Source organism: Urocitellus parryii, chromosome 9 (genome assembly GCF_045843805.1).
Source record: "Urocitellus parryii isolate mUroPar1 chromosome 9, mUroPar1.hap1, whole genome shotgun sequence".
In the NCBI taxonomy this organism is placed as follows: Eukaryota; Metazoa; Chordata; class Mammalia; order Rodentia; family Sciuridae; genus Urocitellus; species Urocitellus parryii.
In genome coordinates, this window is record NC_135539.1 from 73,668,575 (window position 1) to 73,740,663 (window position 72,089).

Consider the following 72,089-nt stretch of genomic DNA (forward strand, 5'->3'; position numbering starts at 1 on the left):
GAATGACTCTAAAGTTAGAAGATTATAACTACTAGACATAGTTATATTATGACAACAAACTGTATAATCTCAAAGAAATGGATGAATTTTTAAAAACATACAAACTATAAAAACCAAATAAAGAAGAAGTAAATGTCAAAACAGACCAATAATGAGTAACAAAATTGAATCAGTAAAAAAAAAAAAAAAAAAAATTGCCCAACAAGGAAAAGTCCAAGATCAGATGGCTTCATGGGTGAATTCTACATTCAAAGAAGAAGTCACACTAATTCGTAGAGGAGGAGGAGGAGGAGGAGGAGGGAAAATCCTCTCAAACTAATTCATTTTATAATTCTAGTATCACCTTAATACCAAAGTCAGAGGAAGATATCACAAGAAAGGAAAGGAAAACTACAATATCCCTCATGCAAAAAAATAAAATAAAAATAAATAAACAAACACAATAAAATAGTAGCAAATACAATTTAGCAAAACATAAATGTTTATATACCATGACCAAGTGGGATTTACTCCAGAAATGCAAAAAATGGTTCAATATATGTAAACCAGCCCCTATGATACAACATATTTACAAAATGAAGGAAAAAACCTACATGGTCATCTCCATAGATGCAGAAAAAGCATTTGACAAATTTAAAATCCTTTCATGATTAAATCTTTTAATAAAATAAAGAAGGAATTTACCTCAACACAATGCAGGCTATATATGAAGAACTCACAGCTAACATAATGGTGAAAACCTAGAAGGTTTTCCTCTAAAATCCAGTACAATGGATGCCCATTTTATCACTTCTATTCAACATAGCAGTGGAAGCTCTAGCCAGAGCAATTAGATAAGAAAAAGAAATAAAAGACATCCAATTCGGAAAAAAAGAAGTAAAATCATCTGTTTTCAGATAACATAATCATATATAGAAAGTTCTAAAAACTCCATACACAAAAAGCTGCTAGAACAATAACCAAATTCAATAAAGTTGCAGGATTGAAAAACACAAAAAACTCAGCTGCCTTCCTCTATACAAGCAATGAACTATCCAAGAAGAAAGCAGTCACAATCAAAATAACAAAAGAATAACATATTTAGGAGAAAAAAAAACTTTAAAAAGTGAAAAACTGTATACTGAAAGTTGTAAAACAGTGTTGAAGAAAAATTAAAGCAGACACAGATAAATGAGAAGATATTCAGTGTTTATAGACTGGAATAATGAATATTCTTATAAACATCTGTGCTACAAAGAGATTTAGATTCAGTGCAACCCTTAGGAAAAAGTTCCAGTGGTATTTTTACAGAAATAGAAAAAAACTTCTAAAATTCATATGAAATCACGAAAGACCCCAAATAGATAAAGCAATTTGGTAAGAAGAGCAAAACCAGAGGCATCACACTTTCTAATTTCAAAATATATCATAAAGCTACAATCATCAAAAGAGTATGATTAGCACAAAAACAGACATATATGGAGCAAAATAGAAAATGCAGAAATAAAACCATCCAACTATAGTAAACCAGTTTCCAATGAGGGTGCTACAGGGTTAAAAGAAACTTTCTTTCTATCCTCCAAAGTCTTGAGTGAGTGAGTCTGCTGAAATAAACTGACAATAGACAGATTAACAGAAGATTCACCAACAGGCCCAAATTTCTTAACATGCTCATGTGCATGGGAGCCACACAAAATATAAAATTCAATGAACAGACACATGGATTAGGCTTAAATACCCTCACCTTAGGCGGGGCGTGATGGTGCATGCCTGTAATCCCAGTAGCTCAGGAGGCTGAAGCAGAAGGACCTGTCGAAAGTTCAAAGCCAGCCTCAGCAATTTAAGGCCCTAAGCAATTTAGTGAGACCCTGCCTCAAAATAAAACATAAAAAGGTCTGGGGATGTGGCTCAGTTGTTAAGCACCCTGGATTTAATCCCTGGTGTCAAAAAAAAAATGCCCTCTTTCTATGTAAAGTGGGAGATTAGCAACTTTAGAGGAAAAGCCAATGAATTTTAAGAGATGAATGGGCCCCAAGAATAGACAATAGCCCCTGCGCTCCAGAGTGACAAGAGATAGAAAGTTAATGGTGGGGGCTGGGGATGTGGCTCAAGCGGTAGCGCGCTCGCCTGGCATGCGTGCGGCCCGGGTTCGATCCTCAGCACCACATACAAACAAAGATGTTGTGTCCGCCGAGAACTAAAAAATAAATATTAAAAATTCTCTCTCTCTCCTCTCTCACTCTCTCTTTAAAAAAAAAAAAAAGAAAGAAAGAAAGTTAATGGTGGAACTACACTGCAAATGGAGACTGTCTCACAGGTGACCGACTTTAAAAGAACAGACGAAAAGTCTGTCCAGACGAGGATGACCTTCAGTTTTCTTCCCTGGTGATGAATCTTCTTTGGTTAATAGGATTTCAGGGAGGGAGTCCAAGACCAGGATATTTGTTTTGGAAGACTTCCTTTAGTCAGATAAGGGAGAGTCCTCACATGCTCTTTGGTGACAAACAAGGAAAGGTCAGCAAGACCTCGATCTTGAGGCAGCTTCTAAGGCCTTCCAATTTTCTTTAATTCAAAATGTTCCACATGCCAAAGCACCATCCTCTGGGGTATTGGTTTCTGAGCCCCAGGAGTGTCAAGAACACACAAGGGGGAAAGGACAGTCTCTTTAATAAATAGTCTTTGGAAACCTGGATATCCACACGCAGAAGAATGAAACCACATCCTTGTCTCACTCCATCAGGGCAAAAAGTCAACTCAAAATGGATCAAAGACATAGGGCCTGAAACTAAAATTACTCAAAGAAAACATATGAAAAAAAGCTTCTTGACATTTCCCTGGATGATGATTTGGGGGATAAGACCCAAATGTATCTGCAACAGAAGCAACAACAAAGTGGGATCATATCAAACCAAAACACTTTTGCAGAGTAAAGGAAACAACAGTGAAGAGATAACTCACAGACAGGAGGAAAACATTTGCACACCACCCATCTGACGAGGGATTAGTATCTAAAATATATAAGGAATTCAAGTCAATTCAACAGCAAGGAGACAAGTAATCAGATTTGAAAAATGGGCAAAGGACCTGAATAGGTAATTTTAAAAAAAGAAGACATAGAATTAAGTAACCAGTATAGGAAAAGGTGGTCAACATGACTATCAGGGAAATGCAAATCAGATCAACAATGAGATGCCACCTCCTACCTGTTAGATTGGCTGCTATCAAAAGACAAAAATAACAAGTGTTGGTGAAGATCTGGAGAATAAGGAACCTTTAGGCTATTGGCAGAAATGCAAATTAGTACAGCTGTTATGCAAAAACAGGATGAGGGTCCTCAAAAAATTAAAAAATAGAATTACCATATGTTTCGGCAATTTCTTTTCTGAATATATATCCAAAGAAAATGAAATCAAAGAGATAGCTGTCTTCAGATGTTAGTTGCCTAATTATTCACGATAGCCATGATGTATAAACAATTTAAGTGCCCACAAACAGATGAATGGGTAAAGAAAATGTGGTATGCAGGTGCGTGCACACACACACACACACACACACACAGAAATAACATTCAGCCTTTTGAAAAACAAAAAAAAAAAAGGAAATTCTGCCATTTGCTATAATATGATTGAAAATTAAGAACATTATGCCAAATGAAATAAACCAGGTAGAGAAAGACAAATATTGCTAAGTCATATTTACATATGCAATCTTAAAAAGTCATTCATAAAAGCAGAGATTAGAGTACTGGTTGCCAAGGGTGGGGTGGGGTGGGATGGAGGAATAAAGGTCTAAGGGTAGAAAGTAAGAATAAATTCTGGAGACCTAAAATGCACAGCAATGTGAATTAATTAGTAATACTCTAATGCTACAAAAATAAATACTATCCCAAATTTGAAATTTGCTAAAAGATTTGATCCTTAAGTGTTCTCACCACACACACAAAAATATATTGTCGTGGTGTAAGCTGATGGATGTGTTAACTTAATTGTGGTAATCATTTCACAGTGTGTGTGTGTGTGTGTGTATATATATATATATATATATGTATATATACAGATATATATGTATATCAAAACATCACATTAAATATATACAATTTTTCTTTGTTAAGCAAAGCTCAATAAAGCTGGGAAAATTTCTCACAAAACACGAATGATGAACAATGCAAAGCTTATCTCAAGAATTTTTAAAGAAAAATCAGAACCCCTACCATATACTGGGTACCACCTGTGTCTGAAGTAAGTACCCTTACACATGTTATCTTATATCATTCTTGAAGAATTCTTGGATACAGGCAGATGGGATGATTCCAGTCTTACATACTCAGAAAACCTTGGATAACAAGGTTACCGTGTTAGTATGAACTTCGGCTTGTCTTGACTCCAAATTTATTTGGCTTCCTATCTTAATCTCTTAAATCTTGTGAGTCCTTTTTTCCATAAACTCCCTCTGGCAGCAAAAACAGGCATCCTAAATTCTTTTTCCAATATTAAGATGATAATAAACTGTTTCATAATGAGCGCCTTAAACTATTTTCTTTAAATGTCCATTTTATGAAGAAGTCCATACAAAGAAGGACTACACATCGGTGACTTGAATAACAAATAAGGAGGAAACTTGAGTTAATTTCTGCTTCCCTCTTGTGTCAGAGACTAGCAATGACAACCCGAGAGCTTTACGCCAGCTTATATCTCCTTTCTCTCTCTCTGCTTTATTCATCCTGGGAATGATTCTACTTCTCTGTCAGTGAAGAAAAAGTTCAAATTTTAAAATTTAATGTGTTCTCAAAGTATATCTTGGCTCATTTGAAACTCTCAGTGAGATATATCTATTTCCTTAAAAGCAACAATTTCGGTGTGTGATAGAATAAGATCAAATCAATACAACACAATAAACCTCCTTTTGTCTCAGGTCTCCCATACAAACTGCCTCAAAACGATTTTCAATCTTAAGTAATGCTGTTACCAAGTTATAGGCAGCTCCAAAAGAACCTGAAGAAAAGTTGTATCGTGATGGACTTTGGGGCTTTTTTAGAACATTGGCCACTGGTTTATAAAACACAGGTAAACCCTTGTTTTTCATGTTGTTAGATCTCTGGAAGGTCGTGCCCTTTATTGCATCATTAAATGCTTTAGAAGGACCTTATACTTAAAGAAAACCTTTGGCGAGTCACTTTTCTAAACCAAATAAAGACTTCCCAGTATTAGCTGCTTCACAAATCCACTTTTTATGTGAATCAGGTTTACTTGGAGGAAGCTCTAGAATTTTCATATAAAAAGTGTTTATGGATAGACTTGGCAACTATTTTTTGTTAGATCATATATTTCTTCAGGGCACTTTTAGGGGCAGCTATGGAAGCTGCTGATAAAGATTCTCAAGGGTTCCCCACTACTGGGATTGATATTAAATCTCTCTTATTTATGCTACAAAATAAATACTATCCCAAATCAAAGTGCCCACCCTAATATGTCCTACTTTTACTTTTTTCTTCTTGTAACTAAATGTCTCATCCAAGCCAGTTCCAGCACCTTTCTGCAGGTTACTACATCTGAAAGTCAAGACCTGGCTTTGTTATTTGAAGTGCACCACGGCAAAACTATGCCCCGAGGCAGAAAATAAGTCTAAACTGCCATGTGTCACTGAGTCACGGCTTGCTCTCTAAAGAAGCGAGGCTGAGACGTCCTCCAGCATAGCAAAGTGTCATTGTCCTCCCCCCTCCTGATCAGGGAAATGGGTAAATTTGATTCCAAAGGAAACACTCTAATAGAATACACACGCTGTCGGAGAGAAGTCATAAGCATTAAATTATACCATCTGATATGGATGTGGTAGCCACTAAACACATGTGGCTACCTAAATTTAAGTTAATTAAAATTAAATATAATGAAAGATTGAGTTCCTCAGTTGCACCGGGCACATTTAAATGCTCACTAGCCACCTGGGGTGGCTACCATATTGGAAAATTGGATCCAGAAACCTCTGTCATCACAGGAAATTGTAAAGGACAACACTGGTCTAGACAACTTCATGTCACAAAAAATTGTGTGAGTCTAACAAGTTCATAATCAGTGGCCGAAAGAATGGAGATTGCGTGTCTCAGAAGGCTTTCCTTTATGACCATGGGGGTAAAGTCTAATGTAGCTTAAGGAGAGGATTTTAAAATGCACGGATCACACAGGACCAGGAGGGGGAGCTGTGATCCTCTGACATTGAGATTGACTTTTCCCCTACTGGAAATTGGATCCTGAACAGCTGTGATGGGATTAAGACACCAAAATAGAAGCCTAGTTTTGCTATAGCTATAGAATATTTCACAATTCAAAACTCTTTTGACATTCTTAATCTTAAAAATAGGAGATGAAGAAATAAAAAGCCGGCGGATTATTGAGAGCAAGTAAATATTGGGTCATTGTACACAAAATAACACTATATCATTTTCAATATGTACATAACTGAATATATTTTGAGGATTGTCTGGAGTACACAGTCAACAGAGAATTGACTTAGGAGTGAAATCCAGATGACTTCTTGCAGACCCCTGAAGTACCACAGTGGAGGGGACATCCAGCTCTATGCTGATGAATAAAAATAGCAAAGGAAGTATTTAAGTAAAAAGCCCATCATAAGGTGAGCCTATCACTCATACCCACTACCAAGTGGTCCCATTTAGTAAATTGCACTGAAGTTCTCCAAATGGTTCTCTAGTTCTCTGAAATAAACCATGCCTCTCTCTGATGCACCAAACATCTTACTTTAGGACAAAAGTATTTATCAGGCTCATCCAGCCTGCATTAGGGCCCATGCATGGGAAGTGGTCCACTTTGAGGGAGGTATTACTTAGTCTCAGGTATGTGAATACTGCACACTGGGAACATTTAGGGTCTTTTGAAATTCTACAATCATGGGACAGATTTGATATCATGCAGTTAATATCCAAGCATCAGCCATTTGTGACCCATATATGAAAGAAATTGCAATTCTCCTTTTGTGGAGGCTTTTGTGGGGGAATAGGAGCCAGATTTGGGGTCTCCAGAACCACACTCAACTAGTCACATCTATTTTTTTTAACTTTTTAAAATCTGTTTTAATTAGTTATATATGACAGTAGAATGAATTTATGTACTTTGATGTATCATACATGAATGGGGTATAATTTCTCATTTTTCTGATTGTACATGTTGTAGAATCATATCAGTCATATAGGTACATAGTGAATAATGTCTGTTTCATTCTACTATCCTTCCTATCCCCATATCCCCTTCCCTCCCTTCACTCCCCTCTACCTAATCTAAAGTAACTCTATTCTTCCCTAGCACCAACCCCTCCCACACCCCTTATTGTGAATTAGCATTCGAATATCAGAGAAAACATTCTGCCTTTGGTTTTCTGGGATTGGCTTTTCACTCAGCATGATATTCTCCAACTCCATCCATTTACCTGCAAATGCCATAATTTCATTCTTCTTTAAAGCTGAGTAATATTCCATCAAATATATACCACATTTTCTTTATCCATTCATCTATTGAAGGGCACCTAGGTTGATTCCATAGTTTAGCTATGAATTGCTATAAACATTGACGTGGCTGTGTCACTGTAGTATGCTGATTTTAAGTCTTTTGGGACTTAAAATAAACCAAGGAGTGGGATAGCTGGATCAAATGGTGGTTCCATTCCAGTTTTCTGAGGAATCTCCATATTGCTTTCCATAGTGGTTGCACCAATTTGCAGTCCCACCAGCAAATATTATTCTTATTTATTACACAATCTCACTTCGTTCATGTAGAAAATTCAGCAAGTAGATATCATCAGGCACTGATGAAGAAACAGAAAGGAGTAAATGTGCTGTTAAGGGTTTGGGAATGGAGAATTTGAAGGTTTCTAGATACCTTTCTTGTGAATTTCCCCTTTTAAGTATTTCCTTTATTGGCTCTTCATTGAAAATACCACCTGGAAGAAAATCTCTAAACCATGTTAGAGTTATTCTAACTGCTTTCTTTGTCTTTCGTCTTCTTTTTTTTCAAAATCAAGCTCTAGTATGTGCCTCTAATGAATTTTACTATTTACAGGGCTTATCAGAGATAGAGTAAACGCACATTTGCATTCCAAGTTCATCAAGCTAACATTTCATTTGTTTTTAGACAGGTCTTCAAGTCTTCTCATTGGAGCACATATTTTTGGATATGCTAAAACAGCCAAATACATACTGAATTTTTAAAATCATTTTTATAAACATAGACCCTCAAACTGAGTCCTAGGAAATGTAATTTATTATGAGGATATCTTGAGAACTTGACATGTCTTGAGAATCTGAGAATGCAAATTCAAAGAGAATGCAATTGGACCTTAAGAAAAAAATAGAAAAACAATGAGCACAATCGTTTGAGCCCCTGGTCCAGGTCCTGGGAGCCTAAGGCAAGAGGATCCCTTGAGGCCAGGAGTTTGAGGCTAGTCTGGGCAACATAGCAATATGAGAGAGAGAAAGAGAGAGAGAGAGAGAGAGAGAGAGAGAGAGAGAGAGAGAGAGAGACCTGAATGCTGTTGGCACCCTCTCTTCTGTCTGCTTGTATCTGCACATCTGATTTGTTTTTCTCTCATTTTGTACAATCACATGACAGGAAACATGGCCAACCCTGTTTCTTGAACTTTGTAACTTACAGCTTCAGACACAAGACAGGCACTAAGCCTGCTCTCTCAGTTTCAAATCTAATATCCTAAGGAAGGGGCTCTAACTTGGTTCAGATTCCATCTTTGCCCAATCAACTCTGGACATGTGTCAGAATCACTTTTTTTAAAATTAATGAATGAATAATTGTGGGAGTTGTGTGCATGTATCTCTGTATGTATGTGAATATACACGTGCAAACTCTCTACCACTGAGCTACACACTCCCTGCTCTTTAAGTCTCCGTTTTTTCATGTTTCAAAAATTTTAAAGAGACACAGTGAAGCATGTCTGTTCAATTGAGGCAGAATTTATGTACAGTGAAATTCAGAGCTCATGAGTGTCGCGCCTGATAAGTTGTGACAAATGCAAGCATTCACATCTGAGTCAAGACAAGGAACATTTCCATCACCCCAGAAAGTTCCTTCATGATGTGGAAGCATTTAAATATATTTTTTTAATTGTCAGTATTGTGTCACCTGTAAACCTGGAATTGATTGTGGATAGGAGTTAGAAAAATAGGTCCATGAAGCTATTTAATTTGCTAACTAAAACATTCATTTTAGTAATAATTTTTTTTCTCACTTAATCGGTACTTCCCAAACTGTTCTATGAAGCTCCCAGTGACAGGTTAACTGATTGGGGAGAGTGGTAAAAGGGAGCAGCCCACCCACTCAGCCAGGTCAAGAGTCCAATGCTGGAACACTGGGGTAATGTGCTTTTTTACTGCAGAACCCTCCTGCACCTTTTTGATTTTCCTAATGTGAAGTGCAAACTTCATCCCAAGGAACATAAAATGCCTATTTCTAAAATGTATTGTCCACAGAGTACTTTTGCTCAAAGCATCTATTTATATCTCATGGGAATTTAGGCTACCACCAAGACAGCTTGGGAAATTCTGACCTTGATCATGACCACCTTGAAAATACCCAGAAAGGCTGAGTTTCCCCTCAAAGACTTTAAATGCCATCTAGTATTGCCTGAGACTTCCCTTGAGGTAACTCTCTTCTCCCAAGCTTTCTAACTACTTCAGAGACATTTCTTGTGTAGGATGGATCAATTCAGGATGGAAAAAATCTTCCCTGTCCTACGATTTTGGGGGAAATAGGTGTCTAACATTATACCTTTGAAAATAAAATGAATAAACTCTTTTGACTTCTCCCATATTAAGAAAGCCTGGGACCCGTAAGGAATGGGGGTGACTTCTAGTGTTGTTTCTTATTCTGTGATAGTCAAGGATGCTCTGTAAATATACATTCTAAGCATCTGTTATATATTATTCCCTTTTTTATATAATGCATTTTTTAAGATTTAGTCAATAGTTATAACCTCTACTGCATACTACCCACGTGAAAACTATGTAAGCTCTTGTCTACTCATAATTTCCATAGCGGCAAAAAGGTACACTGTAAGTGGTCATCAGAGCTGTTGATAGTGAGATCCAGGTGTTTCCCTAGCACATAAAACAGCCATCACCCAAATCCTTTTGCTTTCTCTTTAGTTTTGTCCTGTTCTTTCTCTTCTCTTTATTTTCCTGGCCTCTGTCTATGTATATCCAACCAGAACACACGTGTAGACATATAGAAAATCACACCTTATTTTTTTCTGTGTGTATAAGTGTGCATAATTGGCATCTGTCTTGGGTTTGGGTCTGGTGTGCCCCAAACCCAAATTGATAGAGAAATTTCTCCCCATGAATGTCTGTTTAGCAAATTGATATATTCATAAATTTTCTTACCCACTGTAATTCTATTAATATTTCAAGTCAGATAAATCTCAGTTTAACATTTCACCTGTGGAGATGGCAAAAGATGCAGAAAATAACCAATAAACAAATCCTGTGCTATATGTTATTTGCAGTAAGCAAGTGGAAAGAAATAGGAGCAAGCTTCAGAGAGGCATTATTGAATCTTTCTTTTCTACAAAATATCCTCAAGTATCAACCACCAGTAGCAAAGCTACAATAGGAGTTTTGATTCCTTTCTGAAGGAAAAAACATCGGATATTTTTGTTTGCTTTTGTTATTTGCCATTAAGTTGATTGATACCATTGTCATGGCTCTGAACCTTGAAAAATTTTTTTCTAATTTTGGACTTGCAAGAAAAAGTTCCCCTATTGAACAGATATCTTAAAATTTAGTCTTTAAATAAATCTATTTAAAATAATTATAATAATTTTTTGCAAAATAAAAAAATAGAGACCATAGGTTAACACTTAAAATAAGACTCGTTGTTCAAGAGAACTGTATTGTGGGAGGGAAGAGGGGAGAGTTTTATCAACCTGTAGCTGGACAGTGTCCACACTCTGGTTTCTTCACACTTGAAAATAAAAGACGTTCTTGTATTCATAAGACCCTCTCAGTTCCCTCCATGAATGGCTTTCTTGTAGCTGAGACAAGAAGACCTCTGAAGGAAAAGTCAGACCTTCCAGTCCTAGATCACAACCTCAAAAAGGCTATTTTCAGAGAGCACCATAATGTGCATTTCACAGCACCCCCGTAGTCTTCTGGGAAGGCATAAAAGATGCATTTTCCTCTAAGTCTTTACCTGACTCTAATCACTGACCCAGTAGGTAGCTTTCCTCTAGAGTAGCTGGTGTATCCTTTCTATTATAGGTTGGTGTGTAATCAATGGTCAAAGTCTCTTCAACCCTTATGTTCGACCTCAGATGAAAAAAAAAATAAAAATAAATGAAGGAAACTCTCAGATCTGGAGAGAAAGGCAAAGAGAAGTGGTCAGAAGAGACTTGCTTGTTTTAATTTATTGGTGAGTTCCATAAAAACAACCACCAACTTAAACCAAAAAATTGAAAAATGACAGAGAAAACAGAATTTCTAGTATCCAGTCATGTGTGATGTGCCAGTGGTAGTCTGGTGTATAAGGGAGGCCCCTAGATCCCTCTCAGAACACCTGTACTTCTGTAAAATTTGAAACTATTAAACTATTGTGTCTAGAAACTAGGAAAATGCAAACAGGCAAAGCAGAGACATCATCGTCATCATCATTATCAATAAAGATGACTATATCTAATACTGTGCTTCAGATATTCTCCTAATTAAATTTGATATCAAATGCTCTACCTTCTAAAGCCCTTATGTTTAAGAAGTTCAATATTTTCAAACAATAAAAAAGTAAACTACGTCTATCAGTGTTAAACACATACTTGCATGCCAATCATTCAATAGCCTACCCCCCCAAATGGAATAGTATAGGGAGGAAATGAATAAATGCTGGGTTATTTCATCTTTTTAAGCAACATTTGTGGCTTACATTGTTTGAGAAAGCAAAGTCAAATCCCCCACTTAAAATGAAACAACAGGTAACGCTTTCAATAGCAGAATAACAGCAGAGACTCATGTTTTGGGATGAACCCAAACTCCTAATTTCTTTGTGGCTTTTAATTTAATGTACCCACATTTATATTCTTCTTACCAACACTTTCCCATTTCTTTCTGAGATCTTGAAACATAAAGCCTTCAATTATGCAGAGATTATTGAAAATGGCAAAATGTTCAGGCTCTGAGGTCCCACCAGTGTCACAATGGAATACCAGCTCTATGTGTAAAGCGGAAATGCTCAGTGAGAAAAATGGGAAAAAGATAAAGAAAAAGGTCAGTATTATGATGACCTTCTATGAAAACAGAAAGCTGTGGGCTATTGTTAAGCTTTATGAGATTTTCAGGGCTGGTTACAGATTGTTTTCTATAAACAAGAAAAAAAATCACTTCTTTATTCCTAGCTCAGCAGACTTCTCCAAGAGCTCAAGTGGCTGAACTAGAGATAAATTCACTAAATATAATTTACTCTGCACTTACTATGTGCCAGGCGCTGTTGTAAGTTGTGTATATTTATTAATTTATGTAATTTTTATAAAGGGCATATGAAGTATGTCAGCAGGAATGTGGAGTATAAACCTGTAAAAAACCACTCCTCCATAAAAGCTATGAGAACGCTGGGGAAAACTGTCAAATCATCATTTTCAGAACTCTGGAAAAAAGCCAAAGTCTTGCAACAAGTCAGGGGGCATTTATTCAAGAAAAGGGGCCAAATATCGGTAATAACAGTGAGCTTTGTGTCATTTTAATTTCTTCTATACCCATTCTTTTCTCCCTAGCTCCACAGTAGCCTTGAAAATCAACAGCCCCACAATTACAATGAAAACTATCATCCTACAAACCCTGAAGGAAGCAGAATGGTTTGGGGATGCCACAAAAACATCATTCTTAAAGAACTCCCATTATTGGCCTAGCAGGTCCCTGGAAACCTCCACTCAAAGGGATTGTCTTTATCTGACCTGAATCAGTGCTCACTAACTGTGAACAGCCTTTCTCCAAGGGCGCTTGTCAAAAACAATCAGCAGTAACCATTTAGTGCTGAGGCTTCCTAAAACAGTGATAATATTTGGTGCAAAAAGAAGCTAAACAAAAAAACTCAGAAGGAAATATTTGGGGAATAAAATGTCATGGAAACTTTAAAGTGTTCTGTCATATTCCTGCAAATCTAAAAGGTCACTCATGTGAAAGGATCTACACATGCCCAGGACTGTGTACATGTCAAGAAAGGCCTGAAAAAGCCCTAAATTCGCTGTCTAACCTGAAGACTGTGCACAAACAGAGAGTGAAGGTTTTGCAATCTGCCTGCCTAAGCATTGACAGTGCACCTCAACACACACATACCCCTCCTCAAAGGCCAGGGGACTTACTGACTCCACCCATTTAGGGAAATCACTGTCCAATCATTACTCGATCATGAAGATAATCAAGCAGAGACTTCAGTGACTCCACATGACACAGAAAGCAGGCTTAAAAGAATTAGTTTAGAAGAGCAATAAAATAAAGAGTAACAACAAAAGCAAACTCAGTGAAGAGGAGTAAATCTGATTTCTAGAGTAGCCGCTTATTATTAAAATGTTCAATTTTTAATAAAATTGGTGATATATGCAAAGAAACAAGAAAGTATAACCGATAGGCAAGAGGGAGAAAAAGGCCATCAACAGCCTGAGGAAGTCCAGACATTGGATTTACTAGACAAATAATTTAAATCAATTGTTTAAATATATTTAGAGTATCAGGTGAAATAAAAGTCTGAAAAACAAAAGGAAATTACAAGGAAGATGTTTTACCAAATAGAGAATATCAACAAAAGAGATAGAAATGATTTTAAAATGAGCCAATAAAAATTTCAGAGTTGCAAATAACTAAGATGAATTTAAAAATCACCAGAGAGTCTCAAATGCAAGTTGACCTGGTAGGAAAAAGAATAAACAAACTTGAAAACAGGTTCAATTGAGATTATCCAGTCTGGGGAACAGAAAAGAAAAACAAAGAAAAATAAACAGAGTCTCAAAGACATGTAGGTTAGTGTCAAGTGTACCAACATACACAAAATGGAATTTCCAAAAGGAGAGGATTGAGAAAAGGGAGCCAGAGAATTTTGGAAGAAATAGAAGCTCAGAAAATTCCAAACTTTTTTGAAAACCAATAATTTGTATACCCAAGAAATTCAACAAACACAATGCAAGATAAACCCAGAGAGATCCACACCTAAAAATATTATGGACAAACAGGATGAAAACAAAGATGAAGAACCATGCAAGCAGCAAGAGAGAATAAAGTACCTGTCATACACATTCATGTGTGCTGCTAAAACAGAAAACAACAGACTGAGTAATTTATAAAGGAAGGAAATGTATTTGGTGCATGGTTATAGAGTCTGGGAAGTCCAAGATCAAAGCGACTGCATCTTGTGAGGACCTTCCAGCTGGATCATAAAATAGCAGAAAACAATCCATGAGAAGATAGCACATGAAAGATAGTAAAAGGGGACCAAACTTGCTTTTTAAAAAATATTTATTTATTTATTTTAGTTGTAGTTGGACACAATACCTTTATTTATTTATTTTTATGTGGTTCTGAGGACCAAATCTGGGGCTTCTCATGTGCTAGGTAAGTGCTCTACCTCTAAGTCACAACCCCAGCCTCCCAAACTTGCTTTTATCAAACTAGCTCTTGCAATAACAAAGCCACCCCCACTATAACATTAATCCTATTAAAGGTCCCACTTTTCAACACAATTGCATTGGTGTTACAATTTAGATCTGAATATCCCCAAAGCTCACATGTTGAAAACAGGGTCCTCAATTCAGCAAGATTCAGTGGTGAAGCTTTTAGGCAATGATTGGATCATGAAGGCTCCAATCTCATCAGTGAAGTAATACATTTGATGGATTAGTCCTTTGATAGCTAGAAGGACTAATGAAAGGTGAGACCTCGTTGGAGGAAGTATGTCACTGGGGAGGACTCTGGAAGGATTTAGCTTATAGTTGGCTCCTTTACCCATCTCTCTCTGCTTCCTGGCTGCCATGAGCTGAGAAGCTTTCCTTCTCTATGCCCTTAGTCCACGTTTCTGTCTTAGTGTCAGACAACCAGGGACTGAATCCTCTGAAAACCATCAGCCCAAATAAATCTTTCTTCTTCTAAGTTGTTCTTACCAGGTATTTTGGGTCACAGTGATTAAAAGTTGACTAAAACTGGGGACTAAATTTTAACACATGAATTTCAGGGAATACATTTAAACCATAGCAGAAAAGAAACAAGAAGAAAATTAAAATGGCACTCTCGGAAATATCTATTGAAAACCAAATAAGGAAGTAATGAAAAAATAGAGGAATTATATTTAAAAACAGCAAAATAAAAGATGTAAATCTTACCTTATCAGTAACTACAATAAATGCAAATGGATTAAACACTCCAGGAAAAGACAGAAATTGGGAGAATTAATATTTTAATGTCATGATCTAATAATATGCTGTATATGAGACACACGTCTCCTATTCAAATGCAAAAGTAAGTTGAAGCTAAATAAATGAATGAAAAATATGTAACATGCAAAGAGTAACCAAAAAATAGTTGAAGGACTATATTGATATCAGAAAAGAAGATCTTTTTTTTAAAAAAAAAAAACAAACTTGTTCCTAAAGATAAACAAGGATATTTTTAAATGACAGAATGGATTAATCCACCAAAAACCAGAGATCATTTCACCAAGATTTAACAATTATAAATATGCAAATACCCAATAACAAAGACAAAAAATACATGAAGCAAAAATTTATAGAGTTGAGGGAGAAATAAACAATTCAATAATAATAGTTGGAGACTTCAGGACTCCATGTTCAGTAATGAATAGAACAACTAGATAGAAGATCAGCAAGAAGACAGCAGACTAGCACAGGACTATGAACCAACTAGACTTAACAGACCTCTCTCCAAATTAGTAGCATATATGTTCTTCAAATGCACCGTGAACATCATCTAAAATAGGCCAAAAATACATGGTCAAAAGCCTCTTATTTAAAAAAAAGAAAGCATAGAAACCATATGACATATATTTTCTAACCACAACAGAATGAAATTAGAAATCAATAATAGAAGTAAATCTGGAAACTCACAAAAAAAAGTAAAAATTAAACAGCATATACTCATAAGTACAGAATATTTTAGGCTGAATGAAAAATGAATAATACAACATACCCAAATTTCTAAGAGGCAATAAAAGCATAGTTCAGAGGGATCTTTATAAACATAAATGTCCACACACACACACACACACACACACAAAAAAAAAAAAAGGACTCAAATACCTAATTTACACTGTATGGAACTAGAAAAACATGAGGAAACTGAGCTCAAAACCAATGTAAAGAAGGAAATAATGCAAATTAAAGTATAAATAAACAAAATAGAGAATGCAAAAATAATAAAGAAAGCTGATACACCAAGTGTTGGGTAATAGCAGTAATACTGATGAAACTTTAGCTTTACTAATAAGAAAAACAGAGAGATCCAAATGGATGAAATTGGGAATTAAAGATAGGACAGTAGTCCTGATTTTAGAGAAAGAAAAAGAATTATAAGAGAACAATACGCCAATTTTATGATACTTTAGACCACCTAGATAAAAATGGACTAATTCCTAGAAAGATACAAACTACTAAAGCTTACAAAAAGAAATTTAAAAATCTGACTAAAAGTATAAGTGAAGCAGTTGAATTAATGATCATGATGTTCCACAAAGAAAAGCCCAGGCCCAACTGACCTCACTGGTGAGTTATGCTGAACGTTTGAAGCCTTCATAAACTCTTCCCCAAAAACAGAAGAGGAGGGAACAATTCCTAAATCATTCCATGAGGCCAGTATTATCCTGAGAACAAAACCAAAGATATCTCAGAACAATATTCTTATATGAAAATAGACAAAAGTAACTTTAATACCTACAAACAAACTGAATGCAGAAGCATGTTGAAACTATAACATGACTGAATGCATTCATCCTGGAAATGCAAGGTTTGTTCAACAAATGAAAATCAACCAATGCAATAGACCATACAATAGGATGAAGAATGAAAAATTACATGACCATCAAAATGGGTGCACAAAAAAAGGTTGTGACAAATTCAAACACCCATTCATGATAAAAACTAGAACTAGAAGGGAACTCCCTTAACCTGAAAAAGAACCTTTACAAAATCCCACCGTTAACATCACCCGCTCCTGGTGAATGACTGGACACTCTCCCTTAATTAAGATCAGGAATGAGACAAGGATGTTTCTTTTATTTCTCTTCATCTTCACACTGGAGTTCTAGTCAGAACAATTAGGAGAGAGAAGAAACAAAAACAAGTAACAACACTACCTGTATGTGAAAATGACAGCTTGCATATAAAAACTTCCAAGAAATACACACACACACACACACACACACACACACACACACACACAATTAGAAGTAGTGAAAAAAGTTCAGCAAGGTTTCAGGATACTACAATACATAAAATCAATTATATCTTTGTGACCATGAATAATCAAAAGAAAAATGAAATGAAGAAAACAATTTCTTCAACAGTTGCATCAAAAGTGATAAAATGCTTAGGAATTAATTCAACAAAAATAAGCTCAAGACTGGTACACCAAAAATTACAAAATTGCCCAAATAATTAAAACAAAAATAAATAAATACAAAATATTCTGCAATCATTAATTGAGTGACTTAAAATTATAAAAATGACGAGTTCACAAATTGATCTGTAGAGGCAATATAATCGCTATCAAAATCTCAGGTAACATTTTTTGGGGCAGAAATTGATAAACTGATCCTAAAATTTATATAGAAATGCAATGAACTCAGGATAACCAAAACGCTGGGGACAAGGGGATATATCTTCCCTACTTTAGATTTTCAAATCTTTACAGATGATAAAATGGAGGCACTGAAGATTAAAAGATTTACCATAAGTAATATCATGTGGTAAAATTAGTATTCAAACCTAGATACTGGGTTCAAAATGCAAACTTTAACCATCACGTCATGCAGAATTCTTGCCAAGTTCTCCTTGCCAGCAAAGTTCAACTAATAAGCTAAACAGACAACATTGTTTTTTTCCTTTTCAATTCGAGACAATGATATAAAATAGAGGTATTTGTGCCATTTTTGTAAATTAGGTGATATGTCCAGATGTTCTGTAAGATTCCAACGACATGTAATGAAACCTATAAGTACCTTTACAGAAATTTCCTCTCAGCAGATCATGTATAACCCTGTCCCATCTCTACCATGTACAGAAGGTTTCCTGTAATAACATAGCCCTGAAACTTTTGCAGGCAGACACATGACCAGTATGGACTTGTCATTTCTTGTTTCACAATATTACTTAACCCTTGAGTGCTCTTGTCTATAATATTGGGGAAAATACCAGTACTCCCATAAGGGATTACGCACTTCAAGTCAATGTTTTGTCAGTACCATGAATGTAGTGATCATGCACACATGTTAGGTATTATGGTTAATATTATTCTCACACTGACACCATGAACAAATTATCACTTTTCTCCATAATTCTTGTTAATAGAGAAAATCACAGGGAGAAAAAAAAACAGGTTTAATTAAATGAGAATATGGTCAAAGTTTACAAGCCAAAATGATGCAAAAATGATTGATCACTCACAGGCCTGGTGGCGATGAACGGTGAACCAATAGAATGAAGCAGAAAGACTGGAAGACAAAACTCTTCTGGTCAATTAGCAGACATTTTCCTCATGTGAAAGCTCTGGCGGGGTGGGAGGGGGGGAAGCAAACTTTGGAAATGAATAGAAATTATGGCCAGTTGAATTAGGACTGTCAGGTTGAATAAGCCATTTCTCCATAATGAGAGCCATTAAGGCTTAAAATAGAGAGCCTTGTCATTTAAAATACAGAGCCATTAAGGTACAACCAGTACAGGTCCCATAACCAAATTGCTTAGTAGGACTGGGAGATTACCTTCACTTTCCTCCATTTTTCACCCCACAATCTTGACATTTGTTTCTTGTCTCCTCTTAAATATCCAATCAAAAAAGACCATTTTATGGCTACACAAGAGTAAACAGAAAATGTGGTACCCCATGAGTGCCCCGGAAAGATGTGGAATCAACCACAGATGATTTCCACCTTTGTTCACCTTGCATGACAATTCTCTTCTAACTCGCAATTAAGCACATCTCTCTCATGTTGTTGGGATTGATAGTCTTCTTCTTTCTTGCTTGCTTCTTTTTTAGCAAATGCATAATAGAGTGGAAAGATATAGGTCAAACCTAAAATCCACATCTAATCCCTTAAAAGCTGGTCATTAACTTGGAGAAAAGGTCTTACACTATATAAAGACACAAGGAACCATGAATCAATATCTAATTTCTCTGCATTTCATCTGCACTCTATTTAAACCACTGCAGGAATGCAGGCTACCTTGACTTAAAATTGCTTCAGAAAAATTAAAAGAATTCCCAGCATTAAAAGTTCAGTGTCACAATTCTTATAGTCTAAAAGTTATGTCTAATGGATTACCTAAGTTCCTTTTTCTGAAATCCAGAAATTAAATTCTAAAGAGAAGTTATTTCTAAAGTCACTAAGTTGAAGTTCTAAGTTTAGTAGAAATAAAACCCAATGCACCTAAAAAGTTGGGTGACCTTTCCAAGGTCAGAGCTGATCAATGCAAGTATTTCTTCCACACCTCTGAAATATTTATTCTGAAAGATATATATGCAACTCTTTATTTAAGTACATTTTTTATTTTTTTTTCTCTACCTCCTCCATTAACCTTTGTTCAGTTTAGTTCCACACAACCCCATGCTTGTTTGGCTGCCTATCAACTTTGTTTTTTTTTTTTTAAAAAAAAAATGTTTTATTTTTAAATCATGGAGGAAGTCACAATTCACAGATGATCAGTTACCATTAATTATTTTGGGGAATTTATACCAGATAAATTAATACTTCTCTATAGACAATACATAAGTATAGCAGTGGTAGGTGACTTCTGATTTTTTTTTTTTTATTGTTGGTCGTTCAAAACATTACATAGTTCTTGATATATCATATTTCACATTTTGATTCAAGCGGGTTATGAACTCCCATTTTACCCCGTATACAGCTTGCAGAATCACATCAGTTACACTTCATTGCTTTACATATTGATAAACTCATGTCTGTTGTATTCTGCTGCCTTTCCTATCCTCTACTATCCCCCCTCCCCTCCCCTCCCCTCCCCTCTTCTCTCTCTACCCCCACTACTGTAATTCATTCCTCCCCCTTGTACTGTTTTTCCCTTTCCCCTCACTTCCTCTTGTGTGTAATTTTGTATAACCCTGAGGGTCTCCTTCCATTTCCATGCAATTTCCCTTCTCTCTCCCTTTCCCTCCCACCTCTCATCCTTGTTTAATGTTGGTCTTCTTCTCGTGCTCTTCTTCCCTAGTCTGTTCTTAGTTACTCTCCTTATATCAAAGGAGACATTTGGCATTTGTTTTTTAGGGCTTGGCTAGCTTCACTTAGCATAATCTGCTCTAATGCCATCCATTTCCCACCAAATTCTATGATTTTGTCATTTTTTACTGCAGAGTAATACTCCATTGTGTATAAATGCCACATTTTTTTTATCCATTCGTCTATTGAAGGGCATCTAGGTTGATTCCACAGTCTTGCAATTGTGAATTGTGCTGCTATGAACATCGATGTAGCAGTGTCCCTGTAGCATGCTCTTTTTACGTCTTTAGGGAATAGACTGAGAAGGGGAATGGCTGGGTCAAATGGTGGTTCCATTCCCAGCTTTCCAAGAAATCTCCATACCGCTTTCCAAATTGGCTGCACCAATTTGCAGTCCCACCAACAATGTACAAGTGTACCCTTTTCCCCACAACCTCGCCAGCACTTATTGTTGTTCGACTTCATAATGGCTGCCAATCTTACCGGAGTGAGATGGTATCTTAGGGTGGTTTTGATTTGCATTTCTCTGACTGCTAGAGATGGTGAGCATTTTTTCATGTACTTATTGATTGATTGTATGTCCTCCTCTGAGAAGTGTCTATTCAAGTCCTTGGCCCATTTGTTGATTGGGTTATTTGTTATCTTATTGTCTAATTTTCTGAGTTCTTTATATATTCTGGATATTAGGGCTCTATCTGAAGTGTGAGGAGTAAAGATTTGTTCCCATGATGTAGGTTCCCTATTTACCTCTCTTATTGTTTCTTTTGCTGAGAAAAAACTTTTTAGTTTAAGTAAGTCCCATTTGTTGATTCTAAATGTTAACTCTTGTGCTATGGGTGTTCTATTGAGGAATTTGGAGCCCGACCCCACAGCATGTAGGTCGTAGCCAACTTTTTCTTCTATCAGATGCCGTGTCTCTGATTTAATATCAAGCTCCTTGATCCATTTTGAGTTAACTTTTGTGCTTGGCGAGAGAAAGGGATTCAGATTCATTTTGTTGCATATGGATTTCCAGTTTTCCCAGCACCATTTGTTGAAGATGCTATCCTTCCTCCATTGCATGCTTTTAGCCCCTTTATCAAATATAAGAAAGTTGTAGTTTTGTGGGTTGGTTTCTGTGTCCTCTATTCTGTACCATTGGTCCACCCGCCTGTTTTGGTACCAGTACCATGCTGGTTTTGTTACTATTGCTCTGTAGTATAGTTTGAGATTTGGAATCGCTATACCACCTGATTCACACTTCCTGCTTAGTATTGTTTTTGCTATTCTGGGTCTTTTATTCTTCCATATGAATTTCATGATTCCTTTCTCCATTTCTACAAGAAATGCCGTTGGGATTTTGATTGGCATTGCATTAAGCCTATAGAGAACTTTTGGTAATATCGCCATTTTGATGATGTTAGTTCTGCCTATCCATGAACAGGGTATGTTTTTCCATCTTCTAAGGGCTTCTTCAGTTTCTCTTTTTAGGGTTCTGTAGTTTTCATTGTATAAGTCTTTCACCTCTTTTGTTAGGTTGATTCCCAAGTATTTTATTCTTTTTGAGGATATTGTGAACGGCGTGGTTGTCCTCGTTTCCATTTCAGAGGATTTGTCGCTGATATACAGGAATGCCTTTGATTTATGCATGTTGATTTTATAACCTGCCACTTTGCTGAATTCATTTATTATCTCTAATAGTTTCTTTGTAGACCCTTTTGGGTCTGCTAGGTATAGAATCATGTCATCTGCAAATAGTGATAATTTAAGTTCTTCTTTTCCTATTTTTATGCCTTTAATTTCTTTCGTCTGTCTAATTGCTCTGGCCAGTGTTTCGAGAACTATGTTGAACAGAAGTGGTGAAAGAGGGCATCCCTGTCTTGTACCAGATCTTAGAGGGAATGCCTTCAATTTTTCTCCATTCAGAATGATGCTAGCCTGAGGCTTAGCATAGATAGCTTTTACAATGTTGAGGTATGTTCCTGTTATCCCTAGTTTTTCAAGAGTTTTGAACATAAAGGGATGCTGTACTTTGTCGAATGCTTTTTCCGCATCTATCGAGGTGATCATATGGTTCTTATTTTTAAGTCTATTGATGTGGTGAATACATTTATTGATTTCCGTATATTGAACCAACCTTGCATACCAGGGATGAATCCTACTTGATCATGGTGCACAATTTTTTTGATATGTTTTTGTATCCGATTTGCCAGAATTTTATTGAGGATTTTTGCATCTAGGTTCATTAGAGATATTGGTCTGTAGTTTTCTTTCTTTGAAGTGTCTTTGTCTGGTTTCGGAATCAGGGTGATGTTAGCCTCGTAGAATGAATTTGGTAGTTCTCCCTCTTTTTCTATTTCCTGAAATAGCTTGAAAAGTATTGGTGTTAGTTCCTCTTTAAAGGTTTTGTAAAACTCTGCTGTATACCCGTCCGGTCCTGGGCTTTTCTTAGATGGTAATCTTTTGATGGTTTCTTCTATTTCCTCAATTGATATTGGTCTGTTTAGGTTGTCTATATCCTCCTGACTCAATCTGGGCAGACTATATGACTTAAGAAATTTATCGATGCCTTCACTATCTTCTATTTTATTGGAGTATAAGGATTCAAAATAATTTCTGATTATCTTCTGTATTTCTGAAGTGTCTGTTGTGATATTGCCTCTTTCATCCCGTATGCTGGTAATTTGAGTTCTCTCTCTTCTTCTCTTCGTTAGCATGGCTAAGGGTCTGTCAATTTTATTTATTTTTTCAAAGAACCAACTTTTAGTTTTGTCAATTTTTTCAATTGTTTCTTTTGTTTCGATTTCATTAATTTCAGCTCTGATTTTAATTATTTCTTGCCTTCTACTTCTTTTGCTATTGTTTTGCTCTTCTTTTTCCAGGATTTTGAGATGAAGTATGAGATCATTTATTTGTTGGTTTTTTTCTTTTTTTAAGGAATGCACTCCAAGCAATGAATTTTCCTCTTAGAACTGCTTTCAATGTGTCCCATAGATTCCGATATGTTGTGTCTGTGTTTTCATTTAACTCTAAGAATTTTTTAATTTCCTCCTTGATGTCTTCTAAAACCCATTGATCATTCAGTAACCTATTGTTCATTCTCCAAGTGATGCATGATTTTTCCTTCCTTCTTTTATCGTTGATTTTCAGTTTCATTCCACTGTGATCAGATAAGATGCATGGTATTATCTCTACACCTTTATATTGACTAAGAGTTTCCCTGTGACATAATATATGATCTATTTTTGAGAAGGATCCATGTGCTGCTGAGAAAAAAGTGTAGCTGCTTGATGTTGGGTGGTATATTCTATATGTGTCAATTAAGTCTAGGTTGTTAATTGTATTATTGAGTTCTATAGTTTCCTTATTCAGCTTTTGTTTGGAAGATCTGTCCAGTGGTGAGAGAGGTGTGTTAAAGTCTTCCATGATTATTGTATGGTGGTCTATTAGATTCTTGAACTTGAGAAGAGTTTGCTTGATGAACGTAGCAGCCCCATTGTTTGGGGCATATATATTTATGATTGTTATGTCTTGTTGGTGTATGGTTCCCTTGAGCAGTATGTAGTGTCCCTCTTTATCCCTTTTGATTAACTTTGGCTTGAAATCTATTTTGTTTGATATGAGTATGGACACTCCTGCTTGTTTCCGCAGTCCATATGAGTGATATGATTTTTCCCAACCTTTCACCTTCAGTCTATGTATATCTTTTCCCATCAAATGCGTCTCCTGAAGGCAGCATATTGTTGGGTCTTGTTTTCTGATCCATTCAACTAGCCTGTGTCTCTTAATTGGTGAGTTTAAGCCATTAACATTTAGGGTTATTATTGAGATATGGTTTGTTCTTCCAGCCATAGTTTGTTTATTAATGCTATTAAACCTGATTTGTTTTCCTCTTTGATTATTTTCCCCCCTTTACTGTCCTACCTCCCACTGTTGGTTTTCATTGTTGTTTTCCATTTCCTCTTCCTGTAATGTTTTGCCAAGGATTTTTTGAAGAGATGGTTTTCTAGCTGCAAATTCTTTTAACTTTTGTTTGTCGTGGAATGTTTTAATTTCATCTTCCATCCTGAAGCTTAATTTCGCGGGATACCCGATTCTTGGTTGGAATCCATTTTCTTTTAGCGTTTGAAATATGTTATTCCAGGATCTTCTAGCTTTTAGAGTCTGTGTTGAGAGATCAGCTGTTATCCTGATTGGTTTACCCCTAAATGTAATCTGCTTCCTTTCCCTTGTAGCTTTTAAAATTCTCTCCTTATTCTGTATGTTGGACATCTTCATTATAATGTGTCTACGTGTGGATCTCTTATGATTTTGCACATTCGGCGTCCTGTAGGCTTCTAGGATTTGGGATTCTGTCTCATTCTTCAAGTCTGGGAAGTTTTCTTGTATTATTTCACTGAATAGATTGCTTAATCCTTTGGTTTGGAGCTCTGTGCCTTCCTGTATCCCAATGACTCTTAAGTTTGGTCTTTTGATATTATCCCATAGCTCTTGAATGTTCTGCTCATGGTTTCTTAGTAGACTTGCTGAGCTATCTATGTTCTTTTCAAGTTGAAATACTCTGTCTTCATTGTCTGATGTTCTATCTTCTAAGTGATCCACTCTGCTGGTAGTATTCTCAATTGAGTTTTTAAGTTGATTTATTGTTTCCTGCATTTCTAGTAGTTCTATTTGTTTGTTTTTTATTACCTCTATCTCCCTGTGAAATTGATCTTTTACTTCCTGGATTTGTTTGTCAATGTGATCTTTCATTGTCTGATTTTGCTGTCTCATGTCTTCCTTGAGACTCCAGATCATCTGAAGCATGTATGTCCTGAGCTCTCTATCTGACATTCCATCTGTTGCAGCTATTACCTCTTCTAAAGTTGAGTTGACCTGCATTGCCTGTGGTCCTTTCTTTCCTTGTCGTTTCATACCGCTGGCGTTTCTTTCTGCTTGGTGAAATTGTTGTGTCTTTGATATTTTCCCTCTATTTATTTATATTGCTCTTGTATAGTTGAAAAATCACCCTTGCAGGGCAGGTAGTGGCTGTGATCCTCCTCCAATTAGTGTGATCCATCTACCATGCTGGCAGGCCCTAGGTCTGCTTTGCTGGTTGGTCAAAGGTCCACCTACCCAGCAGGCACCAGGGGCACCTGTGTCACTCCGTAGGTTGCTGGGCCTAACCTCCCGATGGGTTGCAGGTTCGCCTCGCTTGCAGGCACTGGGGGAGGGGCCGGTTCCGCCCCTCAGCAGGCTTTGGGCCCGCTCTGCTGGTGTTCACAGTCCCGCCTACCTGCAGACACTGGGGGAGGGGACGGGCCTAGCCCTCAGCCGTCCGCCGGACCTGTCCTAGTGGGTCCGGTCCGAGTTCCCCCTTAAGTACATTTTTTAAAATAGCATTTTATATATTTGTTTCTGACTGTAAGAAAGATAAACAATTTTCTTTAGAGAAAAGTTAAAATAAATACATCTACTGAGAAGAAAATACAAGAAATTCCATTTATACCCCTTCAACTTTCTCTAATTAAATAATACTTCTTATCACTTAAAATATAGAATGATTTTTATTCTTCACTTTTTGACTTGCTCATTGAGGATCCACATCACAGCTCCATGTCATCACCTATGTCCATAGTGCCCCCAGACATAACCAAGGTGACTCAGTAAAACTCCCCATATTCCTGGATCAGCTTCTTGATGCCTGTCAGGGATTGCTATATTCAGCATTTGATATATTGGCTATGGATATTCTAAGATCTTTTTATCCAATATGTTGCTGGGAGATTACTTTCTATGGGTGTCTCATGTTTCTGCATCTGTTATGCACTCCTTGTTACAAACTATTTTTTCAAATATCTCTCTATAGTAAACAGCCTTGGAATAGAGAAAATATCTTCCTTCAGGACAAAGGACAAGCATGCTTACTGCCCATTTCAAAAGTTTTGGTTCCCTAAACTCAGGGGTTCTCTCCCAGAATATTAGCCATGTCATCTCCAAGTCCCACCTGGCCCTCTTAGAATTTATAGAAATGGCACAAAAACCGCTCACACTGGATCACGGCTAATGCCATCCCTGCTCTTGCTGGCCTCAGGGTCGTGGCCTTTTCTTAGCAGCCACATACTCGTAGCATTCATTTTACAAAGACCTGGGCTCCGTTATAATAAGACTTTGCATATAGGGCGAAATCTTAGATTCTTCCTATTAATTGACACATATTCTGAAGTTTTCGTTTTTACCAGATTAAATGTCAGGAATAAATGATTATGGTCCAAATTCTGTATGTTGTTCAAGGTTCGTCATAATCCCAAGCCTGCCTCATCCGTCACGACCCTGTCATCCCTTTCCCTCTGCACTCATTGCTCCCCATCTTTAAAGAAACCTACATATTCCCACTCAGCACTGCTCAATGTTCTCACCTCCTTGTGGAAAACATATTGTCTTTCTGGATGTTTTTACTTCAGCTTAGTATCTCTATGCAATGGAGCTCAAGCTCTTCATCTATAACAGAAAGTGTGGAAAGTCTCCAGTTCTCTGACCATATCTGACTAGGATAAATTAGCCCTTTTTAACTTGGTAGATTCCTACTTGAATTTTTTTGGCTCTTTGGGTATGACTTCTAAAACCACATTTTTCTCCATTCTCCACCATCACCTCCACCAATGTCCATCAGAAAAGATAACTAGGACTTCATGTTACCACTCTGAATGTGTAAATATCAATTATGATTGCTTGCCTCCATGTGTAAATTATTTGTGTATTCCAAATCATGTCATATAAAAGATACAGATGCTAAATATAATTCCGTATTAGCATGTATTCAGAATACCAATTTCTGACAAATAAGGTTTATTTTGATGTCATAGTAACAAACCCACAATCCCATTTTGTTATTACAGCAGATCTAATAGAATCAATTTAATAGAAATTCCTCAAAAGATGTATCTTCAATTTCTTGTCCACTTAGCAGTCAGTCTAATAGAGCTTTGGGGTTTATATTTAAATAAAATAGAATAAATGTGCTCATAGTTTTTTTTCAAGAGTTCTATTTTATTCCTAAGTGGCATTCTAACTGGCCAATTGGCTGCATATTATGGTATTTAGGAAATTCTTTCATATAGACCCAAGACTACAAAGAAGTATAAGTCTCAATTGGCAGATATAACACCAATTCCACTCAGCAGACAGTCCCAGGCATTTATAAGAGGGAAATGAAATGTTTTGATTTGAAAAGGAGAAGTCAAGTCTCTATTACAAGAAGAAAGCAGACTGTCTTGAACTCATATTCAGGGGCAGATGAAGAAAACCTAACAAAATCAGGAGTGTCGCTTGCTTGTCCTGGGTTTTTTTTTTTTTTTTTCATTTTACAAACCTGGGCTCAGTAATCCTAAAGTCCTGGGGTCAGGTCCTCCTCTGTAGTGTAAAGGGTTAGTTCAATAGACTTCTATGTTCTTTCATTCTCCAAAGGTCTAAGAGAGGTATTTCAGAGTCCACAGAAGGAAAACTCTAGAAGGAAGATCTGATCTGTCTCAGCCCAAATGCCAGCTGTTGGTAACAGTGATCTTCCACTTAAATAATGATGGGAATGATTTTGGGCTCTGTGGTCTATCAACTGAAATTGCTTTCTCTTCATTTACAACCATCTGAAAAGCTGGGACAGGAGGCTGCTGTAGATCTGGGAATGCATCCTCCACCCATCCTCTTCCTTCCCTCTACAGTGTCCACTTTCATCAGAAGTAAGAACGTCAGGAATCACTCTCCCTTTAAGAATGGGGGCTAGGCAATGAACAAAATCAGCCAGCAATCTTATTGTGTTATTTGGATATTTTACTATAACTCTCAAATTTGTGCTTGTATCTTTTACTGTGTTAACTGTTTGAGGCTGAATTGTGCTTCTTAAATTCATATGCTGCAAACCCAAGCCCCAGTAGGTAACTGTATTTGAAGATAGGGCCTTAAACGAGGTCATTCATTTAAGATGAGGCCCATGAGGATGTGTCCTAATCCAGTCTAATTGATGTTTCTCTAAGAGGAGGGGATGTGAACACAGCAAAGGCCACATGAGGACATGAAGAGAAGGTGACCATGAACAAGCAACGAGAGAGGCCTCGGGAGAAACCAACCCTGCCACCACCTGGATCTTGATCTTCCAGCTTCCAGAGCCATGAGAAAATAAGTTTCTGTTGTTTAAGTCACATGGTCTGTGATATTTTGTTGTATCAGCCCAAGTGAAGAATATGGGAACTCAAGAATAGTAAAAAACCTCTGCTGAGGGGAAAGGATAAAATGGAGAGAGAGAATCAGAGCTGAGTCTCTCTGCCTGGCTTTGATATCCCCTGTGTGCCCTCTCCTTCCTCAGTACTGAAAGGAAAGAGGGACTAACTCTAATAGAAGTTAAGGGTCAGAGAAGCATGCTGGCGTGAGGAAATGACTCAAAGCCAGATCAAGCGGGGAGGGAGTCAAATCATCACTCATCCGTTCTATTTGTGAGCATATAGGATGTCTGGATAGACCAATCTAATTAAAAGTAAGATGAAAAGAAAAGCCATGATTGGGGCTGGGGATGTGTGTGGCTCAAGTGGTAGCACGCTCGCCTGGCATGCGTGAGGCACTGGGTTCGATTCTCAGCACCACATAAATGTAAAATAAAGATATGTGTCCCCCTAAAACTAAAAAATAAATATTAAAAAATGAAAAGGCATAATATACATGTTAATATGGCCTAATCATATCTCTCCATCTCTCTCTCTCTCACATACACACACACACACACACACACACACACACACACCAAGGAAAAATGAGGAGCCTAAAATGGAAGACCATAAACTTCCTCACAAATAGCACTGATTGAATAAAACAACATCCTGAAGAAGCCTATGAGAGGAAGATTGGAAATATAAGAACATGATATCAAATGACATCCTTTTAAAAGTGATTAAAAAAGAACAGAATAGACATCACTGAAAATCAAATTAAATTAATGACATTAAATAAATGTTTCCATGAAGATTAAAAAGACATTAATGAGAAGGAAACTCATGCATTGGGAACACATGAGTTGATAAGAATAGTGTTGGACCTACATTAGAAAATCTAACAAGTGAATAAATTCTGTATTCAGAGTTAGAAAGGAGTGTGTCTGAAGTGAAGAATTGAAATCACACATCACAAAAAACACATTGTGCCTCAAAATTTTTGATACCAAAGATTTATCACCAAGACTTGTCTTTGTAAAGCTTTGAGTTTAAAAATAAAGAAATAATTCTTCAGGCACCAAGCAGAGAAAGCAAGTCACACAATGATGGATACATTCACACCTGGTTTTACAAATTTCTGTAACTCCATTCAATGGAGATGACATCGAATAATATCTACAAAGTTCTAAGAAAAGAAAGCATCGTCTGAGAACATATCAAATTAAGATGTCATGAAGTGGGGGGTGGGGATAGAAAAGACAGTAGAATGTATCCAACATAACTTTCCTATGTTCATATATGAATACATGATCAGTGTAACTCCGCATCACGCACAACATCAAGAATGGGAAGTTATACTCCATGTATGTATAATATATCAAAATATATTCTACTGTTATGTATATTTAAAAAGAACAAATAAAAAAATGTAAAAAAGATGTCAGCAAGACATAGCTTCTTAAACAAGGAATAACTAAAGAAATGTCATGTCTATGAGCCTTTTTTAAACATAAAAATGTTTGGCATTAAAAGCCAATAACTAAGGGATGAGTTTAAGTAAACAACTCACAAAGGTAGAAGCAATGTTAAAAAGACAGGTAGCCAGAATTTAATTCATCTAAATATGAAGCTGATATTCAATAACTGTCAGAATTATGGTCATAGGATCATAATGTGTATGTTAACAAGCTTATACAATATAAAAATAATTGTATAACTAAAAAAATTGGGTGTGCTGTGAGGGGACATATCAAAGACTGAGAGAGGGCTGGGGATGTGGCTCAAGCAGTAGTGTGCTCGCCTGGCATGCGCAGGGCGCTGGGTTCGATCCTCAGCACCACATAAAAATAAAAATAAAGATGTTGTGTCCACCGAAAACTAAAAAATAATAATAATAAATATTAAAAAATTTTCTCTCTCTCTCTCTCTCTCTCAAAAAAAAAGAAGACTGAGAGAGTACACGCACCTTCATCTTTCAGAACCTGAACCCAAAGCAAAAACAACAAAAGCAAACAAATGAAAACAGAGAAAAACAGAAAACTCTGTATAAGGAATGGAATTTAAAAACTGTCTTTTTTTTTTTTTGTACCAGGGATTGAACCCAGGAGCACTTAACTACTGAGCCACATCCCCAGCCCTTTCTTATATTTTATTTAGATACGAGTTGCTTAGGGCCTTGCTAAGTTGCTGAGGCTGGCTTTGAACTCCTGTTCCTCCTGCCTCATCCTCTCAAGCTGATGGGATTACAGGCATGTGCCATAGCTCCTGGACTCTGTGTCTTTCTTAACCTTAAAACCATCTTTAGGTAATAATAAGGAGTTCTTCTTTGGGTCCATTATATATTTGAAAGTTAATAATACTTTCAGTATTTTTCTAAGTTCAATCCACAAGCAAACTGAATTTTAAAATAACATCTGGAGCATCATTCCATTTTCATATGTGCGTTGCAAATATATAAGTGCCTAGCTATCCTTTCTCTTTATTTCTGAATAAAAATACAGAACATAAGCTGAAACAGTAACAACCTCACAATAACAATTGCTATTTTGCAGTAGTAGCTTTGGGTGATCATTTTTACGTTCATCTTTATAGGTTTACATTCCTTGATTTCTTTTCCATAAGCATGCATCATTAACTAACAAGACAATTGAGAAAAACACACTAAGATGTGATCCATGGTTTAAACTGAGTGATTGGAATAATTGTTATTTTTCTTCTTTATGCTTTTGTGTCAATTATTTCAAAATGTAATTTTTTAAAAAAAGAAAAAAGTATTGAAGTTGGAAAGGATTCCAAATAATCTTCTGGCCCAGATGTCTTGATTTATAGATTTAAATGAATCGAACATGCATTTACTAAATGCCTACTTCATGCAAGTCGATGCAAAGATTAGTAAAACACAACTCTCCCCTTAAGCCATGGTGGCTGGAGCTGGCTCGTATTGGCTCATAAGAGGTGATTTTTAACTTGTCAGGAATTTAAGGTGCCAGCTGCTACACACAGCTATTATTTAAAATCAAATAATATATGCAACTGTGTAATATTTTGTATGCTGATGACTATCTTTAATTTTATTTTTATATATCACATTATAAATAAAAATGAGCAACCAAGGATACTTTCTTTAAGAAACTAAGTCATACAAACTTACAATAAATAAATGATATTAAACCCAAGAGTAATAAGTGCCCAGAACTTATCACTTCCTGTTTGTTTTGTTACATTTCACTGCTACCTGTGCTCTTGAGGTCTTTACACTTACTGTGTCCATCCAGTGGGAACACAGTGCAATGGTGGGCAGCTGCACATCTCCCTGAAGCTCTGCTTCAGTGACATCATATTCAGAGACCAAATTGTGCCTTCACGGGAGGATTCCCATCATGGAAAGCACCAACTGCTACAAATCTGAGCTTGATTGACTATTTTGAAGAATTGATGGGGAAAACAATGATAGAGATTATTCTTCGATGCATGCCACATCTGTGGCCATGACACCGCAATAGCCCACATTTAAGGTTATATCTTCTTAGAATTGGGAACTGTCATTTCATTCAGCAAAAGAATCACTCATGTCACTGCTAGATGACGTTCCAACTATTTCTTCATTGCTTCAATTTTGTCTAGCAAATGGAAACGGAAATATCAATCAGCTGTTGTATCAGGACTACACTCATTCTTAATTGCAACTGCAAGTTGGCTGCAAATATGAGTTCAATAAATGGCAATGGAAGCATTTCGTGAGACTCCATTGCCTAAATGGAATTGACAGCAAAGTGTTCCGTATGTTTTATTGTATGTCAATTGTGGGTCACACATCCTTTCTATTAGTGATATTTTGCAATGAACAGAGGTACATATATATGCATATAGTAAACCAAGAACCAGAGAATTGTTTATTAAGCATTTACCAATACAAAACTGTTCATAATGTAGTGTGAAAGGAAAACTGTGAAAAATGATCAGTAACAAAAAGGCAAAATGAAAGCATCAAAATCTTAGCCCGAAAGGGAACAATGTGATCATCTGCTTGGTGAAAGGAGGCTGCAAAAGAAATCTAAGGCTCAAAGGGATTAAGAGAATGGTTCAGCTGATCCAGTTAGCTAGCAAAATCAATCAGAGCCAGGGCTCAGCAACCATTTTCCCAGCAGCCCGCAGGCACGACAGACTGTTTTTCTTATTCTGCTTGGTTGCTGAACACACACTGTCAGGTTCTTGGTAGACCAGGTTCACTGAGGTGTGGAGATATCCAGAAGCCTGAGTGACATGGTCAATGAACCAAGCACCATGAAGAGGCTTCTCCTCTTCCAATCACTGTTCCATTCTGATTTCTCTCTGGTTCTTCCCACAAGAATCCTTTCATTACTGCAAACCTGAGAAGCAAGGAGAGGGCTCTGGCACATTTCAGCATGTGACATGGGAGCTCTCTGAAGATGCACACATCCATGACACACATGCTTCATTCAAGACTCTGGAATGTGGAATGCATCATCACTGTTTCTCCTACCCCAAAATGGAATCAATCATTTGGGTGAAATGGGGAGAATAATTATAAAACTGGAGAGATACAAAAATTATCTCTAAGATAAACCTGTCCAATCACTGATTGCCAGATAGAGTGAGAGAGTAGAAAAGAATTGGTGAGATGGTTAAGTCCAAGCTATGACTTTACCTTAGGCAGGTGACATGGGGGCTCCATTTTTATCACCTATAAGATGAAAGTATTGAATAAGATGGTCATAGGTCTCCTTTTAGCTCTAACACTTCCTGATTCTAAAAAAACAACAGAGTGAAAGTCTATCTTTAAGGAAATATTAGACTCAAATAGAGTCTGTTGTGCTAAAATGCATTTCTGCAATTCAAATTAATTCACCAAAGACTGATAATTTGGGAATATCTGAAAGACAGAAGTGTCATGTTGATTGACACATAATCTTCCCGGCTTATTAGGCTTTGTCCCTATAACTAAACAATGTCTTCATGCAAAGCTTACCAGCCCCAGTCATGGAGGAATCCTTACAACTCTGCATTCTCTGGCCACTCCAGTGCACTAGCTCAGGGAAACTGGAGGAAATACAGAATCCCTGGCCCTACCTGGCTTACAGAATCAGAATCTGCATTTGAATGCCCCTTGATTCCTTGTATGCACTTTAGACCTTGAGAAGCATTGGTGCCTTCAATATCCATTCATTCCACTTTTTGCCATTCAACTCAGTTTTAGCTCCTATTCTTTCTTGGACTTCCATTAACCCACCTATAGTTTTTGCTTTGTTTCATTTTCAAGGGTTTCGACCATCATTTTTAACTAGGATTGCTAATGGTTTCATCAGTATTTTGGCTAAAAATTTGCTCAAGCCTTGAGTCATCCACCTGCCTCAACTTTATTTTTAACATTATCCTTGTTATGGGTTCACACATGATTTTGCAGAAAGCAAGGATTTCCATGAACTTATATTCACATCACGGCAGAAATCCCAACATATTGATTCTGTTTTATATTTAATAAAATAAATTGTTGAAAACCAAATTCATCCTTTGAAGAAAAGGTTGGTGTGTGTTATTCAAGGGGGAAAAGTAGTCCCTCCCCCCCTTTTTTTTAGTAGCCCAACTCCAGGAAATTGACTTTTCCTTTCCCATCTCTCAAAGGTACTCCCACTACTGGAAGCACTCTCTAAGCTCAAGGATCCTTCCTCTCTCTTGGCTCCAATACTGAGACTAAAGTGAATAAGAATTATTGAAGATGCCCAGGTGAGGTGAAGCACACCTGCAATCACAACTACTCAGGAAGCTTAGGCAGGAGGATGGAAAATTCAAGGCCAGCCTTCACAACTTAGTGACATCCCATCTCAAATTTTTAAGAGTGAGCTGAAGATGTAGTTTAGTGGTAAAGTGCCCTAGGTTCAATCCTCAGGACTGAAAAAAAAAACTGAAGTTAAAAATATTTTGGTCTGATATTGAAAAATCCATTACATCCTAACTCCAGAAAACTTTTGTGAGGCTGTAAAAGATATCCTGACCTCTAGCTTGGTGTCCCTTTCACAAGGGTTCTGTGTGTAGTTTGTAGCTCTACCACAGGGGGCCACTCTGCAGGCTTGAGGAACTGTAGTGTCTCCAACCTGGACTCAGAGCTCAACAACTAGGGCAATAAAGCTTCCAGGAAGGGATAAATTTACTTCCATTTTCTAACAGTGGGAATGTTGGTGTGCCATCTTTATGGCTTACAGACTCAGAAGGTATGACCTGACTCAATCTCCAACTAGGACTTCCTCTATCAGTTTGTGCATGGGTAAAATCTGATAGGAAAATGATGCCCATCAGCAAAGCTCCAGATTCAGCTCATTGAGACCTTTCTTACTAGCTCTTTTTCTAAACCATCCTCTCTCAAAATAGGACCCCAGCCCACTAGTCATTGTACATGTATGTATGTCATGTGCTGTCCAACTTGACACTCATATATTATCACTTAGATAGTTTCTCAAGTATTTTAAATAAAGTCCTATTAAAATATTTTATCATCAGAATCTGACACTAATATAAATCTAATAGTTGCTGAATAATTATCTGCTAACCAACTGACTTGCCAAATACTTACACTATGTTCAGTTGGGGCTATGACATAGCCAACTGATTAGGGAAAGATTACTGATATATCCAATAGTCCCAAACTTGAGTAGTAATCCAGAATAATTTTCATATGTATTATTAAAGAAGAAGCCTCCTGAGGCAGCAAATCCAGGCAACTTTGCTTCCTGTTGGAATTGCTTTCAGAGCAATTTATAGGCCCCTTGGACATCAGGTGCCAATCAAGCTGCCTCAAAGACACTATCAGTCCTCTGTTGCCTAGAAATAGTTGGAATGGATGGTGAATGGTAACTGAGATAACCAGTTGCACATTAGCACATAAGGATGGCTGCGTGTAAGAGAGACCCAGTAACACTGGCTTACATATGATAGAATGGTATATCTGTTTGCATCCCTCTTACAAAGATAATCCAAGCTGATGTATTAGGAGGTGGAGCTATGGGGAGGTGGTTAGATACTGAAGGTGGGCCCTTATGAATTAAATTAGTACCCTCAAAAGTAGGTTGAAAAGATTGAAGCTCTTCCCTCCCTCCATTGAAGACATCGCAAGAAGGGGCCTTTTGTGAATCAGGATAGAGATCTTCATTAGATACAGAGTCTCCTGGAACATTAATCTGGGACTTCCAGTCTCCAGAACCAGAGGAATCAAAGTTCTGTTCCTTATAAGCCAGCTGGTCTTTGGCATATTGTTATAGCAGAGCAAATAAACTAAGACATAGATATTCATTTCTCTTTCTTACAAAATTCTGACTGGTACAGTAGCTTTGCTCTAAGAAGTCCTCCAAATCCCTGACCTCTTCCCTCTAGTCACCCCATCACCCTGCTCAACTCCTGCTACCACCTTTCTATTCCAGCCCCAGCCAAGGAGAAAGAAGAGAAGGTGAGAGGCACGTTCTCCTCCTTAACCCAGACATGCCATGGATCACTTCTAAGTTTCTTCCAGAGCTTAATGCATGGTCTCTTCAGCAGAAAGGAAGACTAGGATTCTAATAGATTATTCTGGGAGCCACATACCCATCTGAAATTCCTATTACCAAGGAAGATGAGCAAAAGTCTAATGAAGGTCGACCAGCAATCTCTCCCACCCTGAACAGAGACTAAAACACCTGAGGACTCCCAAGAAGCACTTGCAGGGACTTGAAGATGGATTCATTTTCAGAAAATATTGTTTTGTGATACTTATTTCTCACCCAGACTAAGTCTGGGCTATAGATAATTCAAAACAAGTACAAAGAAGACATGTGATATTACTAAATTGGCTTATTTTCTGGAAATATAAGACCTTTCCAGAACTTCTTTATTGATTGATATGAGTAAAAATTTCCCCCTTTTCTATCCATCAGACAGAAACAGTCTCACCTCAAATGACTAAGTGTTTTTGTAGCAAACTTCAGAAGATGATGACTTCAAAGAAATAATCAGGCCCTTCTCGTTGTACCACCAATGCCCAAAGCAGAAGTGGAAGCTTTAAATATCCATTCAGAGTTTGGTTTAGGTCTCTGTAAGTTTCTCAGAGGTAAAAGGCAAGAATGGAGTCATCAGTCAAATGGGAACTAGAATTTGTGCTTAGCCTTCTGCTTGGCACACTGTTTTTTCAAATGTCCTGATACCACACTGAAAAGCCAGCTGCAAAAGAGTCACACAGGAAGATGGTTAAAAGCATCCATACCTGGACCCCTTTCTCCAGACGTAGATACTGTGAATCTGGGTGAGTTTCCAGGAACCTGTATTTTTCTAATCTTTAAAAATGATTTTAATGCATGCAAGATTTGAAGTCCACAAGCTAGTCAGGGAAACATTATCTCATGTTGTAAATAAGTATATTAATAATTCAATATGTTATTAATAACTACAATACTTAAAAATATGATGTTATTAAAAGTATTTTGCTATGCATGCTATAAATGTCAATCATCTCACTTATTAAATTACTAGAAATAGCACTTATTGGATATAATAATGAACCTATGGAATTACATTTCATTTCATGTAAGAACTAAAAGAAAACCTTGCATTTTTTTATCGGCCACTGGCCCACCACTAAGAATCATGATGGTAAGTTATCAGTGCACTGTTATAGACAATCAGAGAATAAGGCAGTTTGTAAGGGATTACATCTGCTAGCATTTAACCAGGAAAATTAAAAGCTCTTCCAGTGTTCACAGTGAAGGGAATTCATGCTGGGAAGTGGTTCCATGGCTGATGGAGGAATTGAGAAGCCTCGGAGGAAGCAGATAACTCAGAGAGCAACAGCAATGCCACCTGCAATGCAGGGTCAGCCCCACCTAATGAAGTTGGAACCACCTCAGGTGTGTCTGATAGGAGCCAGGGGCACAGGGAGGTGCAGCAACTACCAGACATGTCCTCACCACCCCTAAGCCCCATCCTTCCACTCCCTCATCAGTCAAGGTCAGTGGATATGGGAGCCTGGGAAAGAAACACTCCTACAAAAGTCAACCCTCTGTGATAGAGAGCAGAGCAGAGCAGAGGAGGGATGAGGAATGGATCTGAGACCAGCACAGACTTCCAAACTCTGCAAAGACAAGGCTAGGATTTTAAAGGGAAAAATGGTCAAAAACAAAGAAGATTGCCAAAGTTTAGTTACAGACCAAGAGAAAATACTCCATTACAAAGTCAAATGGAACAACAGGCAGAAATTAGTATTTTTTTGCTTTGGTTAAAAATTAGACTCACGAATCTAAAAATATGTACTGAGAAAATGCAATACATTATGTAAGGACATAGCATTTATCTAAGTTGTATTGATCTATAAATAAGATCCCAGTTAAATGTGAATAATTTTTCTTCAGTATAATGAACTCTTATCAATATTAATATTCAATCTTCTTTTTTTTCTGTTACAGTGAATTTGAATGAATAGTGCTCCTGACTCAAAAAGTTTTACTTTCTTATTCTTCAAGGATTTTTAATATTAGAAGGACTACTTCAATAAATTCTATATTTTAAGAGACTCAATTTAAAGTTAATATATATTAGCTTTAACTCCCAAGCTTAATTTAAATGTTTAGTCTTAGATTTTGAGTATTTGGTCTAGTTACAAAATTAATACCTATGGTATATTAGAAATTCTGGATGGTCTGTAGAAAAGGAACAAAAGAAAGAGAAGAGGAAAGAAGAGAACAGAAAAGGGAAGAGAGGAAAGAAACAGTGTGAAAGCTAGGTTCTAAAAGATCTCACTATCAGTTGAATAGATGCTTGTAAATAACCACTGACAATTCCTATATCTAAAAACAAAGTTGTATCCAGAATATATAAAGAATTTCCCTCAATTCATTAGTAAAAAGACAATTCATTACAAATATGAGCAAAGCAACTCAAATGAAACCTTTACAGAGAAATTTCTATTAATAGTCAGTAAGCGTAGAAAAATGCCCAATACTCTGTCATTGGGGAAGATGCAAATTAAAATTATGAAGAGATATCACTACATGCCCACTAAAATGGCTAAAATTTAAAATACTGAGCAATCAGAAATTATATGCATCGCTGTTAGGAGTGTTAAATAATACAACCCCTTTGGGAAACATTGACTAGTTTCTTGTTGTGTCTTTTCCCTATATCCAACAAGTCCACTCCTAAGTATTTATCCAAGAGAAATGAAAACACACACCCTAACAAAGACTTCTAAACATTTTTTCCTAGAAGCATTATTTATAGTAGCCTAAAACTAGAAACAACTTAAATATCCATTAACTGACGAATGGATAAACCTCAGAAAGATTAAGAAGTTGGTATATTCAGTTACACAAAGAATGCTTTTAAGAGAATGAAGACTTCATCAATCAAACCCAAGGGCCTCTTGAAAGCTTTAAGGTGTCTTTCATCCATCTCAACGGAAACCAATGATAGTGAAATGATTATGTCAAAAAGATTTGTGGGTATAGCCCTTATCCCATGGAGTAACATCCCGTGAAATTTACTAAAGACCCAAACTGCTTAAGAAAATTTGTTGTAGCAGGAACATTGCCAGTTTGGATAAAGGGAATGGAGTCGACCAAAAATGAGGCTGCTGGACTCCCCAGAAATTTCTGACAAGAAGCAGGCTGGTATCACTTCTCCACTGCAAATATGAGCTGCCTTTCATGAAAATAAAAGATAAATCAGAGGATGGAATCAAGAGCCCGGGGGTGGATTGCAGTCTCGAAATTTAATCAAGAAATTCTGGTTTTCTCCATTGCATTTCTGAATTTCCTTCAGCAGGTAGATATTATCTCCCATTTCCCCATTTTTTTAAACCTAATGTCTGCAGTTATTAATCTACACCTGTCCTACCACTGTTTGTTTAGAGCAAATAATCTCTATTTAAGCTTCATATATCCACAAATGAAGAGAAATTGTGCTGCGACAGCTAGATGGAATGCATTCCATCTAGCTGCCTCATTCCCACTTGGCACTGATCTAGATTTTGAACTTGAGCTGATAAAACTTAGATGAGATTTGGGATTTTGAGATGCTGCTGCTGTAGGAAGAGACTCTTGGGAACCTTGGAAACGTAGATGTGTTTTGCATTTGAGAGAGACATAAATCTTTGAGATCTAGAGGATGGACTGTGGTAGGTAGAATTTAACGTGGTCCTCAAGCTTCCCACCATCTGGAGTCCATATCTTGTATAAACTCCTTCCCTGGAGAAGAGGAGTGAGATGTGAATATATGGGTGGATAAACTGCTGTGACTGGGTTATAAATCAGTTGAGTTCATCATGATGAGGTCTTCCTGGTGGGTCTGATCTATTCAGAGAAGCCCTTCGAGAGAAAACAAGAGAAAACAGAAGACTTGCTCCTGGGAGCCTGGAAGGAAAACAATAATGGCCACATGTGAATTACCTGTGGGGACCACATGACCAGGAGCTGCTGGTGACCCCCGGTTGCTGAGAGGCAATGGGAAACTGGGACATCAACCATACAACTTCAAAGAGATACATTTTTTCCAAGAACCCTGCAGCTCAGATGAGAGCAGCTGCCCTGCACCACCTCCACTTCAGCCTGGTAGAACCTTCAGTAGAGAATTCAGCAGAGCCATATCCAGACTCTGAACCCACCAACACTGTTTTAAGATTCTGTATTTGTAATCATTTGTTATGGAGCATCGACAATAAATATGGATCGGTTTCTTTCCTCTTCCTCAAAATAATGTAAAATGTTCAGCTGAGATTCAGACTGAGACAGACTGAGACAGAGATGAACAAAGTTTTTCACTCAGCTCTTTCTCAAGACTGAGAATGACGAGCATGCGTGGGTGGTGCACATAGTAGCGTCTTCACAAAATTTAAAATTATAATATGGAAATTAAAATGCAGTCAAAATTTTTCATTGATATATGGAAATTTATTTGGTCAATATTCTCAATGAACCATTTGGTCGAAAGCACAGACACTTTTTTTTTTTTAACCATAAAAAGCATACCTGTTAAGATCCCAGAAAAATAAGAGAACTACCTCTTTTTTTTGGCGGTACCAGAAATTGAACTCAGAGGCACTTCACTACAGCCTTTTTAGTATTTTATTTTGGTACAGGGTCTCCTTAAGTTGCTTAAGGCCTCACTAAGTTGCTGAGGCTGGCTTTGAATTCCCAATCCTTCTGCCTCAGCCTCCCCAAGTTGCTGGGATTATATGCATGTACCACTGCATCCAGGCTTCAAGAAACTAAGAGGAGGAGGATTGTAGAAGGGAGAGGGCAGAGGAGAACAGTGTGAAAGTTGCCCCAGATGCATTATCAGAAATCATTTATTTTCTGGGGAAAAGGACACATGAAAGTCAACTTAAGAACATGGAAACTGACTCTTTTAATACTACCTGTTCTTGTACTGCCTGAAGTCTCTCTCCAGTCCACATTCCCACTCTTGATATTAAAAATCAAGATATTCTTGAATAAAATGTCAAGAAATATGACTGCTAAAAATAGGACCAGGGCAAAAAAAAGTCTTCCTCAGTTTTCTTGACTTGAAAGAGAGGTTTAAAAACAATTACTGGAACTTAATACCATAGAATTCAACTCAAAATAACCAAGGTCTTTAGTTTCGTTTTAGCTACACTCCAGAAAGCCTTACATGATGTGTGTGTGTGTGTGTGTGCTTGTGTGTGTGTGTTCTTCAGAGTGTATCCATGTAAATATTCTGAATAACAAAGGAAACTGCAACTTGAGCTGAGCTGATATTACAACTTTGAATAATCTTGCATCATGAAGTCTGATCTAATATGGCATATTCTGCTGGTGCTTTCAGATCAAAGATGGTATTCCATCAAAATATCCCATTGCCTTATAGTGAAAACCTGAGCAAAAGACTTAACATTGTTTTATTGCTCAAAAGTATAATAATTTAAAAAGACAAACCAAGAAAACGACTTCTATTTTGGTAAGATCTTTTAAAAATATCAATTAACAACTTTGCCAATTCCATCATGGTCTTCGGTATGGTTTAAAGTAAGCTTCGGTGAATGGCAGAAAGAAAGTTTTTAGGATTCAGAATGAAGTTATAAATCTACTCTTTGCAGTGATATAGACAGGAAGAAGTGTTGTAGAGTTTTACTACCCCAAAACTCTGTGAGCAGTTCATTAACCTTCAAGGAACTACAATTTGTTACAACCAAAGACAAAGAAAACAAAACTTAATCCATCTCAGGAGTAACCAAGGTAATGAAGACAGGTCAATAATACTTTCTAGATTCTAAACTTAAAGTGTCAGCTCTTTGATAGCACTAGAGTAAAATGCATCACAGAATTACCTTCGTATTTTATTTTATGTCTTCCTCTGCTTTCTTGCTTCCACTGAGATGACCCAGCTTCTAATAAGCAACCAGCAAGTCTGTGTAATTCAGAAAGAGTCATGACCAGGAATTCACAGAGCAAATTTCAAAAGTCACATTAGGGACTGAACTTGGGAGATATTTATCAGCAAAGTTTTATTTTATCCCATTTAAGTGTGCAAGCAGCTACCAAGCATCAATTATATACTTCACACCAGAAATAACAATTATCACTGTTATAATATAATGTCTTCTTTTTTTTTTGGGGGGGGAGATACTGGAGATTTTCCCAGGCTGACATTGAACTTGCAATCCTCCTGCCTCAGCCTTCCAAGTCACTGGGATTTCAGTGTGCACCACCACGTCCAACTAATATCTTCCTTTTTTTTTTTTTTTTTTTTTTTACTGTTCTCCACTATTTAGCATACAGAAATTCTGTGAAATTATCACACTGATCCTATAAGATGATAATAAATTTTGCATCCTAATTTTACATACAGAAAAAAATTGTAGGAAAGCTGGGTTACGCCCCAGGTATGTATGTATGCTGCATTGTGGTGATTGTGGTGTTATCACCACATTGACATCAACTCCGTTTCAACAAAACATTTCAATTTGTTTTGTTACATTAATATTTCTAATTTTATTAGTTGTAAACTTTTTCTTATTTTAAATTTTCAGTTTCACGTTTTTAGATATATAAGCATGAAGACTTTCTATTCCATTTATAGGTACATAGGCTTAAATAATAAAAACAAATTTAAGTCATTATAAGGCCTACATAGTGTATCATATTTTTTTAAAGGGACCTACATTTTACTGAAATTTGTGGAGCATTGAAGTATATATTTGTTATGGTTTGAACGCTTGACCGGTCCAAAACTCTTATTGAAATTTAATTGCCAGCGTAACAGTATTAAGACGTAGTCTTTTAAGAAGTCCTTGACCATGGGGTTCCACCATAATGAATGGAATCGGTGCCATTATAAAAGGGTGGGATCCGGCCCACACTCTTTCTCTCCTCACTTTCTCACTCTCCTTCTCACCTTTTGCCATGTTGCAATGCAGCAAGAAGTCCCTGACCAGAAGCCACCACCTTGGAGTACAGATGGAATAAGATAATCTTATAGCTCAAAGGAGAGAAAAGCAAGATGATGCTAACCCCGGAGAAGACAGAACTGAAGGTAAAGAAAGAAAACATATCAAAAGAGTCTTCAGTCATCTAAAAGGCTGCTGCCTACTCAACACGTTTTCCTTCATCTCCCCAAGTGCTAGAATTGCACCCAGGTGTGTGGAAGCCATCTACACGTGTGCACACAGGCACACACAGAGAACCAGGGTGGTGGCAAGATGAAATGAGCTACCTTGAGTGGAAATGACTTTGACACAGAATTCCATGACAAGTTGGGGCCCAAGACATGGGCAGGAAGGGTAGTCCAGAATACCATGAAGTCCCCTTCTGTTCTGAGATTCTCTAACTCTTCAGGGAAGGGTCCTGAAGTTAGGAAGACAGAAGACAAACATCATCCATGTCATAGTTTCACCAGTTCTGGATCTTTTTGAGTTGAAACCTCAAAACTAGGCAGTATCTTGAAGACAAAGGCATCAACCAGCAGTTGATAACCAGCAGTTATCAAGCCCAAGAAAGCTCCTGAGTAATTAAAATGAGAACAGAGAGGAGAAGAATCAGGCTGATGGCATGGCAGATGAATGTGTGGCAGTCTCGCCTCTTGGGAAAGCTGATCCCCCCAGTTACCTCTTCTCTTTGTGGCACTTTTTGGATGGAAAATCTAGTTCCCCAGACTTCCCTTCCATGGTCCACCTGCTTGAAAAACAAACAAACCTATAAAATTGGCCCCTTTCTCACTCCAGAGAAACCTGGATAGTAGAAAAGGAATCTTTATTGGCCAAATGGAGCCATCACACAAATAGTAGATGAATTAAAAAGAAAAAAGCACCTCACTCTTTAACAGAGCTGGCATAAGGTGCAGAATGAGCATCTTCAATAAGTGAACAGCCCAGGGCACTAGAACTGACAGATGCCAAGACAATTATGGGGATGGTGAAAATGGGCACATTCATTCTATAGTACATCAGCAGCTGGAAAAAAAAAAAAAAGGTCCACTGGAGTTACAGTAAATAAACATATATATGACAACTTCCCCCTTTTTTACAATACAAAAGGCAGAAATTCCAGTTTCAAAAATTTGTGAAGTGTTGATTAATGAAAAAATATTCAAAACTATTTTCTATTCCCATGAAGAATATAGGGAACATGCTATAAAACCATATTGGTTCAACATATCTAAATGCAACTTATAGTATAAAATAAATAAAACAACCCAGAACTTATTTTCCCCTGGTTCATGGACTGTCAGAGAAAAATGGAGAAAATATCCCCAAATTATTCCTGATGGCCATGTATTTCCCTTGCCCAGTGACTCCAGGTATGTTTATCACTGCACACTCTCTCGGCCACCCAATTAATAGTACAGTCCACCTCTCCCTCTTCCAAGCTACATCCTTCTAACTCTTTCCACTTTTTCTTTTTTCCATAATTATCTTCAAACCCAAATGATACTTCATTTATTTATTTTGTTTATGGCCTCTTTGCTAGAATGAGGACAGAGGATTGGATCTCTGGATGTGTGTTTATTACTAAAGCTGTTTCCTAGAGGCACTCAGTCCATATTGGTGGATGGAGTAAATGCCATTTTTCTATCTTTTATCTGGTTCTCACCCCCCCACCCCCACTCAACTGTAGATTTCTTTTTTTTTTTTTTTTTAGTGAGAGAGGGGAGGGAGAGAGAGAGAGAGAGAGAGAGAGAGAGAGAGAATTTTTTTTAATATTTATTTTTCAGTTCTCGGCGGACACAACATCTTTGTTGGTATGTGGTGCTGGGGATCGAACCCGGGCCGCACGCATGCCAGGCGAGCGCACTACGGCTGAGCCACATCTCCAGCCCCTCAACTGTAGATTTCTTAGACCCAGGAATCACTTCTGCTGTGTGAGAGCTCAGCACACTATGAGCACCTGACCCCACATTCAGAAACTGGCCTGACATCACAGCCAGGCTCTGTTGTTTTCTTTTAGACATAAACCATCTCAGAGAAAACCAGCCTGGAATAAGGGTACTCTGAGACCATGGTAAAGTGGGATGAAGCAGGCCTACTTCATTATTTCATTGAAGCACAGACAAAAACATGGTCACTCAGCCAAAATGAGTGGCTGCTACTTCTTTACAAATGGTGGCTTTCTCCTTGTTTAGTCTCCCCTCCCTATAGATAAGATTTACCTAGAGTCATCTTCTCCTCAAGAACAAATCTCAGCTTCCTGAGACTCTTTCCCCACTGACTCACTCAAAGCCCACATCCTGAAATTGGTGCTTTGTAAATCCTCTTACTGGGCCATTCCATTCTCCCCATGGCATACATCTGCCTTGGCGTAATAAGTAAAAAACCCAGGGGTGTCTTTGGCTGCTGTTGGATGAAAATCTATGACAAATATATTAATGGGTGCAAGCATTTCATAAATTATCTGCCTAGGAATTCCTTAACTGTCTTCAATAGCACAATTCCCCAAAGCCATTACAAGGAAAGGAGTCTCACCTTCCCACTAACCCATCAAAAGCCACAGATCCTCCCAAATCCAGGAAAACCTCAGGAGACTTTTGCCAACAGAATTTAGTCATCTGAAAGAAAACCCATCGATCAGGGGTAAGAGATGTGAAAAAAACCTACGGGAAACTATTACATTATATAATCAGCCACATTGTAGATATGCATGTGTATGTCACGATCACAGAGTCATCACTAAGAAAAACAACAAGTTCAAATTACATCTCTCATCCACAGCCAGCTCCTCCCCTAAGACATTGATATAGAGTGGATCTCAGCAGTTCATCTAAGAACAAAGTCACGACTTTAAAGTCCATGTGATACAGATGCAGAGAAATGGAAATAAAGGCATGGAAGGAGTAGGGGTTTGAAAGTTGATTCTTACAAACATGGTGCCAACACAAAGAGTACCAGACACTCATCAAAGGGGATGAAAACAGACTTTATTCAGTCTGCTGCTGTATAAGAGAGTTGAGCATAAATACTTCATCTCCAATCTGCACAGAGGTGATGGGGTGTTGGAAAGGACAAGTGGGGAAGGGAGATGGGCAAAGATCAGGGGCTCAGGAGATAGAGGCTGACAAGTAGAAATTTACAAGCAGCTGGTGGATCCCTGGGTTTAGATGATATGGTCTAGTCTACTGGTGCTTACCCAAATTAGGCTTCTACCTCCCACAGAGGCCGGACTTTCAGGTGTTGACTGGAACAGAGAAATTGTCTTGGCAACCTTGAGCTTTGGCAGGCAAGAACTTAAGGAGACCAGACTCCTAAGGGCACGGCCTTGAGCTTAGAAACCGTCTTTCAGTGTGAGAGGGAGTGGACACAATTGGCTATGCTGAATCTGCAATCTTCATAGACCATCGCCAAGGGCTAGCTGAGAAGAGGACCTGGAGGAACCTGAATTCGATCTTTGTTAATAGTAAGACTTTGTTAGTAGTGAAGGCACACACCTGTAAACCCAGCACCTCAGCAGACCGACACAGGAGGATTGCAAGTTCAAGCCAACCTCACCAATTTAGCAAGGCCCTAAGCAAGTTAGACCCTATCTCAAACAAAACAAAACAAAACAAAACAAATGCTGGAGACGGGGCCCAGTAATAAAGAGCCCCAGGGTTAAATCCCTAGTACCAAAATAAAAATAAGACTGACCAAACTATCCAGCTTGCCGGGCTGGCAACCTATGCTGGGTTCACAAAATCTGACTGCATTAATCAGTAACTGAGAAAGTAGCGAAGAAAGCACGCAAGCACACAAAAATACCTTTTAAAAATCCAGGATGGCTCTTGACCTTAGGAGTTCATTGGAAGGAGAGAGAGCTTGCACCTGGATTCTTTATTTTTTAGCAGGGCACACAAAGGGAGGTTCAATGGAATGTTCTTTCCAAATGAGTCAAGGGGTCAGGTTTCAGGGGTTGAGTCTAGCTTCTTGATGTCTTGTGGTCAGCAGATTGACTGACATCTTGGAAGGCCACACCCATCTCAGGTGTTGTGGGGGATCATAGGCAGAGCAAGTGAAAAGGACACATATGTCACACAGCCCAGTCAGGGAAGCCATGTCAGTCCAGTACCTCATGCGCTCAAATGCTCACAGCTCACACACACAGCCCAGGGCTCGCTCACGACACCAAACCTTTCTGGATCTGTTTCCCCAAACAGCCATCACATATGGCTTCTCTCAACACCATGAATACTGGTATAGACTATAATAGACACCAAAGCTGTCTCCACAAACTGCCCCCTTTCCTTCCCAGTTTGAGTGCATCTGTCTCCATCTCAGCCTGTGTATGTAGGGGAGTAGGGACATAGAGGAAGGTTGGTGGGTCTTTTGTTGTTGTTGTCTTTTTTGGAACTGGGGGTCCAACTCAGAGCTTTGTGAATGCAAGGCAGACGCTTTGCCACTGAGCTACATCCCAGCCCTTGATGGGTCTTGAGCCAATCAGAGTGGTCACCCTTCTTGGCTTAGGTCTTAGCACGTCAGCACATCCCATTTCCACAGCCACATGAATTCAAAGGTCTAGACCACCCAACTTGAGAAGTTCACTGCTACTGTGAGGTGGTTGTGGGAGGTGACCCAATCTCTTTTCAGGAAGTGTGTTTTGCAGTCATCTGTTTCTCTTTATGAGAGAAATCAGCCTGAGGAAGAAGCTCAACTACAGAGGAAGGCAGAGTGGAGAGAACTTCTGAGACTAGAACCACAGCTCTAGTTACCCAGGGCTCTAAGCGAAGCCTACTCTGCCTCCAGCCATTAAATCCCCCTTTCTCTTTAAAATGGGCTGACTTTGCTTTTCTGTTCCTTGCAATTAAAAGCATCCAAACTGAAGCATAAGTCTTCATCTGATCTTCTGGAGGGGGATAGTGCAAACTGAGGATAAAGTCTTCATCTGTTTTCAAGGGAAGTACAGCTATAAATGATACACACTGAATTGCTTTGCAATTTAATGATTTGATGTTTCACATATACAAAGAGATAAATTTCCAAACTTACAGCTCCATCTGGAAAGATGGTAGGTAATGGGGGCCAAAGAGGGTTTACAGGCACCATCCTTTGTACTGAGTGCATTGCTTCATCTGAGCACCTTTTATTATCCCCAGCAGTAATTGGTTGCTCCTAAGTGTATGTTAAAATAAAATTAGTTAGTGAATAATGAAATCTGTTTCAATTCATGTACCATAATGATGTCAATTTATTTGAATGGTTGGCTTTAAAAGCTATTGTATTGAACTGGGCATGAGTACATAGACATGCAAGTGCCTTTTCTAACCCTGTGTTCTCAACATTCTCATCCATTATCTCCTAATTAAACAACAAAGGTTCCTTGAAATGCCCCAGTTAGACATCATTACCAAGCATTTTGCATCATTTGCTAGATTAATGTGACTAATTATACAACCTGCAACAATGAGTCAAGACCTTGGTGAAACAGTAGAAATGAGGTGTACAAATCCCTTCGCGAATTTTTTTTAAATCAAAGCAAGTTCATTCCTAATTGATAGACTGGATTACATTAAACGTCAGTAGCTCTCTTTCCCTCTTGGGTCACTGGAAGCTTTAAAAGGAGAAGGGATGACTCATAACTCTTGGGAATTAGTTCTCTGAGACACGGTGGATCCATTTTCAGCTTTAGAGCAGTGAGCCCTGGGCTGGGTCAGGATACAAGATACTGTATTAGGTCTTCTCCTAGAATAGATTAGAAAAGTGCATACGAAGAAAAGTCTGAGAGGTACTGTGTGTGTCAGAGAACCATTCATGTTTGAAAGGAAGAAAGACAAATTTCGTGGTTTGAATACTGATCTCTTGAGAATAAATCACCAGGGTTCACATCCCAGGCCCTTCCCTTCCTGTGTAACCTTTGGGAAATCATTTGACCTTTTTGAGTCTCTTTTTTTTTTTTCATTCTGTAATGTAGAAATAGTAGTAGTATCCCTTATATAATGACTTGGGAACTCAGTGCTAACAAAGTACTTAGCCCCAATACTTATTATCAAAGCTCCATAAACATGGGGATGTTGTTCTGCAGAAAGGATAATAACTTGGTTATTAAAAAATGAATATTATTGTAAATAAGTTTATGTTTCCATTTATCCTTGCTGCTATCTTAGTGGCATTAAAAGACAAAATTATAAAAAATTCAGCCAAAGACCTGCTTGGCTTCTACCTGCAATTCATGAATCAGAGCAATCTCCATTCTGTGAAATAGAATGAGAGCTCCCATGGTCAATGGATGGTTTTGCAACATGGGAACAAAAAGATAGAAAAATGAAGGAAGAAAAGATGATTGGTTATCATCAGGTTACTTCATATTAGGTTTTTGAGTGGGTTAAAGCAGACAGTGTTACTGTAGTCCTAGGCCAGAGGCCTGACTCTGGAGACCCAAAAAATCAGGTCCAGCCACTTGTCTCAGATACTAAACAGAAAAGGTAATGGTGGAAAGAATAAAGGGAACTTTAATGAGCATCTACACTGGGAGACACAGGGCACCCATGTCCTTAGCCCTGTCTTCCAGGGCTGACCATGACTTTGAGGGGATTGAGGGCAAGAGTACACTGCCAAAGGCTTTTCAAAGCTGCCAAAGCAGGTGAACTTAATCAGATGTGGTCTGACTTATCAGAATCTCACAGGGCCTTGACAGCAATAGGAACATTATTGTTGCCTAGGAGGTAGCTTCCACTCATCACGAGATATTTATCGATCAGATCCACTGTTCCTGGAACCCAACATGACTCAGAACAAAGGAGACAGATACAAAACGGAGGCAGGAATGCCAAGTCTTTAATCCTGCTTCTAGCCACTCATTGGATATTTGCACGTTTTATTTCTTGAACAAGAGTTTCCTGGAATAGAAAAATTATGTTGATGAATATGGTGGAATAAAAAAAGTCACCTTAATGCGGACAAAAAGCTGTGTGGGTTTTCATCTTCAATATAAAATAAAGTAGAAGTGAACTCAAAACTCATTTCCATAGAAAACTTTCTATAATTAATTTTGACAGAAAACCTCTATTTCAAATGTTATTTTGTATAAAGTACTCCTGAAAATCTTTGTATTCATTAAGTACATACTATCTATGCATAAGAGAAAACCATGAAGGAAAAAAGTTGTCCTTAGATTAAAATTTCTCTTCAGAGTCCCTATTTGCAAAATCAAGAAGCAAGTTACTATAGTGAATAATAAAGAATTTCATCAAGGTTCAGTCTTTTGTTTAGGATGTTCTTGAGTTTTATTTGAGGGTGCACAGCTGAAATCTTTTTTTATTTTAAACAGGGGAAGGGAAAAGGCATTAACAATAAAATTGCAATGATTCTTCCTTCTTACCAATCATTTGATTCCACCATCTTTTCTCGTCACTTAACAATTCTCATGGCTTCACATCCCTCCTAATTCAGTTTATATTCTATAGATCAGTAGTGCAACTGCTACCATTGCTAAAACTTCAAATCTCTACCCCCCCTCTTCCTGGGTCTCACTTACTTTGCAAAATTCCATCCCTCACCATATACTCCACAGTTGTAAGCTGGGAGCTGTTTCAACTTGTATTTGCCCACACAAAATTCTTGGTTATTTTTGATAGATAACCTAATAGTGAAAGTTTGAAGTGGATGAGATTGGTTACACCTCCACACAAGTCCTCCTTTAGGTTCTAATAATAAAATCAAGTGGAAGATCAACTATTACCACAATGTAGACATTTTACATATAATCAAGCATCAGCAAGCAGCGGGCAAGGCTAAATTCAGTGAAGTCTCAGCTTCCTGACCTTTTAGAGATCCATCCACACTGGCGTGAGACACTGGAGGCAGCAGATACATTTCCAAAACAGGATTCTGTTTCCCTCACACTTGCCATTGGGTAACCAGAAAACCTCAGACCCTTGTCTAGACACAGAGCCCCGCAGGGACGGCCTTAGCTCCTGTAATTGTAGGCAAGGCCTCCTTGAACCACTGATCTCAACACTGAAAGTGCGTTGCCAACAAATGAGTTAATTTATGAGCCTGCAATTGCGCAAATAGGAAGTCATTTTCTTGTTTTCATGAACGTCTGTCCCTCGCCTGGCTGGGCTTTGGCCCAGCCTAGGAGAGCGCAAAGTCACCACATGGATCGCTCAAAGGAAGGCATTCTTAACAGTGATATTGTCAACTGGAAAAAAGTCTGGTGTTGATCAGGGACAAAGGGAGCTACATTGCTTGCCATAAATGACCATGGAGCATGGCCTTTCCAACCTCCCTAAAGGGTGCATTTCTAACAAGGCAACTGAAGGCTCCCAAGAGCAGGCTTTCTCCATCTTTTCAGCCTGGAGGAACACTTGAAGTGATTTTCAGGTCACAGCTTAAAGATGTACCACATGTGTGGCATGTGCTATATGTACAGGGAAATTTGTTTTTTTAACTGGAAACTAGCAATCCATTTTTAAGCAATCTTTCCTGGGGGGGGGGGAAGAATAAATAAGTAAGTCTAGTCTACCTTTTTAAAATGAATCTCTTCCTTTCTCTTTCAAACAATGTTTAAAACTCCGAAAACAAATATAATGAATTTTTATTATATAACTGGCTTAAGCCAAAACAGAATTTAACCTTTCTAAATTTGGCTCAATAGATTGAATTGAAAGGAAGATAACAAATTTTCTTTAATTAATGTTATTCACAAGATTAAAATTAATCGACTACCAAAGACAAAACTTCTAGAATCCCAAGTCAAGGGAATGTGGATAAAAATATGGCTTAGGACATGATTTTAACACTTGGAAAAGAAGAGTTTCTTACTGGCTGATAGAATCAGGCTTACATACAGGCTTACTAATAACAAAATGTTAAGTATTGATGTGTTCAACTCTGATAGATTTAAATATGCCTTAAGAAGTGTTATTTTTGAAACTGAAAAAGATATAATGAAATATACACGTGCTTGTTTGATACAATCCTGTGTTGAGCTAGAGGGAAGAACACATAGATTTCATTTTCAACTGAAATGTAATTTTTGCACTTGTTGTTGGTGTTTGTGAAATAACAGAAAACTTGTTCATATATGTGAGAGGTTAAGAGTGCAACAAAATGTCCCTTGGTATCCTGAAACCCAGGACAGTTATCTCAGGAGAGATCCTGTGGCCCCATCTACAGAGTAGGATCCATCTATAGTTCTTCCTCATCTCTACAAACTGTTTAGGCACAGCCAAAAATTCAGAAGATGTCTCCCTCATCTGCTCAGCACTTGCATTTAAATATGGTTCAATTTTATTCTGGGTTCTTTCAGATTCTTCTCAATATGAATTAAGACTTACTACTACCCTCAGGCGCAAACAGTAATGGAAGCATCTCAATGATCTTTTGCAACATCATTTTTTTCCAAAAAATTTAGTTTCCTTTTATGTACTAAAATTTTTTACATTTTTAGTGGAAATATTTTCTCCAGGGCTTTACAGAGACTTATTCAACTGGCTCATGTCATGAAAAACATCTGCTAATTTGTCTAGCGTTGGCAAAACGTTCTTCATCTTCAAAGTGCCCTGGAAAACTGGCTCTTATATGATTTTTGAAAGCAATTCTCAAGCACACCAATGATATTTCTATTTGGAAGAGAAGATTATGTCTGTGAGCTTCCACACAATTCTTTAAAAAATTTTTCAGTGGAACTGATCTCTGTTTAGTAAAGCTAACCATATCTGCAACCACACCTAAAACTTTCATTATTCCTTCTTCAATGATGTGTTACCCCAGCACCAATTTATGAACAAATTAGTGCATTGTGGCAATGTCAAGACTTTTTTATTCCACAAAAGAAGCAAAGACTTTTATGGAACCAACTATAGAAGAGGCATTATCAGTACATATGCCAATACATTTCTCACAAGGATACTTTGTGTCAAAGGATAGGAAGACAAAATATAAACCACATCTTGACCTTTGCTTCTTTTGAGCAGTTTTTACAGCTGAAAATATGTCTTGAGTCTCATCATTATTTAAAAACCTTACAAATGATATAATTAGTGTCAAACTAGATGAGAGGGCTACTTTTATCAGTTTGTTATACAAAACCTTTTCATCATGAAGTGATTTATCATCATTATGTCAATTGTTTCAAAATGTTGGAACATGGAAACTTCTAAATTTCATACATGACAAATTATCCCAACATCTAGCTCAGTATAATTTTAAGAGTAAAGAATTATTAGGTTCCCACTAAAGGTGTGACCTTTCCTTTGAGGGGCAGTAAGTCTGCTACTAAATACTAAGTTGCTTCCTGGACCATTTCTCTGAAAATGACTCTTTAACTAGTGCTTTACACCATTTTGAGATTTCTAATGACTTTAAAATCAATGCCTTCATTTTTTTAGAGTTGAGGGACAATCTGGATTCATGGCTGCCTTTATAAGTTGTTTGCCAAAAGTATGCAAAATGGGGTAAGATAATGTGGATGACCATAAATCCATTGATAAGCACTTTTCACTGTGAATCAGAACACACAGATTTCCTGTGTGCCCTTTGTGACATTAGTACAATGAAATGACTCAGACAATTGTATAATTTTTGTTATTTCATCACTTGATCAGAAATATCTGCAGGTCTACACTAGGATTTTCTTCTTTCTTCTCACTTCTCATTTTCAAAATTTACCACATGGATACCTAGACATATTTGAAAACATAAATGCTAATAAATTTTAATAAAGAATTCAAAACAAATAACTGAATGGAAATTGCAACAAAAATATAGAAAACATCACAATAAATTTCTCTTCTAACTTATATAATCCATAAACATTGCTTTTCAAAGTTTTCAATAGCAAAATGGCAAGAGCAGAGTTTGAGTGATCACATATAAAAATTCCTTCTTTGGAATGAAAATATCCCTCCAATTTTCTATTGCACAAGTTACCATCTGTTTGTTGCCTTATATCTATTAGAGTAGATAAGATTGGTCAGGAGAGGTAATTCCAGGAGGGAGAGACTGCCATCTTCAGCCTAGGGTCCTTCTCACATGCAAAATGGCGCTCACCAATTATCAACAGGCTTCCCCAATTTACATAGAATTCTAAAAATGGTCTCCTATGAATGAACACTTTCCTACCGTTCACTGCCATACAAGGCAGCTAAACAACATCTCAACGAATTCCTACAGGATTGTCAGGTCTCTAAGTACCAGAATGTGCGGTATGGGAAGTTCAAAAAATTGGTATTCACTTCTTATCCAAGATCTCTCACAGTAGCACTGGCAACATCTCACAAGATCCCATTTGATAAGCTCTGTCCTAAAATGTAGCTCCAACGAATGCAGACATCTCACTGCTCATGCCAGAGTTCTAGAAGTAAAGAGCAGATAGCAGCACACTGACCACACTCTTAGTCTTCCCTGTGCATCTGAGTGTTTCTGAAGAAATTTATCTGACCAGGCTGAAGCAGGGACTCCTCTGATGCCCCGAAACCTTGAGAAGACTCAAAGATAAGGCCAGAAATACAAATGGGAGGACTAGCTAAGGTCCAGCAACTAGATACAAACTCAGAACCCACACACCAGGTCCCCTGATGCCATTATCTCCACTTCTCCCCAAACCCAAAGGAGGAATACAGCTTTCTCTTGACTGAAGCATCCTTTCGTGCTGAATGGGTCCTGAAACAGGTACCATTCAGTCTTGGATTCCTCCCCATGAAGAACTGGTAAAGGAGCAGCCAGCAAGATCACTTAACTCATTTCAAAAGGTTTACTTTTCAAAATCTCCTTTTCCCTACTTTCTTGCTCAGAAACAGTAACACACAGTGAAAGTAACCTTAGGCAAACCCCACCCATCCTTTGTCCAAGATTTTGACCCAGACCAGGGTTTGAGGTTTGGCATCATTCATAGATTAGCCTCGTTTTGAACTTCTGATCATCAACTCCCCTGACGCTCACCCGGGCCTGACTCTGAGGCTTGTCTGGTTGGCCTGTTCTATCTGCCCTGCTGAGGGCAGTTTCCCACCTTTCTCTCTCTCCTCCAGCAGGACGCAGAGATCCCCAGCATGCCTTCTCTGGAAGGTCCTCGTGTCCAGGTGGCTTACTTCATGTTTCAGGGAGGCCCTCTGTCCCCTCCACCAAATCTGTCACTCTGTCTGTAATGATGCTCAGCTTCCCTTCATTCTCTTCCTCTTCCCTAGAGCTGTCAAAGTGTGTGGTCCATTTCCCGCCTCCTTTTCTCTTCTTAGAGACTTTGATCTCCATGTAATTCCCTCTCTCTGACACCATCAATCTCTCTCAACAGGGTCATTTTCATCAATGTAAAAACATACTTTAATTTCTTTAATATATTCATCTTAAAACAAAATGAAAAAATAATCTCTTGACCTACAGCCCCTTCCATGTATCATCTGCCCCCCCCTTTCCTTTACCTTTTCTGCAGCAAGATCACTTGAAATAATCCTATCCGTAAGCTGTTTCCACTTCCTCACTCTATCTCCATTCTGATTTCCATCTTGTCCCTTCATTGAATCTGCTCTTACCAAAGTGACCACTATCTTCCACCTGACCAAATACGTGGATATTTTCTATCCTCCCTGATACCTCTCCTTAGTAGAACTTTGTGCATTTGACCAAATCACCTTTCGGTTTTTGTTACAAAAATATGATTTATTTAATGTAACCACTTTACTGAGATATGATTTAATACTATGCAAAGAATTCAATGAAAATGTACGATTCAGTGTTTGCTAGGATTTTCACAGAGTTGTGCAACCATCACTGGCATCAGTTTTAGAACATTTTTATCACTCAAAAATGAACCAGTGCCCTTTACAACATCACTCTCTGACCTCTCCATCCTGCCTTCCAGCCTTCAGCAGCCCATAATCTACTTTCTCTATGTATAGATTTATCTGTTCTGGACATTTCATTTAAATTAAATTACACAGTGGGAATTATCAGTGCATTATTATGGATGCTAGTTTTCTTTTTAAAGGTTTTTATTATAAAATTGCGAGACTTTACCTATGCAAGGTTTTCTAGTTCTCCAAGTGTTTCACATACTGGGTATCATTTGATTGTCACTGCTCTGACATAGGCAGGATGGATCTCATAACCCTGTGTAGCACAGAGTCAGGGCCAGATGATAGGAGACAGGCAAATCAGGACCAATTGTCTAGACCATTTCCTTGGCTGTAAAATGGAAATTTAAAGAGATGAAATGTGATAATGTGTGTAAAACCCCAACCACAGTGCCTTGCTGTACTAGATGCCCACTACAGGGGAGCTTTGGTGGCTGTGTGCGTGCTCCCCTAGGGCGGTTGAGGACAAGCATGATTCTGATTAGAACCTCGCCTGCTCACCACCATCATCATGATGCATCTGTCTCAGTTCCCAGAATGTGTCGTGCTCTCTGATCCCTTCAACCATTCACCTACTGCTCTGTCCAAAATTGCTATTGCCCCTTTTCCATCTTAAATTCCATGTTCCCTTTAAGAGTTATCTCATGTGGCTCTTGTACTGTACAATGCTAGCTGTAGCTGTCTGTCCCTGTTGCCTATACTTTAACCTTAAGACGAGGGCTTGTGCCATTAATCTCTGCTTCTGCAGCCCTTGAGTAGGTGCTCAAGAAGTATTTGCTCCTTAAATGAATGGAGAGAGGAAGATGAGAAGGAATCAATGGAGTTGCTGTTCTGTGTGTGCTCCCTGGTTTCAGAATGGAGGTACAGACCAGATTTTCTGACACCCCAGAGATAAGCCAGCACTCCCTTTTAAGTTGAAAGCAGTAGGATGGTATTTCTCTAAAGGAAAGGGTTCCTGGAGTTTCTAGAAGTGTGGCCAGTGGCCACAGGTATAAAAATTGTAGGTTGCTCAATCTGGTTGGGGGAAAAGCATCACAGTTGCAAAGATCCGCTTTCCTGGCACTAGTCAAAGAGGAGGACGGAGACATCTGCATGCCCCAATGACATCACTTGGCCCTGCCTTGCACAATAGAGGGGAAAAAAAACTGTCAGGGCAAACTTCCAGTTTATCTAGACATGGCTCAGCCACGGCCAAGTGTTTCCACCCCTTTCCCCATCGTTACTAGTCCCAACATGGAAAATGGCTCTTAGAGCATTGAATGAAACAGACTGGAAAGAGCCAGATGCTTGCTTAATTGGATTTTCAGCCAGGGAACCAAAGTATCCTTATTGTAGGCTTCTCATCCTTTAGGGTTCCACTGTCCTACCTTCATCCCCAGAAAGCTACTCCCCTTAACTCGAGGGTTAACATGCCAACTCGTTTCTTGACCCTTACACTGTATATACATAATCTTAAAACTATATAACACTGTTTTACCTTTTTAAACTTCATGGAAGTTTATATGCATTCATTTATAACTTAAACATGCATCTTCTCAATACTATATCATGGAATTGATCCACATGGGTATCTGTAGCTCAGCTTCACTCATGTACTGAGTGGCACATGAATGGGCAGGTGTCAGATGCTGCTTAGAGGTGTGCTCTGTGTGTGACAGTTGGGCAAAAGGGGCACGTTCCACATAGCTCTTAGCTTCTGCCCACCTGAGGAAATGTGCCTCTGGGGGTACAGATCTGTGGTCTGTTTTATGACATGGACATCTCATTTCCTGAGTTTTGTTCCCCTCTTGGGTGATTCTATAATCAGACAGTATGCTGTCTCCTGTGGGCACTGGGCTAGAAGTCAGAAACCCAACTTCTCATCTTGGTTCTGTGTTAGAACCCACGTGACCTTCCTTGGCAAACCTCGGTTTACATATGGAGAGTGACTTAGTTTTCACAAACTGTGCAGGTGTCAGAGGAGGCTGCAGGACACACTTTCCAGGGTGGCCCTTCCTGTGAAGAAGACTGGGAACCTGTGGATATTTGTATGGCTAAAGAGGTTTTGAAGATATGGTCATGATGATAATCTTGAGCTGGGGAGTTCTCCTGGATCACTGGGGTGGGTCCACCGTACCCAGAGTCAGTGGTGGAGAAGATGTGAATAGGTGAGCAGAGAGGGAAGAGAGAGATTTGAAGATGCTATGCTGCTTGCTTTGAAGATGAAGGAAGGGGACAGGAGTCAGGAAGAGCAGGTGGCCTCTAGGAAAGGTCAGAAATGGATTCTCCCCCGAGCATACAGAAGGAGAGCTGAATGCCAGTAACTCCACTTAAGGAATGTTGGCCCCCTGGAACTATCACATAATGATAAGTTTTAAGCCCCTAAGTTTGTGGTGACTTGTTACAGTGGCAGTAAGATCCCCATTCAAAGCTGAGTGAATAAGTCTGACATGATGAACCCACTCCAGCATTTGGCTCTTCTGAGGTCTTTAGATTCTTCTACCTTAAGCCATGGCACTTCTGGCCTGTCAAGGTCCTGTAGTGTGGACTGGACAACTTCCCAAGCCCAAGTTCCAGTTGACCTTTGAGCAAATGTTTAAAACCATTCTCCATGATTCCAGCTAATGCATTGAATCCCAAATCTTGGGCAGGTGCTTCAATTTTGATCAGTTCAGTCTAACCTAAAGTTATGTTCCTTTCTACCTGATCTATGACCTTTTGAATCCACTCTTACCCATACTTCCCCCATCTCTGCTGGTACTTAGAGGCAAAACTTTGTGATTCATTGAACTCATGGGCTTTCCCCTCTCTGATGCAGTTTTCTATTTACCCCCTTAGCCTTGACAGGATATGACTTTGGAGTAAGCAGGAATCAAGAGACCAGGAGTCTGAGACCATAAAAGAATAGTCCTTGGGGGCTGGGGATGTGGCTCAAGCGGTAGCGCTCTCGCCTGGCATGCACGGGGCGCTGGGTTTGATCCTCAGCACCACATAAAAATAAAATAAAGATGTTGTATCCACCGAAAACTGAAAAATAAATATTAAAAAATTCTCTCTCTCTCTCTCTCTCTCTCTCTCTCTCTCTCTCTTAAAAAAAATAAAATAAAAAGAATGGTCCTCTGAGGACAACTCTGACCCCTATCAGTAATCGCCCAGATGATATCTTTACACTAAGCCACAGGGCAAGAGGGTCTGCTTGCCCTGCTGAGGGAGCTTCAGTGGTATTTGCATACACCTAAACATTCTCTTCCCAGTTCTTCTATCTCTGAATTGTCCTATTTTAACGCAAAAGAGACTATGAGGCTGGAAATGCACAATCTGCTGTAATTCCTCAACCTACAAGTGCAGACCACATCTGAGTTTGAGTTGCCTCAATCCTGTGTTTACAAGACACAGAGATTTTTTCAGGGAATCCACAGAAATGCCCTGGTTCTCTGATGGTTTTGTAAGAGAAAGGTTATCATGTTTTTTCCCATTAAGTTTTCTGGTAGAGCTATAATGGGTAAGCCATGTTATAAAGGTAAGGTGCCTTGTTGTTTTCAAACCCAATCAGATAAAATCCTATTCCTGGATTGCTCATTTTCTGGGGAATAATCTTCACCATCACTGTTAGGATAAAAGTCCAGTCATACAGAAAGAACTCCACTCTAGCTCATTTAAGCATAGGAGGATTCTTATCCCAGGCTATTAAACACCTTTTAGAATTAAGAAGTCTTCAGAAACAAATGAGGGGCTGAACTTCTAGGAACTTTCAAATTGCACTGCAGTACCTGGAAGCTAAGAGAATAATAGCTTCTGCTGCAGGAGGACATCAGGGAGCTGCTGACTAGAGGGACAAACCATGCCCTCTGGTTCCAGAACCTCACTGGCTCCACTAGGATTCACTGGAACAGACAGAAAGGAGGTTCCTTGTTCACCTGAAATTCATATCCCAAACACACATTTCTGCTCAGCAGAACCTACATCACATCCAAATATCTGCAAGGAAGTTTAGGAGATACCATTTTTTAGTGTCCCAGTCTCTGCATGAGAAGAAAACAGCCCACAGTGTTGGCTCCCCTCCCCTGAGCATTCCTAAATGAAATGCCATCAAGGAACCATCTGGAAAACTATGCAGCGAGAGGAGTCAGAGCCAAACAGCTGCATTGGCAAGCTCAGGTCATGCCAGGAATCTCTTCTCGGTAAATGAGCCAGAGCCCTGAGAGGAACTCGGAGCCAGAAAGCAACTCAGCTCACTGCAAACATCATTCGGATCAGAAATTAGAGGGGCAGGGGGTGCAACTTAGCAGTAGAGCATCTGTGCTTAGCATGCACAAGGAAAAATTTCAAAAAAAATTATTTTTGAACAACAACTTGTGTTCCATTGCTATCTTTTTGTATTTGGAATGTCTTCCTAGTTACTTTTAGTTTTTGAAGTTCTCTATTGGTATTTCAGGGGCAGGGGGCAGAAAGACTTGTAGGCTATGCTAAAGATGTACAGTGTAAGCACTAAAGGGAGAGAAATGCTTCCTGCCAGAGGGGAATTCCCATGACAAGCTTCTCAATTTAAGAAGTCTCAGCTTCTGTTGAGTCTGAGAAATGGGAGCTACATATGCATTGTTTTTATTTTGGAATTTGAGTGTATACAATTAACTAAGTGAAAGCTAGCATGCTATATGAATGCTAATTTATTTACTCCTCATTTAAATAACAACAATTAAGACATTGTTCAAGCTGTAGGGGTTTGCATATGCAAATCGTGTTTGTTTCAGCTACTGGGAACTCATTGATCACAGCTGCATGAAAGAAAGATGTCTAGTTTATGAAATTTCCATCAATCTTCACACGATAATGCTTTGTTATGCAAAATTAATTAGCATGTACCAATTGAGAGATTTGACTTTTATTTATGTCCACCTTTAACACCTAGGATTGTATAATCAATCCCTAAGAGAACTTGTGAAAAATAATAATTTAATATTAAGCCAAATAATAATGAAACATTTAAACCTGGATACCCATACGTGAATAAGTTTGGGTATGAGAGTGCTTCTGACAAATTGAGCATACGGAGACTCTTGATTGGTGTGAGAGCAGTGATCTCCGGGAAGCCCCAAGCACTGCATGTTGGCACACATCCTCCCATGACTAAGCCTGTTCCTGTTTGTTTATACCATTTTCCACTTTCCCATAAGCATTTTGAAATGATGTACTGTTTTTCTACATTCGTATCATCAAATTGCCTCTGAATTTTAAAATAAAGCAGAGAAAAGCCATTCTTCACTCAAAACAATAAGCAGGTACCTGAGCTGTTTGGACGTCTCCCCAGTCCTCGCAGCCAGAGCATTCACTCCTTCCCTGTATCCTTGAGTTTTTTCTCTGCTCACATTGAGAAAGTCTGGTTTGGTCCCACTGATGTGGCTGTATCTTAGAAGTTTGTATATCTTAAAAGAGAAGGCATCTCTAAGCTCCAAAACCTAAACTGTGGTTTAAAAACAAAATACCCCTTTTTCTCTAATCACATGGTCCAGAAGCCAAATGGTCTCCAGAATAAACTTGGGAATTTGTGGAAATCCAAAACGGATAATTCAACAAATGACAAATATCCAGCTTTTCTCTCAGTTATGCAAATCTAGGCACAAATAGAATCATTCCTCTGAATTTTAAACCCTGGGGGATCGTACAGGCCTTTCCCTAGAGTTATAAGATCAGCATTAGTGGCTAAATATGTCATTGTCTTCAATTAGAGGTTCTCCTCTTCACTGCTGTGCTATTCATTTGGGATCTATTAGTAGATCTTCTTATGCTTTATGATTGGTACACAGTTCCAGAGATGAATTCTTGTAAACTATGTCATCGATGATCATTTAAAGTACAATCAATACGTCTTTAACTATTTTTTGAGAACAAAAGTTATTTGGATAATCAGTTCTATATTCATCTGCTTTTTTATATTACTGGCAGATAATGTTCATCACCTGAACATTTTTTCTGAATAATAGAGAAACTATAAGCATATGCCTGTTATGTTTGTTAACTAGGAAAAAAAAATTCCCAAGAAAAAGAAGAGTTGATATTAATTATACTTGACTAGATAAACAGATTAAATATTTTATCAGTTCTCATAAACTATTCAAACTCATTCAGCTGCTTTACATTCTCAGAGGGTTATCATCTAGTGCCTGCTTGAAAATGTAAAGGGACTCCTGAGGTTCCAGGAGCTTCCAGGGCAAATACCATCCATCTCCACAGCAAGAGCGCCTTCCCTACCCTGTCTTCCTTACTTGATCTTTTAAAGGGTCAAAAAGTTTCTCTGCCTTCCCAGGATAAATGCTGATTTGCATGCGAACCCAAATAGCAAAACTACAAGTTTCCAAGTTCTAGATCAATCAATCATTTTTGGTAACTTTTGCGTATAGGCACATGAAGGAACCTGCTCCAATACTTTTTTCGATAATCTGTTCTGGAGATGGCAAATCCATTTACTTCATATACCAGCTTTGATGAACTAATGATAGCTCCCTGGGGGCACTGCAGTGAGAAGGATTCTAGGATTCTTTGTGAGCTCAAGGAGAAAGAACATTGTGTTGGATGTTATTTTTGTTTCAGCTCCTATCTTTGAATATGGCTGTTGATCTCAGGTGAGCCTAACAGCACTTCATTGTAGCTACATTGTGTATTATTTCCCCTTTTGTCTAGTTGATGCAGACTGGGTACCAACCCAGTCATCCTTCCAGTGGGCAAATTGTTAGAGTGACCCTTGACCAATGGTCTGAGTGCCAATAAATCAATACTACATTTATTTTTTATGTTTTGATAACTCTGAGAAACATTTACACTATTTCTCAGTTGATCCCCACAGAAGTTACCAGCTCGATAATTCATCTAAGAATTGACTTCACCAATTTATTCCTCATTGTCCTCAGCTTTCCATTTCTGTATTCTGGGATCACATCATAGTAAATGTTTTTCTTTTTATTCTTTTTCTCCTCTTTCCATTCCCCTCCCTCCCTCCCTTTCTCCCTTCCTCCCTTTTCTTCCTTCCCTCCCTCCCTCCCTCCCTCCTTTTCTTTCTTTCTTTCTTTCTTTCTTTGTTTCTTTCTTTCTTTCTTTGTTTCTTTCTTTCTTTCTTTGTTTCTTTCCTTTTTCTATACTGAAGATGGAACCCAAAGCACCCTACTACATTCCCAGTCCTTTTTTGTTTCTTTATTTTGAGATATGACTCAAGTTGCCAACCCCTTGACATTGCGGTCATCCTGCCTCAGTCTCCAAGTCACTGAGATTACAGGTGAGCACAACTGTACCTGCTTGATAAATGATCTCTATAAGTCTCATCCAAGTTGTTTTTCTGGGGAGAGTGGTGAATCCAAGCTAAGAAAAATGTTGTTGTGAATTTTGGGGGTTATCCGTGAGTGAAGGTTTCATAGGAAGTTACACCCTTTAAACCACATAGTTGCCCCTCCTAGTTTCTTTCATCCTTTACAATAGTTTAAACCCCAATCATAACAAAGTGGTAACGTACCAGTCCCACTGAGTCAGTGGGGTGGCTGAAAGCTCTTATCACCAGGCAAAGCTTAGAACCAACAATGTATTTGTTTTAGCAACAAGTTTCATCTTTGGTTCATTATCTTCAAAAATTAAGGCAATGTTTTCATCCTGTCCTCATCAACATCAACCACCTTCTCTGGGTGTATTTTCTGAGTACATGTTTTTTTTTTCAAAATACCATTTAAATATTAGACGGGACCAAGCAGAAAAAAAAATTAAAACCTGACTGCAACCCTAAAATATAGATGACAAACAAGAGATCCAAAGTCACAAATAAAAAGAAGAAATGGCATATTCTAAAAAACCAAATAAACGGCACAAAGAAAAGATTATTATATTTAACTCTTCAGGAAAAAGGTAAAACTTGCTTTGGGTGTTTAAAAAAGGATTGAGAGAGGAGTGGAAAGAGACTGAGGATGGGATTGACCAAAAATATACTACAGAACTGCCTGTGGCAAGGTCAAAACTAGGCAATCAGTTCAAGAGAGAGCATATGTATGGAGATGGAGGGAGACCCTTGTAGAGAGAGACTGAGACTAAACTGTGAGAGAAGAAAAGATCAGACTAAGAGGTCTGAATATTTCTTCTGCAAGCCCTGGGGTCTTATTGGCTATTCGTTGACTCAAACTGTTGTCGTTTTGAAACTTGTGGACAAAGAGGAGTAAGAAACTATCTTAGACAACATAAGTGAATATTAAGAAAGAGACCACAGGCTGCTAAAGAGCCACAAAACTACTGCCAAAATATATTAGAAAGAATTTTTTAAATGTAGGGACTTTGCTTGAAAGGAGGGGGAACTACATAAAATGAGTATGTCAAAGCAATATCTACATGCCATATTCTTTATAGCACTATTCACGATGACCAGGGAACAGAATCAGCCTAAGGATCCATCCACTGAGGCACGGATAAAGAAGGCATGGAATACAGAGGGCCCTGACTAACCATAGCTTGACTTAACAATGTTTCTACTTCATGATCTTGTGAAAGTGATGTTCTGTAGAAACTGTACCTTGGGTTTTAGATTTAGATCATTTCCTGATCTAGTGATAGGTATATGATTTTTCTCATGATTCTGGGCAGTGGCACCTCTCAGCTCCATGATCCCGTAGTCAACTGTGTGCTATGCTACTGAGATATGACTTTTGGTAGGTGACATGCATTGAATATATTTCAGTTCAACTTGGGCTGGGTTTAGCAGATGTAACCTTATCCAATGTTGAGGAGCTTCCATATATACATGATGGAGTAGAGAGCAACCTAGGAAGAGAAGGGGATGCTTGGTGACAACATGGATGAACCTGAAGGGCATTATGCCGGGTACAACAGCATGCAAAGAGGGATAAAGGCCACGAGATCTCCTGTGCATGCAGAATGTTAAAAGTGGAACTCATAAAGGCAGAGGGTAAAATGGCACTGTCTTGGGGCTGCTGGGAAGGTGGGAAGGTGTTAGTCAAAGGACATTGAATTTCAGTGAGGCTGGAAGATTAAGTTCAAGAGAACCATCACACAACATGGTGACTCCACTTAACAACCATGTGTTGCATATTTGAAAATTGCTCTGAGAGTAGACTTTACGTGGTCTTTCCACAAATAAATGATGAGAATGTGAGGTAATGCGTATAGTAATTAACTTGATGTAGCCATCCCATGATGCACAGATTTCCATATTGATCATAGTGTACAAGATAAACATACACAACTTTTCTTTCATCTTCTTTTGGGGGGTTCATAATAGTTATGCATAACATAACACTTTTGGCATAATTATAAATGCATGGAATATAATCCACTCCAATTCAGTCCACCATACCAACCCTTCCTTTCCCCCCGCCCACCTCCACCGCTATTCCCTTTCCTCTACTAGTCTCTCCGTTTATTTACATTTTTTGTATCAGTGTCATGTGGCTACACATAGTGGTGAAATTCACTGTAGTATATTCATATGTGCAAAACTGGAAAGTTAGTGCAGATTCATTCCATTTATCCCATCCCTCCACCCTCTCCCTCCATCTATTCTACTTTATTTTGATGAAATGTGCCCCCAAATATTCCCTCTCTCTCTCTTCCCATTATTTTAGATGAGCTTCCACATATCAGAGAAAACATCCTTTAAAATAAAAAAAAGAAAAAACAAAAGACAAGACTGCCAGGTGTGGTGATGTACGCCTATAATCCCAGCAGCTCAGGAGGCTGAGGCAGGAGGTTCAAAGCTAGCCTAAGCAACTCAGCAAGGCTCTGTCTCTAAATAAAATATTTTTTAAAAAGTGGCTGGGAATGTTGCTAGGTGGTCAAGCGCCCCTGGGTTCAATCCTTTAAAAAAAAAAAGAAAAAGAGGAAGACAAGACTTCAATTTGAGCCTAAAACCTCTGGCTTGGAGAGCAGTAGATTTGCTGCTTCATACTTTTTTCTTGTTATCATACATCTTTAATCATACATACAATTTTATTTACTCGACATATTCTTTGAATCTTGACAATGTACCATGAGGTACCAGAAGCACAGACTTGAAGTCAAAAGTGCATCTATCTGAATCCACACTATCACTTACTGGCCATATAATTTTGTATAGTTTCTTGCCCTCAATTTCCATCATAAAATGAGAGAAATAATACCCATCTCACAGTCTATCGTAAGAATCACACCTAGGACTGGGAATATGGCTCAGAGGCAGAGCGCTTGCCTAGCACCAGCACCTTGGGCTCACTCCTCAGTACCACAAAAAAAAAAAAAAAAAAAAAGGATCCTGCTTATGAAATTCCTATAATAAGTGGCCAATTAATGGGAGCTTAAAAGTTAAAAGGTTTCATTTTCCATATCAATAAAAACTAGTGATAGATCAACTACCATTTGATAGGCCATTAACTAATTGCCTAGCAATAATCTCAGCAATTATCTGATAGGCTCCAGCTATAGAAAAAAAATGGCTAGAATTTAAAGGTCTCCATTAATTCTTTAAAGTTCTTTAGAAAACACAAATTCTGACTCGTCATTTAGAGATAGTCTGTTCAATTCCTAAGGATTGGGTTTCACACTGTTCTCCCTCTGACATGCAAAGAAAATGGCAAAGTTATTTGTTTTACATGATTCTACTCAAATCGCTTAGAGTATCTGCTTTCTATCTTCTCAGTAATTTAAAAGTTCTCTCAAGCAATCTTGAAACACACAATATCCTTTATCTTGATTTCCCATTCTGCTTGGAGTTTAATTTTTTAAGACCCAATGATTTAAGCTTTTTGTAAATGATCATTATGATTCCATTATGTCACCAACTCCAGGATCACATTCCTGAGAGAAAAATAAGTGATAAACACACAAATTCATAAATTTTCTACAATGAATCATTGAAAAAAATCTAAATTAGAAAAAAAATCTAAATACTCAATTAGGGTTTCTTGGGAAGATATAAATTGATAAAAAATTCCCCAAATCAGCAATGTTCCTAATACCCATTAATAAGCTTGTTACTTTCGATAGTATTGTGGTGACATTTCTAATGAATGAAGAGCTTTGTGCCAGTTGGAAAAATATTTAAGAGTGTCATTATCAAATGCCTTTTTTTTCTGTAGAAAAACAACCACAAAGAAAGCACATCAGAAATGTAATAGCCGTAGTTTTAGGAAATGTTTTTGTCTGAAGATAGGAGAAAATCTACCATATTTCTTCATAGTTGACACACCTTTATCAATTGGAAAGGAGGGCACAGGTAAGTGGTGAAATGCAATTCCAAACAGTAGCTTGAGGCATCTAACAAAAATACTTTGACCTTACATTGTCTCCTTCAAAGGCTGCTGTGCAAGCAAGTGTTTTCCTCACAAAAGGCAAAAACCAGCCACTGTTCAAAACCAACATGGCTAGGGTGAAAATATCAGCAACATCTGTGAATTTCTCTGCAAACCCATCAGCGGGAACAGGCGGTAATTTAACAACCAAATAAGCAAAGTAAATGACTCTACAGAGAACTCCTTTGGATAAGAAGGGAGAGGGTTGATACAATCAAATTATTCAGGCTATCCCACAGAGGTTGCAGTTTTCTTCTCCAAATATGCTCCCAACTCTCATGGCTGCTGCTGTAACCACCCAGGTCTCCAGCCACCCATCTGCTACTCCTCTCAAAGAGGAGGCCTCTGCAATTCCCAAATACATTATGAACTTTCACAGCTTCTCATCTTTGCTCATGCTGTTACCTCTTCCTGAAACGACTTGCTCCTATTTCTCCCCTTGGAGAAAGGCTCCTTATTCTTTCAGATCCTGTTTGCAACATTACCTCCCTCCAAAGGCTTTCTAGACACCCATCCTGCCTCCCAGAGGCACAGAACAGCATATAATCAGTCTCTTTCCTTTGGTTATGTGCTAAAGTATGTACCAAAAAAAAATTCCTGCGTTGAAGTCTTAATGCCAAATCCCTCAGACTATGATTGCATTTGGAGATAGAGTCTTTAAAGAGGTAATTAGGGTTCAATTAGGTCACTGAATAGGTCTTTATCTGGTATGACTGCTGTCCTTAAAGAAGAAAGAGACTAGGACACAGACAGAAGACATCCTGAGGACATGGAGAGAGAACTGCCATCTACAAGCCAAGGAGAGGGTCCTCAGGGGAAAGCTGTCCTGCTGCCACCTTGATTGTAAAAGCCTTGCCTCCAGAATAGGGAGAAAGTTAGTTTGGGTTGTTTAAATCACAGCCACTGGGTTTGCTTTGCTTCATTTTGGCAGTTTAGCTGGCTGATGCACCATCTTACCATTGAGATCCCCAAGGTCAAGGACCATGCATCTATTTCATGGTATGTACTCACTAATTTACCTTGTCCAATGAGTAAGGTAGAAGCTGAAGGAAGAACAGGGAAATAGAGTTAAGAAAGTGGCACAGATGTTAAAAAGCACTCACAGAAATGTTGGCCTCTATCCTAATCATAAAAGCTTAGAAAGAGTCACATACTTTTATTAATTACAAACCTTATTTTTTTAATGCAAGGATTTCAAAGCAAGAAAAGAGATGGCTACCAGCGTGGTTGCCCTCATTCTGCTCTCCAATATTCAGGGTACAGACCAAAGAAGAGATCCATGGGTACAGAGTGACAGATTTCAGCAAGCAGTCTTGCCAGGCTAAAAGGTGTACTGTAATTAGCTTTATGTATATTTTTAAATATTTCCATCTCACAATCTGAAAATGTCAGTCCTCTGGTTGTTTTAAGGAAACCCTAACTGAAATGCCTAACTCCTCTACATCCTTTATGAGATTATTCTGATTTCACAAAATCTTGATTTATGTGCAAAATATATTTTCTGATTAGTGACAATTAATTATCCCCATGGCAGAGTTCTAGAAATCACAAGATCCTGCAAGTACCTATAAGAAGAAGTAACCAGAAGGATTTGGGCAAAACCGCTAATAACTACCTCGGTTCTTAGAACACAACAGGCATGTGGTAAGAACCATGTATATATTGGTTAAATAAAATGATTTTGTCTCATATATATTTTAGGGATAATAGATCTGTATGTGGCTTTTCAAGTCCTTAGTTGCCCATGGCTTTTTCAGACACCGGTGAATAGAACTCAGTACCTCGAGAGAAAAGCAGATCCTGCCTCGTCCATGAGTCATTGCCCATCGTCAGTCCTTAAACTGACTTCTTTGTGCAGGTGGTAAAGGAATCATTTTGAAAGCTGGTTTTGTTGAAAGGGGTTTTCTAAAAGCCATCACTTGTAGATCTGGATCATAGCTGTTCACTATCGTAGTGGCAATCGCACAGGATTTCTTGTGTAAGTGCAAAGACAGAATGCAACCAATAAGATGGGTTCTGTTAGAGCAAAAGTATGATGTTTACGAAATAGAGAAGAAAGAGCAACTGCTTCTGTCTCAATGGGGCAGTGGGCATATTGGATGGGGAAGATGACATTTGAGACAAGTTTAAAAGACACCATTTTTCTCATGTGCCTTCCTCTCTAGAATGTTCCTTCTCTATGTGGACGCTGAAGGAAGAAGGATGCTGTGGAAGAACAGATGGAAGGGGTTGTGATAAAGAGCATTGCCAACAGAAGAAAAGGCATAAGCCAAAGTCATGAAAATGCAGGTACCTTTTTGTAAAGCCCTGGTAATTTTTAGTGCAGAGTTCATGATAGACAAAGAGACAGGTGATGTAGCTGGAAGAGGAGCCAGGCTGCACTGTAAACACCGTCCATTGCTAAAGGAATCACAGGAGGCTTCCTTTAGCTGAGACATAACTGGATTTTTATTTTAGATCAATAAGTTACTTAAGTGCAAAGGCCAACATGGGACAGTTAGGAGGTTTCTACAATAACGTGGTCAAGAAGTAAAGACAGCTGGAAGCAGAGTGCAAGAGGAATGAAACAGGGCACGTGTTTAAAAAGAGGCGTCATCCCCTAATCCACCCTATTTGACCCCTTGAATAGGAGGAGAAAAGAGAAAGGGAACTGAAAAGCACCCTGAGGGCTCCATCTTGGAAGTGGGATGTGAGGTGGGTGGTGACCTTGCTAAGCCAGGTAGAGACCCAGGAGGAGAAGAGCTGGTGGCTAGAATAGGTATATAGTGAGTAGTGTTGATTCCAGAAAAGAGCATGGAGGAGCTTCAGGGGGAAAGATAGAACTGAGGAGTAGTGAAGAATTGTGTCTTAGAGAGAGAGAGCCTTTGTCAAGAGGAAAGTCTTTCTCTTTCAAAGATTATTTTTAAACTTCCTGCCTTGAGTGCATACCATGCAACCTCTACCCCGATCAAAAGGTAGGCTTTTGGGGAGCTGGGGTGATGTCAGCAAAGGAGGCAAAACTTCTGTCAGGAGGAATAAATTCAAGAGATCTATTACACAGCATGGGGACTCAGTAGCAATGTATACTTGAAAATTGCTGAGAAAGTAGATTTTAATTGATCTCGTCAGATATAAATGAGTATGTGAGATAATACATATGTAAACTGGCTTGGTTTAACCATTCCACAAGGCATATATATTTTGAAGCATCACCTTGTACACCATAAACCTATGCAATTTTCATTTGTCAATTAAAATAAATGATAAATGCAAACTGTTTTTTAAAGGTACAGAACATTTTCATCTCACCCGAAAGGTCACTTGGGTCTCTATGTAGTCTACCTCCATCCCTAGCCCCTGCCCAGGAAAGTGTTAATCTGATTTCCACCATCATAGATGGTTTTGCCTCAAGCAGGTGGTGCACCTTCTTTTCTGTGTCAAGCTCCTTTCACTTGGCATCGTGTTGAAGTGGTTCTTCTTGGACTAGTTATTTTTGCAAGAGGCTCTTGTGGGCCGGGCAGAACCAAAGTCAAGCCCCAGGTTAGTAGGAAAGTCATTGTTGAGAAGCTAGTGTTCAGGCCATGACCTTAAGGAGATCTTGTGCAAATGCCCTGAGCTGGAGCTTGCCTGGCATGGAAGGGAGTGGTGAGGAAGCCCATGTGGCTGAGTGAGAAAGAAGAGTGACAGGTTTGGAAGATGAGATGGTGTCAGATCTGGAGATCAGGAGTTGGGCAGGTTGCATAGGGAGAAGGGAGTGGCCCAACTGACTCATGCTTTCATGGGATAGTTCTCATTGTGCCGAGGACAGCAGCAGTGGAACAAGAGCAGAAGAAAGGGCATGGGTCAGAGTCCTCCCAGTGCTGTTTTTTGGATAGAAACACATTTTTTTTTTTTTACTATCCACATCTGTGCTTGTGTATAAACACATCCACGGTGATAAGATCTTCCTCGCTGCAGATAAGAGCTTGAGAGAGAAGTAGCAGCACGCTGCTCTCTCCAGCTTTCTTGTTATACACATGCTGCAGCGGATCCCTCAGAAACTGAACACACACATGAAATTCACTGACAGCTGCTCCTCCTGCTACACTCCATTCTTATCTCATTGTGATCAGGAAGGCAACTGAAAGAAAAAACTTACAGCCCCAGTATTCATGATCCATCCGCATGTTCTCTTCCTCCAGGTTAAGTAGATGGCGTAAGCCAATGCATGCGATTTAATCAAGAGTGTTTTGCCCTCACAGTTAGGTACCTCAACAACCCAAAAAAGAGCATTTCCAAAGTTATAGTGACAAGGTCTTGTGAAAAGAAATTTACATGAATCATAATCCATATCACTAATAGTTTTGGGGATTTTGTTTGGTTTTGGTTTTGGTACAGGGGTTGAACCCAGGGGATGCTTAATCACTGAGCCACATCCCCATCCTTTTTATTTTTTATACTAAGACAGAGTCTCACTAAGTTGCTTAAGTCCCTCCATTAAATTGCTAAATGAGACTGGCCTTGAACTCAGTAGGAACTGCCTCAGGCTCCCTAAAGGATGGGATTACAGAAGTGTACAACCAGGCCCCACTCACTAATAGTTTTGCTGACTACACTTTAGAACATTCAATAGATACTTTTTTTTAATCATCAGAAAATATTTTATTTACCTTTTAAAAATGATCACTGTAGTAATACAATTAAGAAACTGAAATCTCTCCTTTCTACTTACAAAGACCAATTTAGAACAAAATGTAAGTGGGCAGGTAGTCAAGAGAAATTATAATACTGAAGCTGTATGTTTATATAAATAAACTTATGGTAAACAACTAAATACTTTTGTGATACTTTTTTATTTATGTCTTGAGTTTCTTTCTGATTAACCGTGAATTTAGACATAGTCCTATGAGAAACTTAGTGGATGCTCCATAAATATGTATCGAAGGATTAAATAAATTTAGACACAGTGTGGACTCAACCAGTTGTTGAAAATAGTTATGGAGGTTAGATGCTCC